The sequence below is a fragment of the Oncorhynchus mykiss genome, chromosome 13, assembly GCF_057628025.1.
Source record: "Oncorhynchus mykiss isolate SJ-2025 chromosome 13, ASM5762802v1, whole genome shotgun sequence".
Classification (NCBI taxonomy): Eukaryota; Metazoa; Chordata; class Actinopteri; order Salmoniformes; family Salmonidae; genus Oncorhynchus; species Oncorhynchus mykiss.
Genome location: NC_143034.1, coordinates 36,710,517 through 36,782,605, shown reverse-complemented (window position 1 = coordinate 36,782,605; position 72,089 = coordinate 36,710,517). Strand labels below are relative to the sequence as shown.

At 42.7% G+C, this 72,089-nt stretch overlaps 2 protein-coding genes and 1 long non-coding RNA gene across 3 annotated transcripts; 2 read left to right on the top strand and 1 right to left on the bottom strand.

The window, feature by feature from the left end:
* Positions 1-12,101: 12,101 nt before the first annotated feature.
* On the bottom strand, positions 12,102-20,404 carry LOC110516915 (uncharacterized). Its single transcript, XM_021595212.3, has 2 exons — positions 19,739-20,404; positions 12,102-13,555 (listed from the first exon to the last, which is right to left on the bottom strand). The coding sequence occupies exons 1-2, from the start codon at positions 20,292-20,294 to the stop codon at positions 12,501-12,503; spliced, it is 1,611 nt and encodes a 536-aa protein (XP_021450887.3). The 5' UTR covers positions 20,295-20,404; the 3' UTR covers positions 12,102-12,500.
* Positions 20,405-23,156: 2,752 nt separating this feature from the next.
* LOC110516919 (uncharacterized) lies at positions 23,157-28,016 on the top strand. The gene is made up of 2 exons (XR_016485861.1): positions 23,157-23,674; positions 25,973-28,016. It is a non-coding gene; the product is annotated as an uncharacterized LOC110516919 (long non-coding RNA).
* Positions 28,017-34,692: 6,676 nt separating this feature from the next.
* Positions 34,693-51,183, top strand: LOC110516920 (uncharacterized). The gene is made up of 2 exons (XM_036942386.2): positions 34,693-35,267; positions 48,615-51,183. Exons 1-2 carry the CDS (start codon positions 34,946-34,948, stop codon positions 49,823-49,825), a joined length of 1,533 nt encoding a protein of 510 aa, XP_036798281.2. The 5' UTR covers positions 34,693-34,945; the 3' UTR covers positions 49,826-51,183.
* Positions 51,184-72,089: the final 20,906 nt, after the last annotated feature.

Genomic DNA, 72,089 nt, shown 5'->3' with positions numbered 1-72,089 from the left:
GTGATATGGTCCTTGACTAGTCTCTCAAAGCACTTCATGATGATGGAAGTGAGTGCTACGGGGCGGTAGTCGTTTAGCTCAGTTACCTTAGCTTTCTTGGGAACAGGAACAATGGTGGCCCTCTTGAAGCATGTGGGAACAGCAGACTGGGATAAGGATTGATTGAATATGTCCGTAAACACACCAGCCAGCTGGTCTGTGCATGCTCTGAGGGCGCGGCTGTGGATGCCGTCTGGGCCTGAAGCCTTGCGAGGGTTAACACGTTTAAATGTTTTACTCACCTCGGCTGCAGTGAAGGAGAGTCCGCATGTTTTGGTAGCGGGCCGTGTCAGTGGCACTGTATTGTCCTCAAAGCGGGCAAAAAAGTTATTTATTCTGCCTGGGAGCAAGACATCCTGGTCAGTGACGGGGCTGGATTTCTTTTTGTAATCCATGATTGACTGTAGACCCTGCCACATACCTCTTGTGTCTGAGCCGTTGAATTGCGATTCTACTTTGTCTCTATACTGACGCTTAGCTTGTTTGATTGCCTTGCGGAGGGAATAGCTACACTGTTTGTATTCGGTCATGTTTCCGGTCACCTTGCCCTGGTTAAAAGCAGTGGTTCGCGCTTTCAGTTTCACGCGAATGCTGCCATTAATCCACCGTTTCTGGTTTGGGAATGTTTTAATCGTTGCTATGGGAACGACATCTTCAACGCACGTTCTAATGAACTCGCTCACCGAATCAGCGTATTCGTCAATGTTGTTGTTTGATGCAATACGAAACATATCCCAGTCCACGTGATGGAAGCAGTCTTGGAGCGTGGAATCAGATTGGTCGGACCAGCGTTGAACAGACCTCAGCGCGGGAGCTTCTTGTTTTAGCTTCTGTAGGAAGGGAGCAACAAAATGGAGTCTTGGTCAGCTTTTCCGAAAGGAGGGCGGGGGAGGGCCTTATATGCCTCGCGGAAGTTAGAATAGCAATGATCCAAGGTTTTACCAGCCCTGGTTGCGCAATCGATATGCTGATACAATTTAGGGAGTCTTGTTTTCAGATTAGCCTTGTTAAAATCCCCAGCTACAACGAATGCAGCCTCAGGATATGTGGATTCCAGTTTGCAAAGAGTCAAATAAAGTTTGTTCAGAGCCATCGATGTGTCTGCTTGGGGGGGAATATATACGGCTGTGATTATAATCGAAGAGAATTCCCTTGGTAGATAATGCGGTCGACATTTGATTGTGAGGAATTCTAACTCAGGTGAACAGAAGGACTTGAGTTCCTGTATGTTGTTGTGACCACACCACGTCTCGTTAACCATAAAGCATACGCACCCGCCCCTCTTCTTACCAGAAAGATGTTTGTTTCCGTCGGCGCGATGCGTGGAGAAACCAGTTGGCTGCACCGACTCCGATAGCGTCTCTCGAGTGAGCCATGTTTCCGTGAAGCAAAGAACGTTACAGTCTCTGATGTCCCTCTGGAATGCTACCCTTGCTCGGACTTCATCAACCTTGTTGTCAAGAGACTGGACATTGGCGAGAAGTATGCTAGGGAAGTGGTGCGCGATGTGCCCGTCTCCGGAATCTGACCAGAAGACCACTTCGTTTCCCTCTTTTACGAAGTTGTTGTTTTGGGTCGCCGGCTGGGATCCATTCCGTTGTCCTGGGTGAAAGGCAGAACACACTTTCCGCTTCACGAAAGTCATATTCCTGGTTGTACTGATGGTGAGTTGACGCTGCTCTTATATTCAGTAGTTCTTCTCGACTGTATGTAATGAAACCTAAGATGACCTGGGGTACCAATGTAAGAAATAACACGTAAAAAAACTAAAAACTGCATAGTTTCCTAGGAACTCTTAAGACAAAAAATATATTGTATATTTTTGTTGGACAAGTTTGCTCACCACCAACAAAAAACAATTTCCATTTCACCAATATAAACACGGTGTCTACAATTTTAAAAACTCTTATTTAGCTTCTAGAACTCTCATCTTCCTAAAACTCACTAGATTCTAGAACTCTCTCCCTTTGGAACGAGCCAAAACAAAACTAATCTCAATACAAAATACAATTGTGATCCATGGCAACACACTGGCTAAACGCAAAACACAAAACTTTTTGACTGCCCACCCTTGAGAAAATCAGCAAGCTCCTTACCACAGACATGTCTGATTTCAACAGGACTCCTGCAATATCTGTAACTTTCAGTTTTAATGTGTCCAAATCAATAACCAATATGCAGAAACAGTTTGGGATAAATTGAAAACCTAAACATAAAATGTGCTATAGACACTAACATCGGCAACAATAATCATATTACTTGTATTTTTTTAAACGAGCACCTTTTAAAATGCACAAGCACCGAAAATGCTGTTGTTTTGAAAAGCAGCAATAAATCACTGATATCGATTAGGGGGAAATCAGGCTGTACGTGCTGTTGAAACTAACAACAAAAAAAACACATGGAAATGTCATTTCAAAATAATTTGTGCGAGAGAAGGGAGATGAGGTTGCACGTCCTGTTAAAACTAACAACTCAAAAACCACACAGAATATGGGAATAATGTGTACATCCCTGGTTAGAGGACAACTTGGAGAAAACAGCTAGCTACATTTTGAAGTGTTGCATTTTGATTCACGTGGGTCAACAACGTGGTAAGTGTAACAACTCTTTTTTTGTTAGTCACTTTTAGTTATATCTCATAAATAGTACTCTTTCAATTCAGAGCTTGGATTTCCCCCCTGAGGCTAATATCCATATCATGCTGAAATCAATAGATCAGGGGACAAACGTTTAGGGTCCTACATTGTGACATCATGAAAATACTCCTACTACAATGTTAAAACATTCTACATTGTAACATTAATTCATTGATATTATGAAACAACTCCATGTATTTTCTAATATTTGATATGAGATCTTTTATCAGATTATCTCTGGTTACAGCTATAACATTTATCTCCTGTGTGTTCTCTGGGGTACTCTCAGACTGCTAGATTGAACAAAACTCTTCCCAAATTGATTACAGCCATAAGGTTTCTCTCCGGTGTGTGTTCTCTGGTGTGATATCAGGTTGGTTGAATGAGTGAAACGCTTCCCACATTGATCACAGCTATAAGATGTATTTCCTGTGTGTGTTCTCTGGTGTACTGTCAGAAGGCTAGATGAAACAAAACTCTTCCCACATTGATTACAGCTATAAGGATGCTCTCCTGTGTGTGTTCTTTGGTGAACAATCAGATTGCCAGATGTAGTAAAACTTTTCTCACATTGATCAGAGCTATAAGGTTTCTCTCCTGTGTGTGTTCTCTGGTGTGATATCAGGTTGCTTAGCTGAGTAAAACTTTTATCACATTGAGTACAGCTAAAATATTTCTCTCCTGTGTGTGTTATTTGGTGTATTTTAAGTGCTGATGAAGATTTGCAACATTTCCCACAATCAGAGCAGCAGTGAGATTTATGACCTGTGTGAATTCTCTGGTGTGGTTTTAGTGAATCTGATCTGGAGTAACTCTTCCCACAGTCAGAGCAGCAGTGAATTCTCTTCCCTGTGGGTCTCTGCGGGTGTTTCTTGAGGTGTTCTGATCTGGAGAGACTCTTCTCTGCCTCTTCAACATCATGAGGTTGTTGAGGCTCCCCAGAGAACACAAGATAGTCCCGTCTCTCTCCTGTGTGAACAACAAAGTCACACAGATGGTTAAAGGCCCACAACAGCAAAAAAAAAACACTGTAAAAGGTGATGCCAACAACGTAGCCATGATGTTGTACAACAATCGACGTCTGTAATGAATGTAAAAATTATTTGACAATTGACCTAAAATGAGCAAGAATAGTCATATTTTATCTTGTTTTCACATTAGTAGTAACATCGATGATTGTAGGCTAGAAATAAGTTATTTGTGTTGTTGAAACTCTACGCAGTGTGCCAGATGACTTTGGTCTCCAATATAGGTCCCTTTCTGTGGTTAATAAAATTGCGGCACGAGGGTGATGCCCACACAATTTGATTGCAGAAACTCCTCCCTGCTAATGAGGAAACCGATAGTTATGGATGTACTATATCTGCCTGGAGCAAAAATGGTGAGCAAAGATTTTAGTTTTTTAAAATATATTTTGAATGTGAATGGGGGAAAACTCAGGAGAGTAACCTCAATTTACAGGTTGCTTATGAGTGCATTTCACACTACTTTGGATTATAATTGTAAGGCTCGTTTGAATGTCCTGCTTAATATAATGTTTGTGTCATCATCGCAAATCAACCGCTTTGTATTAAAAAAAAACTTCAACCAGTAAAATGCTTTTTTGGCTAGTTTTTCCATCAGCCTGACAATGTGGGGTTGTACACTGTTTGCCAAATTGCCCATAACTTCACCTAACAACAAATATACCTATGTTGTGATGTTTGTCATTTGATTGGCATTCAGAAAATTATTTCCTGGATCAGCTGATAGTTGAACATGTGACTGTAACTAAACAGCTACAGTATTAAGTGTCTATTATGATGTCATAATGACATAACCCTAAATCTATCTATGATGTCATAATTACATAACCCTAAATCTATCTTCAGAGTTTGTTCTGTTGCTTTATGCCACGCTTTGTCTCTCTAATGTCAATATGCCTTGTATACTGTTGTTTAGGGTAGTTATCATTGTTTTATTTTACTGCGGAGACCCTAGTCCCACTCAACATGCCTCAGAAAACTATTTTGTCCCAACTCCCACACATGCGTTGACCTCACCTAGCATAACTAATGCCTCCAGAGATGCAACCTCTCTTATCTTCACGCAATGCTTAGGTTTACGTCCACTGTACCCGCACTCTACCATACCCGTCTGTACATTATGCATTGAATCTATCCTACCACGCCCAGAAATCTGCTCCTTTTATTCTCTGTTCCCAACGCACTAGACGACAAGTTCTGATAGCCTTTAGCCATACCCTCATCCTACTCCTCTGTTCCTCATGTGATGTAGAGGTTAACCCAGGCCCCGTGTGTCCCCAGGCTCTCTCATTTGTTGACTTCTGTAACCATAAAAGCCTTGGTTTCTTGCATGTTAACATCAGAAGCGTGCTCCCTAAATTTGTTTTTTACTCGCTGCTTTAGCACACTCCGCCAACCCATTTCCATCCCCAACTACAACATTATCCGTCAAGATAGAACTGCCAAAGGGGGAGGAGTTGCAATCTACTGCAGAGATGGCCTGCAAAGTTCTATCATACTTTCCAGGTCCATGCCCAAACAATTCGAGCTTCTAATTTTAAAAATGAATCTCTCCAGAAAAAAGTCCTTCACTGTTGCCGCTTGTTATAGACCCCCCTCAGCTCCCAGCTGTGCCCTGGACACCATATGTGGATTGATTGCCCCCCCATCTATCTTCAAAGTTTGTTCTGTTAGGTTACCAAACTGGGATATGCTTAACACCCCTGCTGTCCTGCAATCCAAGCTGAATGCCCTCAATCTCACACAAATTATCAAGGAACCCACCAGGTACAACACTAGATCCGTAAACATAGGCACCAAGCTCATAGATATTATCCTGACCAACTGGCCCTCCAAATACACCTCCGCTGTCTTCAATCAGGATCTCAGCAATCACTGCCTCATTGCCTGTATCCGTTATGGGTCCTCGGTCAAACAACCACCCCTCATCACTGTCAAACGCTCCCTAAAACACTTCTGCGAGCAGGCCTTTCTAATCGACCTGACCCGGGTATCCTGGAAGGATATTGACCTCATCCCATCAGTAGAGGATGCCTGGTTGTTCTTTAAAAGTAATTTTAATCAGCTAAGACGACAACAACAGGTAAAATGGCGATGAATGGCAGAGAGGGGCAGTTAACTACACACAGGGCCGACAGATAAACAAAATAGAGTATCGAGTTTCATGAACAGTCAACAGGCATCAGCTATGTAGCCAAGTGATCCGGTGCTTGGCCACAGTGATGTACTGGGCCATTCGCACTACCCTCTGTAGCGCCTTCACTGTCAGATCCCGAGCAGATGCCATACCAGGCGGTGATGCAACTGCCCAAGAAGAGGCAAACAAAAAAAAAACCACACCAAATTTACAAACCAAAAAGGTGGTTAAAATAATTTATTACAATCAATACCATTCATACTATTACAAAATCATAATTCTCATTCATTCTTAATTAATTGTATTTACAAAAACATCAAACAAAACCAAACCTCAGGGGAGCATCGTCCCTCCCCGTCATACCTAACCAATACCTAACCCTTTCCCTATCTCCCCTTCCCTAATCTATCCCCTTACCAAACTCACTCTAACACTCCCAGCCCTAAACCCCCTTTCCACCTCTCCCGTGCCGCATGCTTCCCCCACTTCCTCTCCTCCCTCTTCATCTTCCCCCTCAAATCACCTTCCACCCTTCTCACTATCCCTTCCACCCCCCAATCTCTCCCTGTCTTGACTAAATTCTGCCTGGCTTCCCACAGTCCCTTTTTAAAGAGACTCATGAGAAGCCAGAGCAGAAACCTGTCCCTATCCGTTCCCTTTGCTCTCCCTACGCCTCTCTCTAGCCTAGCCCATGTCAAAACAAAATCACTCCTAACCACACCTAGCATTACCCGTGCCCTAGCCCAGACTAGTCCGGCAAAGGCACAGTCCCAAAAGGCATGGCGCACAGTCTCCTCCCTGCCACAAGAGGATCTTGGACAGGTGGGGGATTGCACCAAACTATACCGGTACAAGATGGCACGTACCGGCAAGCACTTATGGAGGCCCAACCAATTCAGGTCCTTGAGCCTATTGTCCAGGCCCCGCGCCTGCACTCCCTCCCAGACCACTGACGAGATGCCCGCTACAGGCGCAGGACTCCCTGCCTGCCTGACCTCCTCGTACAGGTGCCTGTGGTCTAAACCTACTCGGGCAACTTCAACCTCGGGGTGCGCACGCAGCCACTTGGCCGCATGGCCAAAATGCCACGGCAGCTGTTCCGCCCGAGGACCCGCATTAGACCACACCATTACGCTTCTCGCCTTATACGAGAAGAACACCCGCAGGAGGTAACCGGACGGGTGTATAACCGGACGAGCAAGCTCCGTCAACAAGAAAGAAACAAAAATGGCGTCCAGCTTGAGGGGGAAATATGGTACCCCCCTACCTCCCTCCCCGATGGGACAGATCATGCGTGCCCTGGCGACCCACTCGCACCTGCCACTCCACATAAACTGAAACACAAGCCTCACTAGAGGCCTCCTCAGACAAGCCGGCAATGGATAGATGTATGCCACATACAAAAGAGACGGCAACACATCCACCTTTAGGACCAGGACTTTGCCCATAAAAGACAAATACCTAGCCTTCCACATTGCTAGCTTCCTCTGTACCACTGCGATACGCATGTTCCAGTTTAGCGTCGCTGAGCCGGAGGTCTCAAAATGAACCCCGAGAATCCTCAGGGCCCCTTCACAGAGAGATAACCCCCCAGGCACATCCGTTCTACCGCGCCATCTTCCGAAAAACTTGACGGAAGACTTTGCATGGTTCAGAACTGCTCCCGACGCTCGGGTGAAATCCCCAAAGATGGCAAGGGACCTTGTCAGGCACGAGTCCTTGCACAACAGCAAGGAAGTGTCGTCGGCGTACTGCGTCATCTTAACACGCAGCCCACCGCTTCCAGGGATCAACAAGCCTTCCACCCCTGTGTCTGCCCTAATGGCAGCCCCCAGAGGCTCCATGTACAGAACGAAGAGGAGAGCCGAGAGTGGGCATCCCTGCCTGACCCCAGACGAGAGGTCAAAAACGTCACCTAAGTGACTATTTACACTAACTCGACACCCCGCTCCGACATATAAAGTACGGATCCATCCTATAAACTTCTCCCCAAATCCTAATCTACCTAACACCCTGAATAGAAAAGATCTATTCACGCGATCAAAAGCTTTCGCCTGATCTAGCGCTGCTACCATTAAAGGCAGCCCTCTATCTTCAACCCAAGCGATGGAATCCCTGATCAACTGTAGGTTCCATCTTATAGAGCGGCCCTCTACCCCGCACGTCTGATCCTCGTGGACGACGTAGGGAAGGGCTGTGCGCAACCGGTCTGCTAAAACCTTTGCAAGAATCTTGTAATCTACGCACAACATGGTCAATGGCCGCCAGTTGCCAAGGTCAGTTGCTTCCCCCTTCTTATAAAGAAGTGACAGCACACCAACAGCCATTGATCCCCCCGGGACCCCCGTCTCAAGGATGGCCTTCAAGACTTCGAGAACCACTGGTCCAAGTATACCCCAAAACTTGAGGTAAAACTCAGCCGGCAGCCCATCCATCCCAGGCACCTTCCCTTTTCCCATCCTCCTAAGAGCGCTCTCAACCTTTTCTAGTGAGATCTGGGCCTCCATCACGTCTCTAATGTCCTCTGGCAACCGCCGGGACAAGTGTTCTAAAAACACGTTTCCCTGCTCTACATCTATTTCCCTTTCCTTAAATAAACCTTGGAAATGATCAATTGTCACCCTGACCATTTCCTCTGGTTTACTTACTATACTACCATTTTCTTCCCTAACTCCCTGCATTACCTTCCTACTCTGTCTGGCCCTAATCGACTTAAAGAACATAGCGGAACAAGTCTCATTATGTTCTAGAAAGCCACTATGCGCACGCTCCAGGAAAGCTCGAGCCTTCTGCTCCTGCAGCTCCCTGAGCTGCGCCTTTAGGGCTGCGAATCTCTCCCAGTCAATCGACCCGCCGAGGTTGCCTGCCTCGTACTCGAGTTCAATTAACCTTTGGATACGATCCACCTCCCTCCTTTCCTCCCTTTTTTTCCTTCTACAATATCCTATTATAAAAGCCCTTATCCTCCCCTTGACTAAATCCCACCACTCTAACACCCCCTCGCACATGGACCGGAGGCCGTCAAGCCTCCGAAAGAAACAAAAAAATGCGTCAACGAAAGCCTGCTCCTCCAGTATATCCCGATCTAACTTCCAGTACCCCCTACCGAAGAGGCAGACTGGCGACCCCACCTGCAGGAACACCCCGTCGTGATCCGTGAAGAAAACAGGCAACAGCCACCCAGACAACTGACCCAAAGACCTGGATACAAAAATGTAGTCGAGCCGCCGCGCAACCCCCCTGGAGTTGCGCCATGTAGGACCGACCATTGCCGGAGTAGTGTGCAGGCCACCATCAACCAGACCATGGCAAGCCATTAGCCCAGAGATGGCACCTGCACTGCTATCACCGCCTAACCCTAAATCTATATTAAAGTCTCCTCCTATCACCAAGTGCCTGTTTGTAACACACAGGGGCGCCAGACAGTCCACCATCTCCCTCCTGTCTGCCGCCACCTGTGGCCCATACACCCCAATTAACCTATATCTAGCTTCTCTAAACTTAACATCTATCCCCAAAACTCTACCCTGCATTATTACAAAAGTGTTCTCTATTTTAACCTCTCTATGCCCACACAAAATCCCTACTCCTGTTGAGTGCACCCCTCCTATGCCCCAAAAAGATTCCCCCTTATCCCACTCCCTCTTAAATCTACACACATCCCCACCATCCCTCAGGTGAGCCTCCTGTAAAAAACAGAAATCAAACCCCACACCCTCTAAATAACAAAAAACCGCCCTCCTTTTAACATTATCCCTTAACCCCCTAACATTTAGACTAAAAAAATAAACATAACTATTCATTTAATTATTTACAACAAATAAAAACCCCAAAACCCAAAGAAAAACCAGGAGACTCACCCGATGCTCCCCTGGTCCATCTCCACCGGCGGGGACGTCCTCTCCTCTCCTGACGCCCCCCCGTCCTCCATCCCAACCCATGATCCAGGCAGTGTGTTGGGTCCTCCCTCCCCACCCACCATCCCCCCCTCCCTGTTTGCCTCGGGGCTGCATATAGGGGACCCCATCTCCCCAAACAGGAGTTGGGATCCCTCTAGCAAACAACCCACCGACCCCTCACTGGAGTCATCCACTAAAATGCAAGGGGCTGAGGCAAACCGGGAGGACAAATTACCCCCCCCTCCCCCTCCACACCCCCCTCCCTCTCACTTCCTGCCAAGCTCCCCCTCTTTATCCCTTTCTTCTTTGGTGAAGGAGGTAGCGGGGAGACACAACGTCCCATCCCCACTAACCCCTCCACCAAATCCCTCATTTCGACCTCGAGGAAGCCTGGCAGGCTGTCCCCCCCCTCCCCTCCCACATCCACTCCTCCCTCCTTCTCCGTCACTGTCCCCCTTCCCTCTTCCACTCCTTCCACTCCTTCTCGTCCCACTGTCCCCTTCTCCCTCTTCTCTGCTCCTCCACGTTCTTCCACCTTCTTTTTAATCTCTCCTTTTTCCTTCTTTCCATCTTCTCTCCTCTTTCTTTTCGCCTCTTCCTTCTTCCCTTCTTCGTCCTTCTCCGTCCTCTCCCCTGTGCCATCCGTACAATCCGCATGCGTCCTCTCCTCCCCCCATCCCCCGCTCCCCCCCCAGCTGCAGACGCGTATGACCTGTGACGAGCCGGGCAATCACGCCACAGGTGTGCTCTTGAGCCACACCCGTGGCAAGCCTTGGGCTCGTCACACTCCTTGGCCTTGTGCTCTTCCGACTCACAAAAACGACATTTCTTGGCGCTGCACGAGGCCAGGATATGGCCGTAGGCCATACAACGCCTGCAGAACGGGGGCTGACGTGCATAGTAGAGTGTTCCCCTGTCAGCCCCCAGGGAGAACATCGCCGGAGGATGGAGGTAGCCATCCACACTCTTCGGGGACTCCCTGAGTAACGCCTGGAAACCTCTCCTCCCGTTCCAGAAACCCAGGGAGTCCCTGAGGTACCTCGCTGAGGAGACATTGTCCATGTACCTCCCCAGAAAGGCCCTCACCTCTTCATCTTTCACATGCGGATTGTACATGGTTACGGTGACCACCCTGAAGTTGTTCTTCGCCAGGCTGGTCACCGCATAATGGCACAGGGGTCCCGTTTTCTCCACTTCCTTTGCCATCTTCATTACTTCGTCGTGTTTTTCTTCTTTGTGAAACGTCACATCGAAAGCCTTCTCATTCGGGTTCCCTTGAAGGCAGAGCACTTCCTTCACCTCTATCCTGAGGCATCCCATCAATATGGTCCTTCCAAAAGTTTCCCTGCCCCAAGGTTCCATCTCCTTTTCAGTCCATGAAAATCTTACGGTATTTGCTATACCAATCCCCGGAACCGACCAGGTTTGCTTGTTTGTATTCATTTTTATTTTTTTTTATTTTATTTTTTTTGAAGAAAAAAAAAGCTCTCTTCAGAAAGAAGCTTCAACCTGAAGTGAAAACATCTTTAAACCAAAAAGGTAGCGCATCTAAAGGTGTTGACTCTCCACATCTATCAAAATAACTGGAGCACTGGGCCAGACACTCTTAAATAGAACCTGGACCAGCTCAGGTGAAACACCTTCCCACTAACGAGATGGACAAGCCAGCACGTACTGACTAACGAGGTGATACCAATCGGTGCGCCATACGTGCCAATGAGCTATACTTGCTAACGAGCTATACCTGCTTACGAGCTAAACGTGCTAAACGAGCTAGACTTGCTAAACGAGCTAGACGTGTTAAAGTCCAACCTCAAAACATAAATGGGAAAACCAAAGCCTGTAACAAATACATCCTATATTTTTGTTGGACAAGTTTGCTCACCACCAACAGAAAACAACTTCCATTTCACATTATAATCAACTGCAATGCTTCTACAATATAAACATAGTGAAAAAACAAGTATTTCTAAATAATAATATACAAAAAAAACAGTCAAAATAAATTGTGATCCATGGCCAAGCACTGGCTAAACGCAAAACTTGTTGACTGCCCACCCTTGAGACAATCAGCAACCAACTCCTGCAATATCCGTAGTAACTTTCCACCTGACTTCTCGCTCTCTTTTCAGGGTTCACTCGATAGGCATGTTGTTGGATCGGGCCCAATCCCCAATGTCATGCATTTGGTTTGGCACATCTGAGAATGAATCCTGATATTCTAAAAGAAGGGTAACAACATCAATGTAATTATATCTAAAAGCAGGGCAACATTGAATAAAGACAATTAGCATTTGAATGTTGTCAAGAAATACAGGAGTGATGTCAGATTGTTAATAACATTGATTATAGACCAATTTATTGTACTGCTTTCATGTGTATATACACAAACATCTGCAAAAATGATCATATTACATGTATTTTTTAAACAAGCAGATTTTTCAACTTGTAGAAAACAGCTGGCTACAGTTTGAAGTCCAGCTCTATTTTTGTTATTCACTTTTTGTTAAATAATGCTCTTTCAATTCAGAGCCTGGATTTTCCCCGGAGGCTAATATCCATATCATGCTGCAATCAATTTAACAGGACAAACGATAATTTCATCATTGAAATACTCCTACTACAATGTTAAAATATTCTACATTGTGACATCATTAAAATATTCCTACTACAATGTTAAAATATTCTACATTGTGATATCATTAAAATACTCCTACTACAATGTTAAAACATTCTACATTGTGACATTAATTCATTGATATCATGAAATAATTCCATGTATTTTCTGATGTTTGATCAGATATCTTTTATCAGAGTATCTCTTGTCACATTGATCACAGCTATGAGGTTTCTCTCCTGTGTGTGTTCTCTGGTGTGAAGCCAGCTGGCTAGATGTGGTGAAACTCTTCCTACATTGATTACAACTATAAGGTTTCTCTCCTGTGTGTGTTCTGTGGTGTGAAGTCAGATAGCTAGATGTAGGAAAACTCTTCCCACATTGATCACAGCTATATAATTTCTCTCCTGTGTGTGATCTCTGGTGTACAATCAGATGGGTTGATGTAGTAAAATTCTTCCCACACTGATCACAGCTATAAGGTTTCTCCCCTGTATGTGTTCTCTGGTGTGTAGTCAGATAGCTAGATGTAGTACAACTCTTCCCACATTGATCACAGATATATGGTTTCTCTCCGGTGTGAATTCTCATGTGATTTTTTAGTGATTCTGATCTTAAGAAACTCTTCCCACAGTTAGAGCAGCTATAAGGTTTTTCTCCAGTGTGAATTCTCATGTGATTTTTTAGTGATTCTGATCTTAAGAAACTTTTCCCACAGTTAGAGCAGCTATAAGGTTTCTCTCCAGTGTGAATTCTCATGTGTATTTTTAGTATATCTGATCTTAAGAAACTCTTCCTGCAGTTAGAGCAACTATAAGGTTTCTCCCCTGTGTGATTTCTCATGTGTATTTTTAGTGCATCTGATCTTATGAAACTCTTCCTGCAGTTAGAGCAGCTATAAGGTTTCTCCCCGGTGTGAATTCTCATGTGTATTTTTAGTGCATCTGATCTTAAGAAACTCTTCCCGCAGTTAGAGCAGCAGTATGGTTTCTCTCCTGTGTGTGTTCTCTGGTGTTTTTTAAGTACTGATGAAGATTTGCAACCTTTCCCACAGTCAGAGCAGCAATGAGCTTTCTTCCCTGTGGGTCTCTGCTGGTGTTTCTTGAGGTGTTTTGATGTGGAGAGACTCTCCTCTGCCTCGTCAGCATCATGAGGTTGTTGAGGCTCCCCAGAGGATCCACGATAGTCATGTCTCTCTCCTGTGTGAACAAAAAGTCGGACAGGTGGTTTAAGGCCCACAACAGCGATAATACACTGTAAAAAGGTGATGCCAACAGCGTAGCCATTATGGTGTACAAACAACGATGTCTGTAATGAATGTTCATTACTTGTCATAAGACAGTCAAGTGAACAACAATAGTCATATTTTGTCTTGTTTTCCCATTAGTAGTAACATCGACGATTGTATGCTAGAAATACGTTGTTAGGTGAAGTTATGGGTCCTACAGTAGGTCTATGGTATTGGTATAGCTAGTGGTTTCCGCATTAGCATGGAGGAGTTTCTTACTATCAAGTTTCGAAACGACAGGTGGTAGAACTTGAAACAGTGTATCAACTATGTAGACAGGCCATGCGCAGCCAATGTGATTTATTTTTATCTGGATATTTTCTAGCCATTTTATTGGTTGGCTTTTTGTAGGCTATTTTTACATAGTTGGCAATGATAATACAAGTTATTTAGATTTGTATAATATGTATAATTTTGATTTATATAGAATATAGATTAATCACAGATAATGAATATGAGATACAAAGACTATTATAATTACTATTATGAATTAAATGAAACTGTTCCAGTAAAATGTGAATATGAAAATCGTAACTGGCACCAGATCAGTAGAAATGGTCAGATAAATTTGCACCACAAATGGAAAACTTTGCCGACTGCTGTTGTTGCATAACGCCAGAATTTACGAAGGCCAGCAGCAGCAGGAGGAGAATGCTTAGGAAGAGGTTTTTTTTCTTATGGTTAGGCTATCTTGATCTCTGATTCCCTCGAGTCATTTGTGCGTCTCAATTATTTAATAAAACGGGGGATTCCTATGTTGATGATGTAAAGAATATTTTCTGCTCTGTGGTGTGTAATGAGGAGCAACCAGACGCTGCACACATTTCTGAAATTGCTTATTCCAGTTACTAATAGCATGCACCCATTAAGAAAATGACTGTAAAAACTTAAATTCTAGTGGATAGATGAGGAATTGAAAAATGGTATGGTTGAGAAGGATGAGGGAAAAGGAATGGCAAATAAGTCTGGCTGAACAACTGATTGGCAAACATCCTGCAAATTGAGAAATCATGTGACTAAACTGAATAAAAAGAAGAAAAAAGACAATGAAACAAAGATAAATGACAATTTTGGGAAAAAAGACAAACTCTGCTTCATCATTAACTGAATCAGATGGCTATTTCATCAAAGCCCTCTACTTTTATGATTTTTTCATTGGCAAGATTAGCAAACTTAGGCATGACATACCAGCAACAAATGCTGACACTACACATCCAAGTATATCTGACCAAATGAAAGACAAGCATTGTAATTTAGAATTCCGTAAAGTCAGTGTGGAAGAGGTGAAAAAATTATTTTTGTCTATCAACAATGACAAGCCACCGGGGTCTGACAATCTAGATGGAAAATTACTGAGGATAATAGCGGACGATATTGCCACTCCTATTTTCCAGATCTTTAATTTAAGCCTACTAGAGAGCGTGTGCCCTCAGGCCTGGAGGGAAGCTAAAGTCATTCGACATGCGCTATGCTCTGCATAGTTAGCTCCAGGAAAAATGTTGCACTTATTTCAGCCATTCTGTGACCAAAAACAAGCTACATATGGACAGTACCAAAATAAACTGACTCTGGAAATGACAAAGCACCTCTTAACCTAGCTGGAAATGGGACAAATGGACCCCTTCTGTGGTAACAGACTGGGAAGATTTCAAATCAAATCTAATTCCCAGGAACGGGGTTCATACGAACCACAGAGACTGTGTGGGATAATAACATGGCCGTGTCCAACTCTGCTTGTTCCCTTGACTCCGCTACCAACCACCAATCTCCAACAGGGCCCTTAACCTGTATCACTAGACACTTCATAATGAGCTACAGGTAGGAATCAGCAATGCATCCCAATAATGAGCCACCTATAGGAGGGGTAACCCTTTGCAGACAAATCTCTCAATGTATTACTGTTACCCTGGGGAGATTGATATACCCCTTGAACACTGGCTCCGACCCTCGTCAGATGAGGCCTTGCAGACTATTACAGACAACAAAAGGGAAGCACAGCTGATAGATGCCCAGTGACACGAGCCTACAAGACAAGCTAAATTACTTCTATACTCGCTTCGAGGAAAGTAAGACTGAAACATGCATTACAGCATCAGCTGTTTCGGACGACTTTGTGATCACGCTCTCCACAGCCGATGTGAGGAAGACCTTTAAACAGGTTAACATTCACAAGGCCAGGGGCCAAACGGATTACCAGGACATGTACTCAAAGCATGCGCTCACCAACTGGCAAGGGTCTTCACTGACATTTTCATCCCCTGTCTGAGTCAGTAATACCAAGATGTTTCAAGCAGAACACCATAGTCCATGTGCCCAAGAACACTACGGTAATCTGCCTAAATGACTACTGACCCGTAGCACTCACGTCTGTAGCCATGAAGTGCTTTGAAAGGCTGGTCGTGGCTCACATCAACACCATTATACCAGAAACCATAGACCCACTCCAATTTGCATACCGCCCCAACAGATCCACTGATGCAATCTCTATTGCACTCCACACTGCCCTTTCCCACCTGGACAAAAGGAACACCCATGTGAGAATGCCATTCATCGACTACAGCTCGCGTTCAACACCAAAGTACCCTCAAAGCTCATCACTAAGCTAAGGACCCTGGGACTAAACACTGAGCACGCCCCCATTCTCATCGAAGGGGTTGTAGTGGAGCAGTTGAAAGCTTCAAGTTCCTTGTTATCCACATCCTTGGTGTCCACATTATAGGCTTAGTTAACTGGTGAACTGTTGAAAAAATGGAAACATAACGATGATTCTATTTCTAGATTTGGAATAGAATGTGCAGCACCTTGAATATATTGTTGTTTGACTACCAATTAATAAACCAGGGAGGAATTACTGACAGAGTAGGAGCATGGTGGAGACATCCAAGAGAGGGAAATCAGGAAGGGAAATGACAGCAAGTAGTGCAGACAAAAGGGTTAACAAGTTGATGAAGCAACAGATGTGCTGGAAGGAGAACAATATAGATGGAATGACAACAATATAGATGGAATGACAACAATATAGATGCTACTTTGAAAACACAAACTCTCACAGCAAAGAGCGAGGGAGTCCAGGGATGACTGGAGGAGCAATGGAGGAGCAATGGAGGAAGCATTGTGGAATTCTCTTGGTGTGAGTACAGTTGTTGAGACTGCGTGGAGGATGGTAAAGAACAGAACAGTCACTTTAACTCTACCTAAATGAACATATTACCTCAACTAACCGGTGACCCTGCACATTGACTCTGTACAGTTGGTTTGACTGGGTGGACGATGGTGAAGAACAGTGGAGTGAAAAAGGCTAAAGTTGGTAATGAACAGCAGTTTATGGTCAGAGTGGGAATTATCAGCAAGGATGTTTTTGTGGGTGACCTGTTAACGGTCTCAAAGATGGTGAAGGATGAATTGGGTAAAGTGGAATCGGTTCGAGTGACCAGGAGCGGTATGATACTGATGGTGTGTCAACAGCGCAAAAGGAGAAAGCTGTGTGTGGTTTAGGTTAAACATTTCAGGTAGACGCACGTTGATTATAATGAATGATAGACTGAAGGTTTTACTGTGGTTTGGTGAAGTGGTTCTCCCATCTTATGTAAAACCTAAGTAAGTGAGATATACAGAAGCAGCTGCAGTTTGGACATGTGGAAAGTGTTTGTCGAAGGAATAAATATGTCGTAGTCAGATGAAGCATGTTGTAATTGTGATGGGAATCACGTTCCCGAGTTCCCGGAGTGCCCTGTACAGATGAAGAATGTCACAGTAGCTAGGATGATCAGGCCCATCCAGCAGGTGTCCTATGTGGAGGCAGTGAAAATAGCCAAAGGAGTAGAGAGGAGAAGGCAGTTCATGTCCCACAGTCTGCAGTGAAGCCATGCAGGAGGAGGATCCTAACACACTAATAGTGAACAAGGCGGACTTTGTTGTGTTTATAGAGCAAGTGATAAATTGCATTAATACATTATTAGTAACCTTCGTCCAAACTAGCAGTTTCCGCATTATCTTGGAGTTTCTACAACAAAATTGTGTTTGCATTGCCCTCACTACCGCAGTGATAAATTTAATTAATAATAAACTAATCAAACATCTAAGAAGCTAGACATCATTGTGAAGGCGGCAAATAGATTTCTGGATCTCCAGGACTTCAGACAAAATGTTACAGGGTTACTGAATGAAGAAGTTCCCCCCTCCCAGGTTCCTGAACCTGTGTAGGGATCGGAATAGTACCCTTTATGTTTGAAATTCAGTGTAGTGGAGTGATTTTGGTTCGTGTTTATTTTACGTAATTAGTATGATTTGTTAATCCCATTTTTTTGCGTTTTGGTTATTTTTTACAACCCCGTACAGTAGGTGGCAGCAATACAACTTATGAGTGTAGTCTGACAAACCTCAGAGAAGAAGACATGGTAGGAACCAAATTGTTGGTCAGTTTCCAGTTGACCCTAATTAGATGTTACATTACATGTTGTTTTCTTACTCATGTAGCCGGCTAGTTAGCCAACATATTCATACTTTGCTTACTCCTCTCTGATAAGATACCGCTGCACAAACATGCTTATCTAGGCCTACACCGGCACTGGTACCAGGCAGTATTAGCTAGCTACGTTTGCTCTGACTCTTAATAATACATTTAGCAAGCTAGCTAACCCGCTAACTAGCGATTAGCATTAACAATAGCAGCTAACATTATTTGAGAAACACCTAAGAAAATACAATATTTCACCTTTAATGTAATGGCATGAAAATAATTGCCAGAATATTATACAATGACTTAACAGCTCTAACAATTTGACCCCAACAGGAAATCTATACTGGCAGGTATATAAATACCCATTTACTATATAACCATTGATTCTTGAAGAACTTATATGTGCCTCAAATGTTTCAACCGTATTACCCCACCAGAAACCAAAACATAAGCTTGTATAACGCCACCGTTTGTAAACTAATACTATATGGCTGAGGAGTAGGGTCGATCCAAGCGTTCTGACCTCAGAATGACAGTAAAGCACCCAAGCTAACTGGCTAACGTTGGATAGCTTGCTAGACACAGATCAGAGAAAACCCCACTCTTAACATTTTACTTTCCCTAGCAGAGCTGTTTAGGCTGTTTTCATGTTATCCAGAGCGTTGGTGACCAACTGTGCTGCTGGCAACCATGATCTTTTTTGCAGATGTTTACTGACACCGGCCATATTCAACGGGTGTTGAGCGTTATTAAATTCATCAGTTATTCTGCGCTCTGGTACTCAGATGAGGGTGCTCTGCAATCGGAGTAGAGAGCCAGCACCCGAAATAACAATGTCCATTGAGAACGCAAACGAGCCCTCGGCTAAGAATGACGTAAATAATCAAGTCAATAAACGTTGGGTAGTTAGTTCGAATATAGTTACTATACTGGCAAGTTTGATGTATAAGTAGCCAAATAACGTTAGGTAGCTAGCTCACATACGGGTACATACTGCTGTAAAGATATGTTATGCGTTTTGTAAGGATAGTGTGGCTAACATACCGTGTAACGTAACTTATTTGAAAAGTCATTACTTTATTACATTGCTCAACATTTGTCATAATTATTTAAAGCGGGTCATTTGTATCCGCTCTCGTTGGACTTCGGCTGCATATTTTCCCCCATTTCTTCTCCCGTTTAAAAAAGCCACACAACAATCAATCAACCAATCTGCAGTTCAATCAATAACAAAGCCGTAATTCCACCACTGTTTTGGTAATAAAATGATGGATGGGGCTGGAGAAATGTAACTACTCTCAAATTCATAGACAGACCTATGGACAACATTATAGTTGTAACCATGTTGAGGCTATACAGTGGTTTACATTGTTTCTAAACATTGACGTAAAAAAAAGCTTATTTGTGGTTCTGATGGGGTACAACAGTTGAACTAAGCTCATGGGGCATGTGTTATATTCTTCAAGAATCAATGCCAATAAATAAATAATTTAAAAGTCAAAATATGGATGTAGCAATTGCACATTTCCCCTTTACCACACACACACACACACACACACACACACACACACACACACACACACACCAGTTCAACAATCGCAGAGTTTGTGCTTCTGTTTTTAAGACAGTACTTACGAGTGTTAATCAGGGAACGGTTTCTCAAAACCATATTATTGCTAAGTTCACCGTTTGAGCCATCGGATGCCTTAAGATGCGTTTGGGAAACCGGGCCCAGATATCCAGTTTCATCCTCTTCTTCATTTTTCGATGTGACAGTCACCTCCCCCTCCTCTTCTTTCACTGAAACGTCGTCGTCCTCCTCTTTCACTGTAACAGGCTCGACCTCTACTTGTTTTTGTATTGTGACAAATTTCTCTTCCTCCTCCTCTTTCACTCTGAACGCGTCTTCCCCTTCTTTATCTGAAACATCTTCCTCTTCTTTAACTGAAACGTCTTTCTCTTCTTTAACTGAAACGTCTTTCTCTTCTTTAACTGAAACGTCTTTCTCTTCTTTAACTGAAACGTCTTTCTCTTCTTCTTTCACTGTAACAGCCTCAACCTCTACTTGATTTTGTATTGTAACAGCCTCCTCTTCCTCCTCCTCTTTCACGAGAGCGTCTTTCTCCATCCAGCAGACCTTATCTTCTTCAGCAGGAACGGGGTTTAGTTTGAGACTGGAGCTATGAGGCATGTACTGAAGACGCTAAGCGGTATAATTCAAAGCAGTGTCACTTTATCAGCAGCACGTGAACAATGACGACTGAAGAATAATTTCGTCGAACAACTGATTGGTTTGGTATTGGGCTCGTTCGACATGCAGCCGACAGTGCAGGTGGCTGCTGACTGCTGACTGACTAATTTACAAATCACCTTGCATCATAAATAACTACTCATTATTATTTATAAATCTATATATGACATATAGGCTTCACTGCTACGGTGTGGGACTTCATCTATAATAATGTGGCTGTTCTAAATGCTGTGTCGCTCAAAGCCTTGAGTCATGAACCTATTTTTGACACAATTGGCTGGAAAGAGTCAATGCTTCAGGAAGATTTGTTTCCCCATCACTACTTTTCAGCATGATTTCTGTGAATTAGACTACGGGAGTTTTGTAACATTTTCCACCTTGGCTTACTGTTAGTTGGGTTCTAAATGGTCTCCGGTAGTTGGTCTCGCTGACCATAACCGTGCTGGTTGGCGAAACTGGTTACGCTAATAGCTAGTTGGCTAAATAGCTAACGTTAGCTGGCTGGCTGGCTGGCTAAGATAACTGCATATAGCTAACATTCTTTGATATTTGGTTAGATGGCATTATGTATTTCCAAAACTGTGGTTTACTTTAATCACCCAAGTCATGAGCGCAAATAATTGGTTTAATTTAATGTTCTACATTTGAAGTTATTTATGTTGTAGTTGACATCATAGGGAATAGGCTGGTCCTGCATATTACTTCACACCTGACTTTGGCATTCTTCTGAATTCTGATTGGTTTAATGTAATAACTCCAAAAATAGAACTGTGAGGTGTTACTTTGCATTGGAAATGTTAAAATATCGTATTTTATATTTTATAAACAATACAAAACATACAAACAACATCATACAAACATTCACTGCCCAGACCCACTAGAACACACCTCCATCTCCATTAACTACATCACACCTGCCCAGACCCACTAGAACACACCTCCATCTCCATTAACTACATCACACCTGCCCAGACCCACTAGAACACACCTCCATCTCCATTAATGACATCACACCTGCCAAGACCCACTAGAACACACCTCCATCTCCATTACCTACATCACACCTGCCCAGACCCACTAGAACACACCCCCGTCTCCAGCGCCCGCATCAGCACCATTTTATTTCTCTTCGTCACTTTCAACTTTTAGATAATAAAGCATTTTACCTTTCATTTGAATTAACAACAGAGGATTGGTTGATTTCCAGGTTTTAAGTATAATATCTAAGATGACTGATTAGAAAAGTATCATCCAACCATCGGGTATCTCACTGCATCCTCATATGCCATGTCTTGAAATATGCAGACAGACCTATTTAAAGTAAATTTACATTATAACACTTCTGACAGCCAACTTTCTAACTCCTCCCATAACTTTATGACATCGTAACATTCCCAGAAGGATTATTGAGTCATTGTTAGTTTTACACTTAAGACATAACTGTCTATACTGTAGAATTTGTGAATTTGACATGTCAGTTGGAATAATGATCGATTTCTGGAGGGACCATTGTCACTACAACCAATCAGTGAGCAGCTTCCCTTCCCCCACATCTCAGGCATTTCTGTTACTCACAACACTTCCCCTGCTTTCCTCAACAATGGAGAAGCCCCCTGAGCTAAAGCCTTGCCATTTTTACAAATAGGAAATAATATTTCATGTTTTACTCGTACCTCAGCCAGCATTGTGAATGGTTAGGAAATTAATGTCATGTTTTACTCGTACCTCAGCCAGCATTGTGAATGGTGTCTGAGGCGGTGACATACTAGACCATGGCAGTAAATCTAATACTTAGGTGTTTTTAGTTACGCATGAAAGGTCTGTGGTGGTTCTGTGGTTATAAATTACTGACCTTGGAATACATTTCTGGCCATGCTGGCAGGGTCTGAATCAAACCCAATGTCCACCTGGCACACTGACAGGGTCTGAATCAAACCCAATGTCCACCTGGCACTCTGGCAGGGTCTGAATCAAACCCAATGTCCACCTGGCACACTGGCAGGGTCTGAATCAAACCCAATGTCCACCTGGCACACTGACAGGGTCTGAATCAAACCCAATGTCCACCTGGCACACTAACAGGGTCTGAATCAAACCCAATGTCCACCTGGCACACTAACAGGGTCTGAATCAAACCTAATGTCCACCTGTCACACTGATGTATTGTTACACCATGTAGGGGCAGTATAGACCTAGTCTGTTCATTATATACATCTACATGATGTATTGTTACACCATGTAGGAGCAGTATAGACCTAGTGTGTTCATTATATACATCTACATGATGTTTTGTTACACCATGTGTAAATGTTGATTTTGTGCCCAATTAACAATTTCTTCGTGGATGTTGATGAGTCTTGCTAGAAGATCCACTTATGGCCAAGTGTCAGCCTCCTAGCAGAGAGGTAACCAGATTTTGGGCTAAAATATCCTGGTAGTGTGTAAAGTTTATTTATTTATTTTATACATACACTTTTGCTAATCTTTATCAAGGGTATCAATAACTAGGTGCTTATTTCGATATCTAGTTATTTGACTGAATCAGAATGACAGATGTGGAGTAGATATAGAGTTTGTTTAAAATTCTCATAAAAAAATCTGAACTAATCAAACAACACTTGTTGCTCTTTGTACGTTTTGATATAATATTCATATTAAATGGAGAGGAAAAAAAACGTTTCCCTAAACTGCTTTATAATATTATAATTCAATGAAGAAGAAAAAAAGTTTTCCCTCCTCAACTCCGTTTCCTCCCTCCAGACAGCAGATGGCGATATGGTTCTTTCAGGCGATATTTCTACTGTGACGTATAATCTAGGGGACGGAACGCTTCTTCACCAACTGCAGCCACCTCGGTAGCTCGCCAGACAACAAAGTCGGAACATTCAAGTTCTTTAGACAATTTCGTGGTTTATTTGCCACTATGAGTTAAACATACGTATGTGGAAACAACTAGATACCCCATTTAATGTAATATTTACGTTGTAAGTCAACTTGCTGGCTGCTTAAATTAGCACTAGTCTAGTCGCTAATACTAACTAGCTATTATTCCCGACCATGAGTACAGTAAGCTACTCTCCTCCTGTTAAAGAAGAGGTCTGCTGGACGGAGAAAGAAGCTCTCGAGGAAGAGGAGGCTGTTCCAATACTTAAAACAAGTAGAGGGTGAGGCTGTTACCGTGAAAGAAGAAGAGAAAGACGCCTTCAGAGTGGAGGATGAAGACGTTTTTGGAATGAAGGATGAAGAGGGGTAGATTACTGTCACATTAGAGGAGGACGAAAAAGAGAAGACTGGAGATCTGATTAACACCAGACAATACAGTGAGTACTACCTTATAAAACAGGGACATTGATCTGATTAACACCAGTAAATACAGTGAGTACTATCTTATAAAACAGGGACACAAACTCTGCAGTTCTTGGAAGTAATGTGTGATTTTTAAAAGGGCATTCTACATTTTGATGACGTCCTCCAGTGATTAAAAAAAAACGTTCCTGTTGAAAGAGAGATATAAATACAGTAAGAAAAATAGTGTTTTTTTAGACGACTGCAAACTTGGAGTGAGTGATGTCATAGGAAGTCCTTCAAGGAGTTGGTTTGATGGGAAGTTGTGATGTCATCCAATAGGTGATGGAGCTTCATGTGAATATTCATTTTTCTTTTTAAAATCATTCCTGTTCTGTCAAGTTGGATGTTGATCATTGCTAGAAAGCCATTTTCAAGTTTTGCCATAGACTTTCAACACAATTTAAGTCCAAACTGTAACTAGGCCACTTGGGAACATTCAATGTCATCTTGGTAAGCTCCTCCAGTGTAGATTTGGCCTTGTGGTTTAGGTGATTGTCCTGTTAGGACATTTGTTTGTATTCAGATCTCTGAAATGCTCTCTACCTACGTAACATTTAGTGTCTCCTTATATTACGCTGGGAAAACAGTTTTCATGGCCACAGAAATCCTAAATCATTTCAGAGTTTGCAAAATCCAATGGTTCTAACCGAGAGTCACCTTAACTTTATTGATACCACCCAAATGGATACTGTCATTAACGCGGTTCTTCAATAATTACACACAATATTTAATTCTGTAGCTATTTAGTTACAGTCACATGTTCAACTATCATCAGCTGATCCAGGAAATCATTTTCTGAATGACAGTCACATGACAAACATCACGACATGCAACAACAACCAAAGTGCCTCTTTATTCATTACTCTGGTATAGACAGTTATGCCGTGCTCCGTGTTGGATCCAACGTCCCTAACAAATTGGTGTTTATAATGTGTTATTGTCTGCTTGATTTACAGTAGCGTCTCGTTAGTCTGTTTACGCACAGAGATACTTAGCTCATAATGTGTAGAGAACTGTTCCTTGATGGATAGGCTATTGAACAACACACACAGCTATTTTCCTTTATTCAGGACATTTAGAATGACAACACATTACAGAGTAGCCTAGTGGGATTATTCACAAAATTATCTGGTGATCAGGTTATGAAATGTCATGACAAAGACATTTTAGTTTCCATGTTTCACCTGAAATATTACATGATTTATAGTCCTCGGTCTATGTTATTGTTAAGTGAAGTTATGGGTTCTACAGTAGGTCTATGTTATTGTTAGGTGAAGTCATGGGTCCTACAGTAGGTCTACGTTGTTGTCTATGTTGTTGTTAGGTGAAGTTATGGGTCCTACAGTAGGTGTATGTTATTGTTAGGTGAAGTCATGGGTTCTACAGTAGGTCTATGTTGTTGTCTATGGTGTTGTTAGGTGAAGTTATGGGTCCTGCAGTAGGTCTATGCTGTTGTTAGGTGGAGTTATGGGTCCTACAGTAGGTGTATGTTATTGTTAGGTGAAGTTATGGGCCAATTTGGCAAACACTTAGTTTACAAACCCTCATTGTCAGGCTGATGGAAAAGCTAGCTAAAGAGCATTTTACTGGTTGAAGTGTTTTTTAAGTATGAAGCAGTTGATTTGAGACAATGAGATCTCCCCTGAGTTTTCCCCCACGGTGGTGAATTAGTGAATAGACACAGAGCTTAATGTGAGTTTCCTTGAGTAGCACTCCTGATCTTGCGCTGTAATATTCAGAATACATTTCCTCATTACCATATATACTACATCCATAACTAGTGGTTTCCTCATTACCAAATGTACTACATCCATAACTAGTGGTTTCCTCATTACCAGATATACTACACCCATAACTAGTGGTTTCCTCATTAGCAGATATACTACATCCATAACTATCGGTTTCCTCATTAGCAGGGAGGAGTTTCTGCAACAAAATTGTGTGTGCTCCGCCCTCGTGCTGCAGTTTTAGCAAACACAGAAAGGGGCCAAAATTGGAGACTAAAAGTCGTCTGGCACATTGCTTAGAGTTTCAGCAACTTTAATAACTTGTTTCTAGCCTCCAATCATCAATGTTACTACTAATGTGAAAACAATACAAAATTGTTGCTCACTTGACTGTTTTAAGACATTTGTCAAATAATTTAACAGACGTCAATTGTTGTACAACTTCATGGGTACGCTCTGGGCATCACCTTTTAACTCAAATAAACAGTGGATCTCTGCTGTTTTGAGCCTTTAACCATCTGTCCGACTTTATTGTTCACACAGGAGAGACGGGACTATCGTGGATCCGCTGGTGATCCTCAACAACATCATGATGCTGACGAGGCAGAGAAAAGTCTCTCCAGATCAGAACACCTCAAGAAACACCTACCGAGACCCACAGGGAAGAAATCTCACCACTGCTCTGACTGTGGGAAGAGTTACTCAACATCAGATTCACTTAAACTACATAAGAGAATACACCAGCGAGTACACACAGGAGAGAAACCTCACCATTGTTTTGACTGTGGGAAGAGTTACTTAAAATCAGATTCACTTAAACTACACCTGAGAATACACACTGGAGAGAATCTTCACTGCTGCTCTGACTGTGGGAAGAGATTCACCTCTTCAGTAGACCTTAAAATACATCAGAGAATTCACACTGGAGAGAAACCTTATGGCTGTAATCAATGTGGGAAGAGTTTTACTCAGTCAAGCGGCCTGATAGTACACCAGATAACACACACAGGAGAGAAATCATATAGCTGTACTCAATGTGGGAAGAGTTTTGCTACATCTGGCTATCTGAAGATACACCAGATAATACACACAGGAGTGAAACCCTTTAGATGTGATCAATGTGGGGAGAGTTTTGCTACATCTGGCTATCTGAAGATACACCAGCAGACACACACATGAGAGAAACCTTATGGCTATGATCAATGTGACAAGAGATACTCTGATAAAATATATCTAATCAAACATCAGAAAATACATACATGAAGGAGTTGTTACATGATATTAATTAAATAATGTCACATTGTAGAATGTTTTAACATTGTAGTAGGAGTATTTTAATGATGTCACAATGTAGCACCCTAAATGTTTGCCCCCTATTCAATTTGATAAATTGATTGCAGCATGATATGGATTTTAGCCTCAGTGATTTAACAAAAATGTACTAACAAAAAAAGAGCTGTGTTACACTTACCACGTTGGTGACCCACTGAATCAAAATGCAACACTTCAAAATGTAGACATCTGTTTACATCTATTACTATTTATGTAAATGAACAAAAAGTGACTAACTAAAAAAGAGCTGGTATGATGTTGTCATGTTTTGTTTATACAATTAAATGTTTTCAATGACTTGATAAATTAATTTCAACGTACTTGCAGCCCAAACACCTGGACGCAGTATAATGAATTGGTCTATAATCAATTTTATTAACAATCCTATATCACTCCAGTATTTATTGACAACATTCAAGTGCTAAATGTCTTTATACCACTACTGAAGAAGCATGACTCAAATCACCTCATATTTCAAACATTCACCCTGACAAAGATACGTTTTATTATTCCATGCCTCACCAATCACATTTGCTTTTGATAGTTGTACAATTCATGTAACATTTAGTAACATTTAGTTTGACTTTAGTTTTTTGCTTTTCTTGATGGAGAACGTAACAACAAACAATGGAGTAAAACAAGTTTATCATTTGTATTGGATCCAATTGTTCATATTTGAATCAATGACATTTCCTTAAAATGCTCAGTCTTTCAGTTAAGTTTCTGTTCGTTGTGTACTAAATATTTTAGTTTGTTTGATGTTCTGCCCCTGAACAGGCAGTTAACCCACTGTTCCTAGGCTGTCATTGAAAATAAGAATTTGTTCTTAACTGACTTGCCTAGTTAAATAAAGGTAAAATAAAAATAAATAAAAAATAATTAAAAAAATGTAAGAAGGGCTATATAAATACATTTTATTTGATTTGATTCCCATGTTTTTATTTACTTTTTTTGCTCTTTTGTACACCAGTATTTCTACTTATACATCATCTGCTCATCTATCACTCCAGTGTTAATTTGCTAAATTGTAATTGCATCGCTACTATAGCCTATTTATTGCCTTACCTCCGTACTCCATTTGCACACACTGTATGTAGATTTTTCTATTGTGTTATTGACTGTACGTTTGTTTATCCCACGTGTAACTCTGTTATTTTTTTCGCACTGCTTTGCTTTATCTTCGCCAGGTCACAGTTGTAAATGAGAACTTGTTCTCAACTGGCCTACCTGGTTAAATAAAGGTGAAATACAAAAAGTGTTAACTTTATTGACAACACCCAAATGGATACTGGTTCTTCAATAATTACACATAATTCTTAATACTGTAGCAAACATATTAAACAGGACATTCAAACGAGCCTTACAATTATAATCTATTATAATCCCATATTCACATTCAGAATACATTGTGAAAAACTAAAATCTTTGCTCACCATTTTTGCTCCAGGCAGATATAGTACATCCATAACTATGAGGGAAAAAAACATAACTATCTGTTTCCTCATTAGCAGGGAGGAGTTTCTTCAACCAGATATACAGTGCCTTGCGAAAGTATTCGGCCCCCTTGAACTTTGCGACCTTTTGCCACATTTCAGGCTTCAAACATAAAGATATAAAACTGTATTTTTTTGTGAAGAATCAACAACAAGTGGGACACAATCATGAAGTGGAACGACATTTATTGGATATTTCAAACTTTTTTAACAAATCAAAAACGGAAAAATTGGGCGTGCAAAATTATTCAGCCCCCTTAAGTTAATACTTTGTAGCGCCACCTTTTGCTGCAATTACAGCTGTAAGTCGCTTGGGGTATGCTTTTACGCCAAACATAACGTTTTGCATTGTTGCCAAAAAGTTCCATTTTGGTTTCATCTGACCAGAGCACCTTCTTCCACATGTTTGGTGTGTCTCCCAGGTGGCTTGTGGCAAACTTTAAACAATACTTTTTATGGATATCTTTAAGAAATGGCTTTCTTCTTGCCACTCTTCCATAAAGGCCAGATTTGTGCAATATACGACTGATTGTTGTCCTATGGACAGAGTCTTCCACCTCAGCTGTAGATCTCTGCAGTTCATCCAGAGTGATCATGGGCCTCTTGGCTGCATCTCTGATCAGTCTTCTCCTTGTATGAGCTGAAAGTTTAGAGGGACGGCCAGGTCTTGGTAGATTTGCAGTGGTCTGATACTCCTTCCATTTCAATATTATCGCTTGCACAGTGCTCCTTGGGATGTTTAAAGCTTGGGAAATCTTTTTGTATCCAAATCCGGCTTTAAACTTCTTCACAACAGTATCTCGGACCTGCCTGGTGTGTTCCTTGTTCTTCATGATGCTCTCTGCGCTTTTAACGGACCTCTGAGACTATCACAGTGCAGGTGCATTTATACGGAGACTTGATTACACACAAGTGGATTGTATTTATCATCATTAGTCATTTAGATCAACATTGGATCATTCAGAGATCCTCACTGAACTTCTGGAGAGAGTTTGCTGCACTGAAAGTAAAGGGGCTGAATAATTTTGCACGCCCAATTTTTCAGTTTTTGATTTGTAAAAAAAGTTTGAAATATCCAATAAATGTCGTTCCACTTCATGATTGTGTCCCACTTGTTGTTGATTCTTCACAAAAAAATACAGTTTTATATCTTTATGTTTGAAGCCTGAAATGTGGCAAAAGGTCGCAAAGTTCAAGGAGGCAGAATACTTTCGCAAGGCACTATACTACATCCATAACTAGCGGTTTCCTCATTAGCAGGGAGGAGTTTCTGCAATCAAATTGTACATTCTACACAAATTACCTTAATAGTAAAGAACAAATGTGTGCCTGAGGGGAATTAACTTTCATACAGCGAAAAGGGGTGAGAAATTACACCAATATCAGTGGACAATTTGCACTAATGTAAATAAACATAGATGATGAAACATACACCCTTTTGCTGACGTGATGAACCACTAAGGGGACATAAATATTTACCATCTAAACCACTTGTGACCTTTCTGGCTGTAGAAGTGTTCTTCCTAACCAGTCCCTCAACAGCTCTCTGACTGAGCTCCACCCTCACTGGGTCTTCAGAGGAGAGGAAGGCTGAGGAGGGATGGAAGGATGAATGGATCAGTCAGTCAATAAAGTGTAGAGCTGCTGTCTGACAAAATCACTATTTTAGTAGTTCATTAAAGTAAATAAGGCTTTATGACTGCTGAATACCAACGATCAAACACTTAGATTGTGTAATTTCAGGTAGCAATACATCCTTGGGACGTCCCTAGCCCATTGAAGTTTACATTTAAAATGGTTAAGTTAGGGGTTAAGGTTAGGGTTTTAGGGTAGGGATATCCCAAAAATCCCAGATAGCATTGACCATTGTGCATTTGTAACTGATGTGAAATGGCTAGCTAGTTAGCGGGGTGTGCGCTAATAACGATGGTTCGTAGGTGTCAGTTGTTGATGTGTGCAGAGGGTCCCTGGTTCGAGCCCAGGTAGGGTCGAGGAGAGGGCCGGAAACTATACTGTTACACATTCTTCAGTCTCTTTTACGTAGCAGGTGTAAAAGAAACACAGACATGACAAGTAGGCGCTCAGGTCATTATGGTCATTGTAGTTAACAGTTAACAAAAAAAATACCATCTAATTATGCGTAACTGTATGTGGGGTTGTTAGAGAAGAATGTGATTGTCAGCCCTAACAATCCATTCTAGCACCTCATCAGGTTCTGAAAAAGTATTAATTGATGACGTGTTCCTTCTATTCCAGGGGACAGCAGAGGAACTTCATCGATTCCACTCCATCATCAATACAAGCAGTGAACATCTGAAATTCACCCTCACCTTTGATGCGCATGAAACAAGTTATCTGGACATTTCGATTAAGAGGAATGGGGGTGGCTTTAGCACAGACCTATACAGGAAGCCGACTGACAGGAATTCCCTGTTATGTGGAGACAGCTTCCACCCTACACCCCTAAAAAAACAATTGTAATACTTGAGTAAAGAAAACATTTCAAATGTAAATTTGTCATTTTAATTTTGGAAATTTCAAACAAAAACATAGCTGTTTGAACATATAGGTAACCAGATCATGGCTACAACTAGCTTACTAAGTCTTTAACCACACTGTGTTGTTACACTGGTGAGTAAAAACTCGTGCTTCCTATCCTTTAACTTTTTGTCTGAAAATAAAATATACATTTTACTCAACTACGTCCAGTCAGCAGATGGACTAGATGCCGCTTAGGCCGCCCGTTGTGACTCCGTCAAGAAGTCAGCAGAGCAAGTTTGTATGAAGGTCTGGTAGTTAAATGGGTACATAGTTCAATAGTAATATCCTGTAACACCCTCTGGTGATGAACTTTGCTGCCCTGTTTCCAGTTGTCCACATGGCTGGGAGAACCTATTCAAGTAAGTAAGTAAATAGATTTTGGAAATGAAAAAAAAAAAAAAGTAGTATTATCTAACTAGCAACAGTCCCAACTCAAATGAGCTGCTAAATGAGCGAGCTAGGCAACTTCACATTCTGTATAGATAGATAGCTAAGTGAATTAAATATCACCAGCTACCTAACTTCATATTAGCTAGCTATCTATTTATCACTGTAAAAAACAAACTCCAAATGTATTTGTAGGTAGCTAGCTAACAGCCATGGAGGAGGGTGAAATGATAGCAGCCCCAACTGTCAGTGAGAGAGGAGGCTATTCTGGAAAGGGCAAGCACTTTTCTGTTGTTCCTGTCCCTAGAAGTGAGGATGGAGATAATAGTAAGATAATATTCAGTGTGAGTTAATTTGACTATAATGAAGTCTGTTTCTTGTGAGGTTTTCTGTCCTCAGATAAAGAGCACTATGAAAGCCAGTCTACATATGAAGAGGTCGCAATGCAGAGCAGTGGTTCTCAATCCTGGGGACTCAAAGAGACACATTGTTGTTTTTTCCTCAGCACTCTACAGCTGATTCAAATGATCAACTCATCATCAAGCTTCAAGTGGTATTTATGTATTAATTTGTGATGCCGTCCTTGATATGATCCTGTCATTGTCACATGCTACACATGCACATATGTGTGCCCATGCATCTATCAATCCAATGTTAGCATGATTTGTTATCAGGGATATTATACTTTAGTAATCCACAATGACCTGGTGATGTAACAGTCTAATAATTACATTGTCTTCCATATTCCTACAGATACCTTGAAACTGGAGATTCCTTCAAAACGATTGCCTAGGGTCATCCAGGGTCATCTGGGACTGCCTCCTGGAATAATTCAGGTGTGTGAAGGCTACCTGTGTCCTGCATAACTTCATGAGGATGAACATGAGGACCAGGAGGGGATCTGCAGCTCGCCGCCGTGTCCCAGAGGAGGAGTCTGCTGCTCTGCAGGATGTTTCAAGGATGGGGTCCAACAACGCAGCAAGAGAGGCAATCCGTGTGCAGGAGATCTTCACCTGCTACTTCTTCAAAGAGGGGACTGTTCCCTGGCAACACCATAGACTACAGTATGCACAACCAAAGGCTCTTTTAAGAGCCATTCACATTGCAATAAGAGTATTCTTCCATTTACTTAGCTATGTCAACTGCAGTTATTCCATTCCCAGTTTCTCTTCCTTTGATTTCTACTTCTCAGGTGAGGGTGCTGTTTAGGTAAGGGTGTGAAGTCTGTGCAAAAGACAAAACAGGCTATTTTAAATCACCCATATTGAATTTTTTAAAGAACAATTAGACACCCTATAACCCACAACTACACACTCATGTATCAATCTGATTGATGGATGGTGTTGTGCAGTAAGCAGGTTCAGGTGTATAACTGTGGCTCCTTCCACCTTCAAAGAATAGGCAAGAGGGCCAACCATGGAGAATAGTAAGACACTTCATTATTTCTATATTTACGCTATATTGTTTGTCCTTGTGGGTCCGTTCATGTTTTTCAGCATAAAGTACTCTGCAGCCACTTAGTGTGGTGTGGACACCAGGTGAGGCCACACACACAGATTCCTGTTGAACACAGGGTCCGTTTTAACTACCTTATTTTCTCAATAACAGTCTCTCTCCTTCACTTCATCCCTCTCTCCCCTTCTCCCTAAATCCTCTAGGTTATATCAGCTGTGTCGGTGAACCCCTCCTGCATCTGAACTAGCTACATAGAGGACACAGCATGATCAGAGGTGAGAGGTCACTTGGTCAGGTCAACAGTATTATTAAAGAGATGCTTTACATTGAAATACAGATAGATGCAGTAGTCCCAGAGTTAATGATCCAAGGTCAGTTTTACATTTCACCTCCTGATTGATGACTAACAATGTTAGAATAAAAAATAAAAACACAAGGCTTAAACATGCTCTCTCTAGCCTCCCGGGTGGCGCAGTGGTTAAGGGCGCTGTACTGCAGCGCCAGCTGTGCCACGACCGGGAGGTCCCTTTCTGTATTTTACACCTCCTCTTTCTTCCTCTGTTTTTATAATTCACAACAGATGTGCATTGAAGTACAGATTAAACTTGTGTTTATAACACTTGGATAATGAGCTTTTCAATAAAGCGTTTCACATTCTCTACTGGTTGAAATGAAGTGTAATGTGATGAAATACTCCACCTGTCCCGTGTTTATCAGATCAATGCAGATGAAGGAAATTAGATATTGAGATGAACCGGTGTTAAGAGTATTTACATGATGCATAGGAAGTGTAGTGTAGTGTTTTTTAACATTATATTTCTGTATGTATGAAGTAACTAGTTGAATCCTGTTTCTAGTCTATTAGTTACAATGTGTAACCATTGATGTCCCTGGACCAAGATTGGTAAACACTGTTGAAGTGTATAATTGTAATACATACATGCAGACACAGCGTCATTCAAAGACTGGAATTTGACACTCCTGGTATTGGATATGACTGAAAATAATCTCAAAGACATTCATACCTAAACTGCACCTTTATTTGCCAAGGTAGAGTACATGATCAGTGAATATATTAAATGTACAGGCTACAATGTGGGGATCTCATGCATGGTAATAACTACATGTATATTCAAATTTCATCATTGGCACAACATGATATTATATTCTACTCAATCCATAGGCTTCATTAATGTCATTCGGGCTGTTTTGAAGTTGATACAACTGGCTATGATAGCTAGGTTCTGAACTAATATGTATACCAAACGTTTGGGTCCATACACAGATCGGCTAGATAGCTAGCTACACATCCATGGGCATACAGGGATTTTAATCATCCACTGCACAATAAGCAAGAACATAGCTACGTTATTTCATCTATCTGCATGGCAAATATCCGCAAGGCAAGCTTACACAGTTGTACATTCAATTTGCAGTAAATTATTCAGCTAGATTCTATACATCCACTGTTTCACAAAACGACAGCCTGGTTTGCTGGTTGTTTCATGAGTCCCTAAAACAACCAGAATTACAATTTCATACTCATGTCACAACACACATAAAGGTAACCCAGCTAGCTGGCTAATGTTAGCTAGTCAGCTAGCTGGCTAAATCACGATTTTCGTAAATGAACATTATGATTAAAAAAATGCAAAATCGTTTGTCTCTACATTAACTAACATTGCTGTCAACTGTACATGATTTTTGCATGATTCGTTATGAAGTTATAAACCCTCACATTTGCTTCCATCCTAGTATTTCTGTCCGCTATCTTTGATCCAGTTCAGTTCTATGTAGGGGTACCCCTCTCTCCTAGTATTTCTGTCCGCTATCTTTGCTGATGAAATTCTAGCAGCAGCAGCCTCTCCAAGTGCCGGACAGAAAAATATATTGACTGATATTGATTTATTTAGGGGGGGGTAATGAATATTTTAGTTCTAGCGGCGTTTGAAAATAAAAAAAAACATTTTACTCATTTTACTTTTACTTTACTGCGTTACCCACTCCAGTCAGCAGATGGCGATCTGGGAATATAAGGTTATGCTGTTATTGTGACGTATAATCTAGTGGACGGAACGCTTCTTTCAACAGCACAACAGTTAGTCAGACACCACGGTTGCTTGCTAGACAAAATAGCCGAACCAATAAAGCTCGTTAGACGCTTTAGTGTATATTAGCCACTGTGTTTTAAACCCACTATTGTCGTATAGTTAGTTATCCGATTTATTTTCATATTTACGTTGTTGTTATTAGTCAGTTAGCCGACTGGTTTAGTTAGCATTAGCCTAGCTAGCTAATATCTCCGACCATGAGTTCACTAAGCTACTCTTTTCCTGCTAAAGAAGGGGAGGTCTGCTGGACAGAGAAAGAAGCTCCCGTGAAAGAGGAGGACGAAGAGGTGGATATCTCAGTAAAACAAGAAGTAGAGGATGAGGCCGTTACTGTGAAAGAAGAGGAAGACGCGTTCAGAGTGAAAGAGGAGGAGGATGCAGTTTATGGAGTGAAAGAGGAGGAGGAAACTGGATATCTGGGCCCGGTTTCTCAAACGCATCTCAATAAGGCATCCAATGGTTCTAACGATGAATTTAGCCATAAGATGGTTTTGAGAAACCGTTCCCTGATTAACACTAGTAAGTACAGTCTTAAATACAGAGGCACAAACTCTGCAGTTGTTGATATGATGTTTGGTGTTAAAGCGGAAATCTGCAATTGCTACATGCATATTGTGACTTTTAAAATTATTTATAGCCATTGATTATTGAAGAATATAACACATAAGCTTAGTTCAACTGTTGTAAACAATGTAAATAAACACTGTATAGCCTCAACATGGTTAAAACTATAATGTTGATGGATGGTCAGTCCTTGCATCCATAGGTCTGTCTATGAATTTGAGAATAGTTTCATTTCTCCATCCCCATTCATCATCTTATTACCAAAACAGTGGTGTAATTACAGATTTGTTATTGTTTGAACTGCAGATTGCTGGGCTGTGTGTTTTTTTTAGACAGCAACAAAATGGCTGCCAAGAGACTTGGTTTGGTAAACAGCTGAGGGATGGGGGCTGGAGAAATGTAACCACTCTCAAATTCATAGAGAAAGCTATTGTAGCAACCGTAACCCAACACCTAGCGACCTCGTCAAGAAGTTCAGACATCTTGGCCTAACAGTTATAAGTGTTGGCTTGAAAGTCACTGGACCCAGGTTTGAGTTCAGCTCAAGGCTACCCCCTGAATTCACTACACTATGAATACAAAGACCGGCCATCCATGAGGTCGAAATTATAATTTTAAACAGATTGAGGCTATATAGTATTTTCTATAATTCATCCATGATGTCATAATGATAGTTTAACTAGGTTTCTAGGATATATAGTATATTCTAGAATTCATCCATGAGGTCATAATGATAGTTTAACCAGGATTCTAGGATATATATATAGTATATTCTAGAATTCATTCAGGATGTTTTGAGGATTCAGGATGTTTTTCAGGATGTTTTGTATATTCTAGCATTCATCCATGATGTCATAATGATAGTTTAACCAGGTTTTTAGGCTATATAGTATATACAGTGAGGGAAAAAAGTATTTGATCCGCTGCTGATTTTGTACGTTTGCCCACTGACAAAGAAATGATCAGTCTATAATTTTAATGGTAGGTTTGTTTCAACAGTGAGAGACAGAATAACAACAAAAAAATCCAGAAAACCGCATGTCAAAAATTAAAAAATGTATTTGCATTTTAATGAGGGAAATAAGTATTTGACCCCCTCTTAATCAGGAAGATTTCTGGCTCCCAGGTGTCTTTTATACAGGTAACAAACTGAGCTTAGGAGCACACTCTAATCTGAGTTTGTTACCTGTATAGAAGACACCTGTCCACAGAAGCAATCAATCAATCAGATTCCAAACTCTCCACTATGGCCAAGACCAAAGAGCTCTCCAAGGATGTCAGGGACAAGATTGTAGACCTACACAAGTTGGTACGATTATTCGCAAATGGAAGAAACAAAAGAACTGTCAATCTCCCTCGGCCTGGGGCTCCATGCAAGATCTCACCTCGTGGAGTTGTAACCACTGTCATGAGAACGGTGAAGAATCAGCCCAGAACTAGCCCATAGGATCTTGTCAATGATCGCAAGGCAGCTGGGACCATAGTCACCAAGAAAACAATTGGTAACACACTACGCCGTGAAGGACTGAAATCCTGCAGCGTCCGCAAGGTCCCACTGCTCAAGAAAGCACATATACATGCCTGTCTGAAGTTTTCCAATGAACATCTGAATGATTCAGGGGACAACTGGGTGAAAGTATTGTGGTCAGATGAGACCAAAATGGAGCTTTTGGCATCAACTCAACTCGCTGTGTTTGGAGGAGGAGGAATGCTGCCTATATACCCCAATAACGCCATCAAACATGGAGGTGGAAACATTATGCTTTGGGGGTGTATTTCTGCTAAGGGGACAGGGCAACTTCACCGCGTCAAAGGGACGATGGACGGGGCAATGTACCGTCAAATCTTGGGAGAGAACCTGAAAATGGGTCGTGGATGGGTATTCCAGCATGACAAGGACCCAAAACTCACGGCCAAGGCAACAAAGGAGTGGCTGAAGAAGAAGCGCATTAAGGTCCTGGAGTGGCCTCCAGTCTCCAGACCTTAATCCCATAGAAAATCTGTGGAGGGAGCTGAAGGTTCGAGTTGCCAAACATCAGTCTCGAAACCTTCATGACTTGGAGAAGATCTGCAAAGAGGAATGGGACAAAATCCCTCCTGAGATGTGTGTAAACCTGGTGGCCAACTACAAGAAACGTCTGACCTCTGTGATGGCCAACAAGGGTTTTGCCACCGAGTACAAAGTAATGTTTTGCAGATGGGTCAAATACTTATTTCCCTCATTAAAATGCAAATCAAATTGTTACAGCTGTTGATAAGTCATTGTATAATATTCAGCCAATTTATTTTTATGCCATTACGTTAAAGGCGAAACATCCAGATTCATTACGTTAAAGGCGAAACACCTAGATTCAATTACATTCATGAATTGGTTTGAAACCTTTGTTTTAAAACCTTCTCAAAGTTTGACGGATTTGACGGATTTGTAGAAAATGGTTTGTCATAAAACAATATTTTTTTATTTATTTAAATGTCACCTTTATTTAACTAGGCTAGTCATTTTAGAACAAATTCTTATTTTCAATGACTGCCTACCCCGGACGACGCTGGGCCAATTGTGCGCTGCCCTATGGGACTCCCAATCACGGCCGGTTGTGATCCAGCCTGGATTTGATCCAGGGTGTCTGTAGTGACGCCTCAAGCACTGAGATGCAGTGTCCTCTGCACCACTCGGAAGCCCCAAAATCATGTTCTAGTGCTGTCCCCAACTAAAATACATCTTGGTCAACCAAGAGTCATCTGTTCTTTCTACCAATCACCCCATGTGTTTTTATAAAATCAAATATACGTACTGAACTTGTCTGATGATTTAAGCATTCTGTTTGATCAAATAATTAAGACACACAAATGACTAAGTCATAACTAGAGAGAGCCGCTCGTCAACATAACCTGGCCAGAGGGAGCCGCTCGTCAACACAACCTGGCCAGAGGGAGCCGCTCGTCAACACAACCTGGCCAGAGGGAGCCGCTCGTCAACACAACCTGGCCAGAGGGAGCCGCTCGTCAACACAACCTGGCCAGAGGGAGCCGCTCGTCAACACAACCTGGCCAGAGGGAGCCGCTCGTCAACACAACCTGGCCAGAGGGAGCCGCTCGTCAACACAACCTGGCCAGAGGGAGCCGCTCGTCAACACAACCTGGCCAGAGGGAGCCGCTCGTCAACACAACCTGGCCAGAGGGAGCCCCCCCTCCGCTGCTGGACTTCGTAAATTCTGCCGTTCTGATCTTGAAGTTTGCAGTAATAGACTAATGGACTACAGATAGATAGACTAATAGACTAGTAATATACTACACCAGCAGTCTGCAACCTTTTCCAGTTGGAGTGCCAATTTATCTGACCATTTCTGCCAATCTGTGTTCCAGTTATGATTTTCATATGCACATTTTTGTGGAACAGTTTCATTTAATTTAGTATCTCAAAATTATTGTCTGTGATTAATGTACATTCTATCTAAATCTAAATGAAAATTATAGAAATCTAAAAGTAACTTTTATTGCCATTGCCAACTTTGTAAAAAAAATAAAATAGCCTACATAAAGCCAACAAATAAAAACATTGCACTCTGCAGGTAGAAAATATCCTGATAGAAATAAATATCCAAGAAATCACATTGGCTGCAAATGGCCTGTCTACAACAAACTTGAAACATTGTATCAACTATCAACTGGGTCAGGAAACTCAGATAGCAAGCTTTCAACATTGTATAAAATGTTATAGGCCCTCAGTTTCCTGCTCCAATGAGTTCTGGACACAGCTGTAGGTTACTTGTGCAAATTATAAGAAGTAATCAGGTATTTTATGACATTTCCACTGGATCAGAGCATTACATTTTCCCTTTTATGCCAAGTGGTTATCGAAAGGGCGAGAGCTGGAAATATTTAACAAAAATACTTTGAGGAACTATTGTCATTTGCAATTGATTTTGATTAGACTTTGTTTACTTGCTGTTTGGAGGTGAAGGAAAAATTACTTTGAGAAGCGCCACAACTCATTAGTGGTTCAGCGTTAAGACAATGAGAAATACTATCAGACATCCTCAAATGGACACATTTATAGGCCTACATTTGTGTGCAGGCCAGATATATTAATCCTACTTCTATATGGGTAATCAGGTGTGCGTCCTTACTCAACATTGATAGGAGTGTTACAAACAAAAGACAATGAATAAATTGACAAAACTGACGCATCTTGTAGGGTCAGGTCTGGGTGGTCTGCAGGGGGCAGTTTAATTTAGTATCCGTTTGGGTCGGCTGGGGAATGATTTTATTTCCCCATAGTATGTTGTTCCGAAGTTGACTGACTGAAAGGGAGTGTAACTTTGATTACAATTACACTTCCCTGAAGGAGGGAAACGATGAACAACACCTGTTTGTTCACAGCCTTTCCTGGGTCGGTGAAGAGCGGTATTAAATTTAAGGAATAAATCCAAGCCTCACGCTCATCACCTGTGGAAGGCGGGGCTTCCAGCAAGGCGTGGATTTGATACTATGTTGTACCTTGTTTCCCTCCTTCAGGGAACAGTAGTTATAGTCATAATGTTACGCTTGTCATATGATGACCTTCAACTAAAATATTGATCTTGCTGTCACAGTTTTTTTGTATTCTGAAATGCACTCGAACTATGTATCATTTAGTGGCTCCTTATGTTACGCTGGGAAAACAGTTTTCATGGGCACAGAAATACTAAATAATTTCAGAGTTTGCTAAATCCAATGGTTTTTAACAGAGTCATCTTGTAATCCACGATGGCATAGCATTAAGACCTGTTTGTTTTAAATGTTATGTTTTTTTGTATATATTGCAATATACAGTGCCTTGCGAAAGTATTCGGCCCCCTTGAACTTTGCGACCTTTTGCCACATTTCAGGCTTCAAACATAAAGATATAAAACTGTATTTTTTTGTGAAGAATCAACAAGTGGGACACAATCATGAAGTGGAACGACATTTATTGGATATTTCAAACTTTTTGAACAAATCAAAAACTGAAAAATTGGGCGTGCAAAATTATTCAGCCCCTTTACTTTCAGTGCAGCAAACTCTCTCCAGAAGTTCAGTGAGGAATTCTGAATGATCCAATGTTGACCTAAATGACTAATGATGATAAATACAATCCACCTGTGTGTAATCAAGTCTCCGTATAAATGCACCTGCACTGTGATAGTCTCAGAGGTCCGTTAAAAGCGCAGAGAGCATCATGAAGAACAAGGAACACACCAGGCAGGTCCGAGATACTGTTGTGAAGAAGTTTAAAGCCGGATTTTGATACAAAACGATTTCCCAAGCTTTAAACATCCCAAGGAGCACTGTGCAAGCGATAATATTGAAATGGAAGGAGTATCAGACCACTGCAAATCTACCAAGACCTGGCCGTCCCTCTAAACTTTCAGCTCATACAAGGAGAAGACTGATCAGAGATGCAGCCAAGAGGCCCATGATCACTCTGGATTAACTGCAGAGATCTACAGCTGAGGTGGGAGACTCTGTCCATAGGACAACAATCAGTCGTATATTGCACAAATCTGGCCTTTATGGAAGAGTGGCAAGAAGAAAGCCATTTCTTAAAGATATCCATAAAAAGTGTCGTTTAAAGTTTGCCACAAGCCACCTGGGAGACACACCAAACATGTGGAAGAAGGTGCTCTGGTCAGATGAAACCAAAATTGAACTTTTTGGCAACAATGCAAAACGTTATGTTTGGCGTAAAAGCAACACAGCTCATCACACTGAACACACCATCCCCACTGTCAAACATGGTGGTGGCAGCATCATGGTTTGGGCCTGCTTTTCTTCAGCAGGGACAGGGAAGATGGTTAAAATTGATGGGAAGATGGATGGAGCCAAATACAGGACCATTCTGGAAGAAAACCTGATGGAGTCTGCAAAAGACCTGAGACTGGGATGGAGATTTGTCTTCCAACAAGACAATGATCCAAAACATAAAGCAAAATCTACAATGGAATGGTTCAAAAATAAACATATCCAGGTGTTAGAATGGCCAAGTCAAAGTCCAGACCTGAATCCAATCGAGAATCTGTGGAAAGAACTGAAAACTGCTGTTCACAAATGCTCTCCATCCAACCTCACTGAGCTCGAGCTGTTTTGCAAGGAGGAATGGGAAAAAATGTCAGTCTCTCGATGTGCAAAACTGATAGAGACATACCGCAAGCGACTTACAGCTGTAATCGCAGCAAAAGGTGGCGCTACAAAGTATTAACTTAAGGGGGCTGAATAAATTTGCACGCCCAATTTTTCAGTTTTTGATTTGTTAAAAAAGTTTGAAATATCCAATAAATGTCGTTCCACTTCATGATTGTGTCCCACTTGTTGTTGATTCTTCACAAAAAAATACAGTTTTATATCTTTATGTTTGAAGCCTGAAATGTGGCAAAAGGTCGCAAAGTTCAAGGGGGCCGAATACTTTCTCAGGGCACTGTATTTCAATCTTTTTCCGTGTTTAAATTAAATATACCTTCCGGCAACCCGCCTCACCCAATGTGATCTGCTATTTTTTTTTAGACCTTATAGCTAGAACCTCCATCAGAAGCTAGCCATCAGAAGCTAACCAGCTAATTAGCTACTAATTTTATAGTCATTGTTAGCCACTGCTAGCAGCCTTTACCTTTTTAGCTCAGACACCAGACGCTTTTAGCCTGGATAATACCTGCCAGTCTGCACAGCACGATATCAACCGTGAGCATATCGGACTGTTTTTCTCCACCACATCACCGTATTCCTGACGTAAGCTCTGGACCATTACACCGGATAATCACAGCTAGCTAGCTGCTACCGAGTGGCCCAGACCCAAAGCTAGCCTTGAGCCAGGCCCATCTCCCGGCCTGCTCAGTGGACCCTATGAACACTCGGCTACACAGCTGATGCCTCCCAGACTCTTCACTAAGATGACTAGAAGCCACTCCATTACCGGATTCCTGCCGTAAACTCTGGACCTTTTCACCGGATTGGCTATAGTGGCTAACACCCTTGTCCCGACGCTATCACCAGTTAGCTTTGAGACAGGCGCATCTCCTGGCTAGTGTAGTAATGACTACCTAACGGCTTCCCTGGTTCACATATTGCTGTTCACTGGACCCTATGATCACTTGGCTACATAGCTGATACCTGCTGGACTGTTCATTAATCACGGTACTCCAGTGTTTATTTGGTTTATCCGTCGGCCCCGGCCTCGAACTCAGGCCCTGTGTTAACTGACCCTCTCTACCCATTTATTGCCATTGTACCTGTTGTTGTTGTCTTAGCTGATTAACTGTTGTCTTACCCGTTGTTTTCTTAGCTAGCTCTCCCAATCAACACCTGTGATTGCTTTATGCCTTGCTTTGTCTCTAATGTCAATATGCCTTGTATACTGTTGTTTAGTGTAGTTATCATTGTTTTATTTTACTGCGGAGCCCCTAGTCCCACTCAACATGCCTCAGAGAACTCTTTTGTCCCACCTCCCACACATGCGGTGACCTCACCAAGCATAGCTGGTTTCCTCCAGAGATGCAACCTCTTATCGTCACTCAATGCCTAGGTTTACCTCCACTGTACTCGCACCCTACCATACCCCTGTCTGTACATCATGCCTTGAATCTATCCTACCACGCCCAGAAATCTGCTCCTTTTATTCTCTGTTCCCAACGCACTAGACAACCAGTTTTGATAGCCTTTAGGTTCTTTAACCTCTCTTGGGTACGTGAGATGTTAGCGTCCCACCTCTTCAACAGCCAGTGAAACTGCTGGGCGCCAAATTCAAAACAAAACATATTTTAAATAGGTTTCAATATTAACATCTTGTGAATCCAACCACTGTGTCATATTTTAAAAATGCTTTACGGAGAAAGCATACCTTACGATTATTTGAGAACATAGCCCACTAGACAAATCATTACAAACAGTAACCAGCCAAGTAGAACAGTTACACAAGTCAGAAATTGAGAGAAAGTTAATCCCTTTCCCTTTGCCTAGTGGTTAGAGCCTAGTGGTTAGAGCGGTGGACTTGTAACCGGAAGGTTGCAAGTTCAAACCCCCGAGCTGACAAGGTACAAATCTGTCGTTCTGCCCCTGAACAGGCAGTTAACCGACTGTTCCTAGGCCGTCATTGAAAATAAGAATTTGTTCTTTACTGACTTGCCTAGTTAAATAAAGGTTAAATAAAATAAAAGATCTTCATATGGTTGCACTCAGCAGATATTAATTTACTCAATAAATGTTATTTTTGTTCGATAGTCTCTTTATATCCAAAAACCTCAATTTTGTTTGCGCGTTTTCTTCAGTAATCCACAGGCTCAAACGCAGTCAAAACAGGAAGACAAAAAAAATAATCTAAATTGTATCTGTAAAGTTGATAAAAACATGTCAAATGTTGTTTATATTCAATCCTCAGGTTGTTTTTAGCCTAAATAATCGATAATATTTCAACCGGACAATAACGTCGTCAATTTAAAAGGTAAACAAGAAAGGCACTCTCTCGATCTCGCGCATGAAAAAGCTCTGTGACACTTCAGGGTCCACTCATTCAGACTGCTCTTACTTCCTCATTTTTCACAATACAAGCCTGAAACAAATTCTAAAGACTGTTGACATCTAGTGGAAGGCATATTATCTTCAATTTGAGTCCTTAGTCAATGGATACGGTCATGGCATTGAATAGAAAACTACAAAACCCCCCAAAAAACTACTTCCTGAATGGATTTTTCTCAGGTTTTCGCCTGCCAAATCAGTTCTGTTATACTCACAGACACTATTTTAACAGTTTTGGAAACTTTACAGTGTTTTCTATCCACATCTACCAGTTATATGCATATTATCTCTTCTGGGCCCGAGAAGCAGGCAGTTTAATTTGGGCATGCATTCATCCAAAATTCAAAGTGCTGCCCTCTACCCTAGAGAAGTTAACCATAAAAGCCTTGGTTTCTTGCATGTTAACATCAGAAGCCTCCTCCCTAAGTTTGTTTTTCTCACTGTTTTAGCACACTCCGCCAACCTTGATGTCCTTGCCGTGTCTGAATCCTGGCTTTGGAAGGCCACCAAAAATTCAGACATTTCCATCCCCATCTATTACATTTTCCGTCAAGATATAACTGCCAAAGGGGGAGGAGATGCAATCTACTGCAGAGATGGCCTGCAAAGTTCTGTCATACTTTCCAGGTCTAAGCCCAAACAGTTCGAGCTTCTAATTTTAAAAATTAATCTCTCCAGAAATAAGTCTCTCACTGTTGCCGCCTGTTACAGACCCCCCTCAGCTCCCAGCTGTGCCCTGGACACCATATGTGAATTGATTTCACCCCATCTATCTTCAGAGATCGTTCTGTTAGGTGACCTAAACTGGGATATGCTGAACACCCCGGCCGTCCTACAATCCAAGCTAGATGCCCTCAATCTCACACACATTATCAAGGAACCCACCAAGGACAACCCTAAATCCGTAAACATGGGCACCCTCATAGATATTATCCTGCCCAACTTGCCCTCCCTAAAACACTTCTGCAAGAAGGCCTTTCTAATCGATCTGGCCCGGGTATCCTGGAAGGATTTTGACCTCATCCCGTCAGTAGGGGATGCCTGGTTGTTCTTTAAAAGTAATTTCCTCACCACCTTAAATAAGCATGCCCCTTTCAAAAAATGTAGAACTAAGAACAGATATAGCCCTTGTTTCACTCTAGACCTGACTGCTCTCGACCAGCACAAACACATCCTGTGGCGTACTGCACTAGCATCAAATAGTCTCTGCGATATGCAACTTTTCAGAGAAGTCAGGAACCAATACACACAGTCAGTTAGGAAAGCAAATGCAAGCTTTTTCAAACAGAAATTTGCATCCTGTAGCTCTAACTCCAAAAAGTTTTGGGACACTGTAAAGTCCATGGAGAATAAGAGCACCTCATCCCAGCTGCCCATTGCACTGAGGCTAGGAAACACTGTCACCACCGATAACTCCACGATAATCGAGAATTTCAATAAGCATTTCTCTACGGCTGGCCAGACACTCTTAAATAGAACCTGGACCAGCTGGCTACCCCAACCCCTGGCTACCCCCAACAGCTCCGCACCCCCCGCAGCTACTTCCTCAAGCTTCCCCAGCTTCTCCTTCACCCAAATCCAGATAGCTGATGTTCTAAAAGAGTTACAAAACCTGGACCTGTGCAAATCAGCTGGGCTAGACAATCTGGACCCTCTCTTTCTAAAATTATCTGCCACCATTGTGGCAACCCCTATTACTTGTCTGTTCAACCTCTCTTTAGTATTGTCCGAGATTTATAAAGATTGGAACGCTTCCGCGGTCATCCCCCTCTTCAAAGGGGGTGACACTCTAGACCTGTTACAGACCTATATCCATCCTGCCCTGCCGTTCTAAAGTCTTCGAAAGTCAAGTTAACAAAACAGATCACTGACCATTTTGAATCCCATCGTACCTTCTCCGCTGTGAAATCCAGTTTCCGTGCTGGTCACGGGTGCACCTCAGCCACACTCAAGGTACTAAACGATATCATAACAGCCATCGATAAAAGACAGTACTGTGCAACCGTCTTCATCAACCTTCGCCAAGGCTTTCGACTTTGTCAATCACCGTATTCTTTTCGGCAGACTCAACAGCCTTCTTTTCTTGAATGACTGACTCGCCTGGTTAACCAACTACTTCTCAGACAGAGTTCAGTGTGTCAAATCGGAGGGCCTGTTGTCCGGACCTCTGGCAGTCTCTATGGAGGTACCACAGGGTTCATTTCTCAGACTGACTCTTTTCTCTGTATATACCAACGATGTTGCTCTTGCTACGGGTGATTCCTTGATCCACATCTATGCAGACGACACCATTCTGTATACATCTGGCCCTTCTTTGGACACTGTGTTAACAAACTTCCAAACGAGCTTCAATGCCATACAACACTCCATCCGTGGCATCCAACTGCTCTTAACTTCTTATGGCTGCAGGGGCAGTATTGAGTAGCTTGGATGATAGGTGTACGGAGGTGGCCATAGCAACTGGGCCTGAGGAGCAGGCAGTTTACTAATATATGTATATTATTATTAGTATTGGATAGAAACACTCTGAAGTTTCTAAAACTGTTTGAATTATGTCTGTGAGTATAACAGAACTCATATGACAAAAACCTGAAGTTCCACTTCCTGTTTGAATTTTTTCTGAGGTGGCAGATTTTCAACCAAGCTCTCATTGAAATTACAGTGAGATATTGATGAGTTTTCACTTCCTACGGCTTCCACTAGATGTCAACAGTCAATAGAACTTTGTCTGATGACTCTAATGTGAAGGGGGGCCGAAGGAGACAGGAATTAGTCAGGTCTGCCACGAGCTGACCATGCTTTCACATGCGCGTTCACATGAGGAGGACCTCCCTTCCACTGCTCTTCTGAAGTCAATCTAATTCTCCGGTTGGAGCGTTATTCAAGATGTATGTTAACAACATACTAAAGATTGATTCAGTACATCATTTGACATGTTTCTACTGACTGTTACGGAACATTTGGACATTTTGTGACGTTATAGTGGACGCGCTTTGTGACTTTGGAATTGTTTACCAAACGCGCTAACCAAAGTAGCTAATTGGACATATAACGGACATTATCGAACAAATCAAGCATTTATTGTGGACCTGGGATTCCTAGGACTGCATTCTGATGAACATTTATCATGTATTTTCTGGTTTCTGTTGACACCAACATGGCGGCTAATTTGGCTATTGTTCTGAGCTCCGTCTCAGATTATTGCATGATTTTTTTTTTCCGTAAAGTTTTTTTAATCTGACACAGCGGTTGCATTAAGGAGAGGTATATCTATAATTCCATGCTACCTTCACTCACGCTGCCTAACATACCCTCGTAAAACTGACTATCCTACCGATCCTTGACTTTGGCGATGTAATTTTCAAAATAGCCTCCAACACTCTACTCACCAAACTGGATGCAGTCTATCACAGTGCAATCCGTTTTGTCACCAAGGCCCCATATACCACCCACCACTGTGACCAATATGCTCTCGTTGGCTGGCCCTCGCTACATATTCGCAATATTCGCCAAACCAACTGGCTCCAGGTCATCTATAAGTCTTTGCTAGGCTGCTTTCACTCAGCTAACTGGTCACCATAGCAACACCCACCCATAGCACGCGCTCCAGGAGGTATATCTCACTGGTCATCCCCAAAGCCAACACCTACTTTGGCCGCATTTCCTTCCAGTTCTCTGCTGCCAGTGACTGGAACGAATTGCAAAAATCACTGAAGTTGGAGACTTAAATCTCCCTCACTAACTTTACGCATCAGCTGTCAGAGCATTTTACAGATTGCTGCAGCTGTCCACAGCCCATCTGTAAATAGCCCATCCAACTAGCTACCTCATCCCCATTTTTTTATTGACTTTTTGCTCTTTTTCACACCAGTATTTCTACTTGCACATCATCATCTGCACATCTATTACTCCAGTGTTCATTTGCTAAATTGTAATTATTCGCTACTATGGCCTTTATTGCCTTACCTCCGACACTCCTTTTGCACACACTGCATATAGATTTTATAGATTGTGTTATTGATTGTACGTTGTTGTTAGGTGAAGTTATGGGTCCTACAGTAGGTCTATGTTATTGTTATGGGTCCTAGAGTACACTATGTATGTCATGCAACAACAACCAAAGTGCTTCTTCATTCATTACAGATATATTTGTTGTAAGGTGGTGTTATGGACCAATTTGGCAAACAGTGTACAAACTGTCATTGTCAGGCTGATGAAAAAGCCAAAGAGCATTTTACTGGTTGAAGTGTTTTTTTAAGTACAAAGCGGTTGATTTGCGATGATGACACAAACATATTAAGCAGGACATTCAAACGAGCCTTACAATTATAATCCAAAGTAGTGTGAAATACACTCATTAGCAACCTAGAAATGGAGTTTGAAATGGAGTTTTCCCATATTCACATTCAGAATACATTGTGAAAAACTAAAATCTTTGTTCACCATTTTTGCTCCAGGCAGATATACTAGTTACAATTTTAGCAAACACAGAAAGGGGCTATATTGGAGACCAAAAATCGTCAGGCAAACTGCTTAAAGTTTCAACAACGTGAATAACTTATTTCTATTCTACAATCTTAGATGTTACTACTAATGTGAAAACAAGACAACATATGACTATTGTTACTCATTTTAAGACAAATGTCAAATAATTATTACATTCATTACAGACGTCAATTGTTGTACAACATCATGGCTACGCTGTTGGCATCACCTTTTAGAGTGGATTTCTGCTATTGCGGGCCTTTAATCATCTGTCTGACTTTGTTGTTCACACAGGAGTGATACGGGACTATCATGGATCCTCTGGGGAGCCTCAACAACCTCATGATAATGACGAGGCAGAGAAGAGTCTCTCCAGATCAGAACTCCTCAAGAAACACCTGCAGAGACCCACAGGGAAGATAATTCACCGCTCTGACTGTGGGAAGAGATTCACCTCATCAGCAGGCATTAGAATTCAGCAGAGAATCCACACAGTAGTGAAATCTTATTGCTGTACTCAATGTGGGAAGAGTTTTAAAACATCTAGCCATCTTATTGTACACCAGAGAATACACACAGGAGAGAAATCTTATAGCTGTGATCAATGTGGGAAGAGTTTTATTCAGCTAAGCAACCTGATACCACACCAGAGAATACACACAGGAGAGAAACGTTATAGCTGTGATCAATGTGGGAAGACTTTTACTCACGTTAGCACCCTGATATCACACCGGAGAATACACACAGGAGCAAAACCGTATAGCTGTGATGAATGTGGGAAGAGTTTTGCTAGGTCGAGCCATCTGACTCTTCACCAGCGAACACACACAGGAGAGAAACCTTATAGCTGTACTCAATGTGGGAAGAGTTTTACTCATTCAACCAGCCTGATATTACACCAGAGAACACACACAGGAGAGAAACCTTATATCTGTGATCAATGTGGGAAGTGTTTTACTCAGCTAAGCAGCCTGATATCACACCAGAGAACACACACAGGAGAGAAACCATACAGCTGTGATGAATGTGGGAAGAGTTTTACTGAGTTGAGCAGTCTGACTGTACACCAGAGAATACACACAGGAGAGAAACCCTTTAGCTGTACTCAATGTGGGAAGTTTTTTTATACATCTAGCCATCTGAAGATACACCATCGAAGACACACAGGAGATAAATCTTATAGCTGTACTGTATGTGGGAAGAGTTTTGTTCAATCTGGGGGACTGAAGGTACACCAGCGAACACACACAGGAGAGAAACCTTATAGCTGTAATCAATGTGAGAAGAGTTTTGTTCGATCTGGGGAACTGAAGATACATCGGAGAACACACACAGGAGAGAAACCCTATAGCTGTACTCAATGTGGGAAGAGTTTTGTTCAATCTAACCAACTGAAGATACACCATAGAACACACACAGGAGAGAAACCTTATAGCTGTGATCAATGTGACCAGAGATACTCTGATAAAAGATATCTGATTAAACATCAGAAAATACATGCATGAAGGAGTTTTTTTCATGATATCAAACATTGTAGAAGGAGTATTTTAATGTCACAATGTAGAATGTTTTAACATTGTAGGAGTATTTGGTTGCTGATTGTCTCAAGGGTGGGCAAAAAGTTTTGTGTTTAGCCAGTGCATCACTATTTATTTTGACTGCAAGTTTTTCCGTATTGGAGATGAGTTTTGTTTGGGCTCCTTCCAAGGGGACGAGAGTTCTAGAAGCTAGTGAGTTTTAGGAGGACGAGAGTTCTAGAAGCTAGTGAGTTTTAGGAAGACGAGAGTTCTAGAAGCTAGTGAGTTTTAGGAAGACGAGAGTTCTAGAAGCTAGTGAGTTTTAGGAAGACGAGAGTTCTAGAAGCTAGTGAGTTTTAGGAAGACGAGAGTTCTAGAAGCTAATGATTTTTAGGATTCTATAGAAAGAAAAAGAAAAGATACGATTGTATATTATTATTTAGAAATACATGTTTTTTCTTGTTTTTAATTGTTGACAGCCAGTAGAAACCATATTTATATTCTAGGAGGTGAAGCATTGTAGTTGGATATAATGTGAAATGGAAGTTCTGTTGGTGGTGCAAACTTTTCCAACAACTGTTATAGGATATATTTGTTGTCTTAAGGGGGAAAGTGTTACTGGCTTTGGTTTTTCCATTTATGTTTTGAGGTTGGATTTCAGCACGTCTAGCTCGTTAGTACGTATAGCTTGTTAGCACGTAGGGCGCACTGATTTGTGTCACCTCGTTTATCAGTTATTTTGTTTGCCTCCTCTTGGGCCGATTTAGTGGGTCTCATGGTGGGTGACTTTTATGTCCCAGTTGTTGTTACTAGTAAGTGGACAGTGACAAAATTGCAAGATTATGTTATAATCCTTTTATTGCATCAAATGGTTGTTTTATGCAACAGAATAGAGGGTTCTTAGAACTATAGTGTCTGTGTTCTACCGAGGATGGGCATCTGGGAGAAAACAATGACAGGAGATTTACAATGTATTTTGGGTGATATAACCTAAAGTGACCGCATTCCAGAGTATGAGTTAATGTTTCTGTTGTCTATGGTACCAGGGAGAGATGACCCCAGGGCCAGATCCTGGTCTCAACACAGAGTTTTTACTGTTTTTACAGTAGATACTGTCTGCTGAGAATTATAACTATATTTGATAGAAATCATGTAGGTTGAAAGGGGTGTATCTTGGCTGTAAAAGACCTTTGTACTTTTGTATCGTGGCTCTCAATTAATCATCTGGGGGTGATTTGTCCACCAGCCATCATTATCATAGAGCACTTAATTGATTCACTTTATGTGTGCGTTGTATTGACCTGCTCCCTTATTATTAAGTGAATAAAGATTTAGATTAAGAATAACTCATGTGAGAAGTTTGTTAATTTCTTTGATATCAATTGAGGAGACAAACACATTTGGCGATGGGGATGTGAATCCTGATTTGGTGACTGCTCCTGACGACCTGGGTAAATGGTGCACGAGGGATCCCTTTAACATGGGATCTCAGGGAGACCACACTTGGGGAACGGATTAGATGAACCCACCTTTGATCTGAGAGAGAGCGAGCTGAGTGGGTACCACATCTCCAACCTAGTTTTTTTTAAAGAAAGTTGAGCGAAACACTTAGTGGAGTTTTTATAAAAGCCTCGTAGACTCTTGTGTGTATTCCTGTGTGAGGGGGGCACCTTGGAGGTGTGATCAGGGCTGAGGCAGTAGGCTCTTGAGTGTGTATTGTTGTGTGAGGGGTACCTTGGAGGCGTAAACAGGGCCGAGTCAGGAGGCTCTGAGTGAACTAGATGAAAACTAATCTGTGTATACTAGTTAAGACAATTTATGATATAGATAGTAAGGTACACCTGTAATTGTTTTAAACCTGTAATTGTTTTAAACCTGGACCCCATTTTAGAAGTATTGAAAGATGTAATTGTATGTACAAATGTGAAAATATTCCTAGCATTGTGTGACTGTGGAATGAGAGTTGCGTGACTGATATGAGAGATGTGTGACTGTGAGTTGTGTGACTGAGTCTTAATCAGAAGTTTGGATAGTAACATAGAGATCTATAGTTCCTCACAGAGATTTATAGTTCCTCACAGAGATCTATAGTTCCTCCTATAGATCTGTAGGTCCTCACAGAGATCTATAGTTCCTCACAGAGATCTATAGGTCCTCACAGAAATCTATAGTTCCTCCTAGAGATCTGTAGGTCCTCACAGAGATCTATAGGTCCTCCTAGAGATCTGTAGTTCCTCACAGAGATCTGTAGTTCCTCACAGATAGATCTATAGGTCCTCACAGATAGATCTATAGGTCCTCACAGATAGATCTATTGTTCCTCACAGAGATCTATAGTTACTCGTATAGAAATATGCCTAATCAGATGATTGACATGTGGATAATAAGCTTTAATATAACGTTATCTTGGGGTTCCGTTACTTCACTGCCCATCAGAGTATCATGGAGTGGTATTGAGAGCGGAATAATATTTTAGAAAGCAGCGGAAGGTCTATAGTTCCTGGGAGGCTTGATTTTGCCGTGGTTTCTGGGATGTTAGAGAACCGTTGAATTCCGGTCATTGTCCGGGAAACAAACATTTTTTTTTTTGGTTCCGCTGGGAGTATGTTTGGAGAGCTGCTTCGTAGCTGCGGATAGTCCTTGAAAAAGCAAATGGAATGGTTGTCGTGAGTACCTGAGAATTCCTTACGTTTTATATGGATTCTGTGAAAATATGATGAATTGTATGTGTGTATAATGATTACTAGAGATTTGATAAAGTAATACTGGGAATATAATTAGATACAATTTAAACAACCCATATGTAGACGAACGTAGGTTTTGAGTTGGTATCTTTAATGGATAATTTGATAAAGATGAGGTTTAAGCATTATTAAACAGTCTACAAAGTCTGGGCAGTTGTCTCGGAAACTGATGGGAGTGGGTCCACTTTAGGGTAAGTTACCCTAAGGATGAAACTATAAAACGCGTATTGGATTTTCTCTGACCGCGTGCTACATTTGAAATAAAACTCCACTGAAGGCCTGAGGGGGGGGCTCTTCCCAATATGAGAGGAGTTGCTATATTTTTTGAATAAAGCTTTTTCCATAAAGTTAGAGTGAACCCCACCTAAGAAGTTATTTGAAGAACCTTCTGGGGCTGTTTTTCATTGTCAAGAACACTACGGTTCTTAGGGGATCTGAGAACAACTCCAGTTGAACCCTTCATTTTTAGAGTGTAGTCGGCTCTATTTACTCTCAGATTCAAACATGATGATTAGCATCAACGATCGTGTCAGCTGCTGCTGCTCCAATACAGTATGAGGTGAGATGGTGAACTGATGTTGAACTGGGCAGTCATTCATTCTGTACTATGAGAAATCTGTACTATCAATTCATCATTTCATTTCATTCATCAATCATTTCACTGTACTATCAAATCAAATTGTATTAGTCACATGCGCCGAATACAACAGGTATAGTGAAATGCTTACAGTGAATCCTTACAGTGAAATGCTGACTTACAAGCCCCTAACCAACAATGCAGTTTTAAAAAGTACAAATAAGAATAAGAAATAAAAGGAACAAGTAATTAAAGAGCAGAAGTTAAATATCAATAGCTAGACTATATACAGGGGGTAACGGTACCGAGTCAATGTCAAAGGGCACCAGTTAGTCGAGGCAATTGAGGTAATATATACATGTAGGTAGAGTTGTTAAAGTGACAATGCGTAGATGATAACAGAGTGTGGGGGGGGGGGGCCTTCCTCTGACACCGCCTGGTATAGAGGTCCTGGATGGCAGGAAGCTTGGCCCCAGTGATGTACTGGGCTGTACGCACTACTCTCTGTAGTGCCTTGTGGTTGGAGGCCAAGCTGTTGCTATACCAGAAAGTGATGCAACCAGTCAGGATGCTCTCGATGGTGCAGCTGTAGAACCTTTTGAGGATCTGAGGTCCCATGCTAAATCTTTTCAGTCTCCTGAGGGGGAATAGGTTTTGTCGTGCCGTCTTCACGATTGTCTTGGTGTGCTTGGACCATGATAGTTTGTTAGTGATGTGGACACCAGGGAACTTGAAGCTCTCAACCTGCTCCACTACAGCCCCGTCGATGAGAATGGGGGTGTGCTCTGTCTTCCTTCCCCTGTAGTCCACAATCGTCTTCTTTGTCTTGGTCACGTTGAGGGAGAGGTTGTTGTCCTGGCACCACACAGCCAGGTCTCTGACCTCCTCCATATAGGCTGTCTCCTTGTGGTTGGTGATCAGGCCTACCACTGTTGTGGCATCGGAAAACTTAATGATGGTGTTGGAGTCATGCCTCGCCGTGCAGTCATGAGTGAACAGGAAGTACAGGAGGGGGCTGAGCATGCACTCCTGAGGGGCCACTGTGTTGAGGATCAGCGTGGTGGATGTGTTGTTACCTTCCCTTAAAAAACATGAGCTGGCGCACACCCAGAAAAATACTTTGTGTGGAGGTGCTGACTAACGGCGAATAAACTATAAACTATCAAAATAAAGTCGCACACTCCATGTATGATCTCCCAGCAATTTAATGGGTATTTACCAACGCAACCCTAACCTTAACTCCTACCGTAACCATTTTAAATGTCAAAAGCCCATCCTGTTAGATCTGAACCAAATGGAGCGATCGGATGTCAGAAATCACATTTATGTGCCAGGTGTAACTGAGCCCGTAGATGCTCCATATCCATTCATTTGAGTGTTTTATGTATGACTAAATATATTATATATTTATTACTGTGTTGCAGGGGCAGTCAATAAATGGAACGGCAAGGGTGCAGAGCTGTGGGAGACCACCTCAAGTCACTGGTAGAGCCTTCAGCAGGCCGGAAAAGTGGGATTGATCCATTTGTTCATTTGTTTTCAGTAGTTGAATCCTTTAACATATGGTTGATTTCAACATTTTTCATCTTCAACAAATGAACTGGTTGAAAAGTGATACTAAACATACATACCATAGTGGAAGATTTTCTGAATTTACACTTAAGATGGACCAAGATATATCTTGCTTTTTCACATATTTGTTCATTGGTTTTGCAAGAGTCTTGATTGGTCAGTCATTGGGTTAATCTGTTTTGATATATGTTCAAATCAAGCTTTATTTATACAGCACATTTCAGACATGGATTCAACACAATGAAAATAAGCAAATATTTAAAACACAATAACTGAAAACTAAACTGGAGACTAATGAGCATTCATCAATTCACTGCAATATGCAACCAAAAATATCCTATCTTTCTCCATTGTTTGATGTTACGTTCTCCAGCAAGAAAACCAAAAATGTCCCTCAAACAGAAGAGGGAACTAACCACAACTAAACATGTTTTAGGAGGGGCTCTGAAAGACACTATGGGGGTGTCCGCTGGAAGTTGACTAGTAACAACAACTGGGACATAAAAGACACCCACCATGAGACCCACTAAATCTGCCCAAGAAGAGGCAAACAAAAGAAAAACCCACAACAAACTTAAAAACAGGAAGCAAACCAAAAAGGTGGTTCAAATAATTTATTACAATCAATACCATTCATACTATTACAAAATCATAATTCTCATTCATTCTTAATTAATTCTATTTACAAAAACATCAAACAAAACAAACCTCAGGGGAGCATCGTCCCTCCCCGTCATACCTAACCAATACCTAACCCTTTCCCTATCTCCCCTTCCCTAACTCACTCTAACACTCCCAGCCCTAAACCCCCTTTCCACCTCTCCCGTGCTGCATGCTTCCCCCACTTCCTCTCCTCCCTCTTCATCTTCCCCCTCAAATCACCTTCCACCCTTCTCACTATCCCTTCCACCCCCCAATCTCTCCCTGTCTTGACTAAATTCTGCCTGGCTTCCCACAGTCCCTTTTTAAAGAGACTCATGAGAAGCCACAGCAGAAACCTGTCCCTGTCTGTTCCCTTTGCTCTCCCTACGCCTCTCTCTAGCCTAGCCCATGTCAAAACAAAATCACTCCTAACCACACCTAGCATTACCCGTGCCCTAGCCCAGACTAGTCCGGCAAAGGCACAGTCCCAGAAGGCATGGCGCACAGTCTCCTCCCTGCCACAAGAGGATCTTGGACAGGTGGAGGATTGCACCAAACTATACCGGTACAAGATGGCACGTACCGGCAAGCACTTATGGAGGCCCAACCAATTCAGGTCCTTGAGCCTATTGTCCAGGCCCCGCGCCTGCACTCCCTCCCAGACCACTGACGAGATGCCCGCTACAGGCGCAGGACTCCCTGCCTGCCTGACCTCCTCGTAGTCTAAACCTACTCGGGCAACTTCAACCTCGGGGTGCGCACGCAGCCACTTGGCCGCATGGCCAAAATGCCACGGCAGCTGTTCCGCCCGAGGACCCGCGTTAGACCACACCATTACGCTTCTCGCCTTATACGAGAAGAACACCCGCAGGAGGTAACCGGAGGGATGTATAACCGGACGAGCAAGCTCCGTCAACAAGAAAGAAACAAAAATGGCGTCCAGCTTGAGGGGGAAATGTGGTACCTCCCTACCTCCCTCCCCGATGGGACAGATCATGCGTGCCCTGGCGACCCACTCGCACCTGCCACTCCACATAAACTGAAACACAAGCCTCACTAGAGGCCTCCTCAGACAAGCCGGCAATGGGTAGATGTATGCCACATACAAAAGAGACGGCAACACATCCACCTTTAGGACCAGGACTTTGCCCATAAAAGACAAATACCTAGCCTTCCACATTGCTAGCTTCCTCTGTACCACTGCGATACGCATGTTCCAGTTTAGCGTCGCTGAGCCGGAGGTCTCAAAATGAACCCCGAGAATCCTCAGGGCCCCTTCACAGAGAGATATCCCCCCAGGCACATCCGTTCTACCGCGCCATCTTCCGAAAAACTTGACGGAAGACTTTGCATGGTTCAGAACCGCTCCCGACGCTCGGGTGAAATCCCCAAAGATGGCAAGGGACCTTGTCAGGCACGAGTCCTTGCACAACAGCAAGGAAGTGTCGTCGGCGTACTGCGTCATCTTAACACGCAGCCCACCGCTTCCAGGGATCAACAAGCCTTCCACCCCTGTGTCTGCCCTAATGGCAGCCCCCAGAGGCTCCATGTACAGAACGAAGAGGAGAGCCGAGAGTGGGCATCCCTGCCTGACCCCAGACGAGAGGTCAAAAACGTCACCTAAGTGACTATTTACACTAACTCGACACCCCGCTCCGACATATAAAGTACGGATCCATCCTATAAACTTCTCCCCAAATCCTAATCTACCTAACACCCTGAATAGAAAATATCTATTCACGCGATCAAAAGCTTTCGCCTGATCTAGCGCTGCTACCATTAAAGGCAGCCCTCTATCTTCAACCCAAGCGATGGAATCCCTGATCAACTGTAGGTTCCATCTTATAGAGCGGCCCTCTACCCCGCACGTCTGATCCTCGTGGACGACGTAGGGAAGGGCTGTGCGCAACCGGTCTGCTAAAACCTTTGCAAGAATCTTGTAATCTACGCACAGCATGGTCAATGGCCGCCAGTTGCCAAGGTCAGTTGCTTCCCCCTTCTTATAAAGAAGTGACAGCACACCAACAGCCATTGATCCCCCCGGGACCCCCGTCTCAAGGATGGCCTTCAAGACTTCGAGAACCACTGGTCCAAGTATACCCCAAAACTTGAGGTAAAACTCAGCCGGCAGCCCATCCATCCCAGGCACCTTCCCTTTTCCCATCCTCCTAAGAGCGCTCTCAACCTCTTCTAGTGAGATCTGGGCCTCCATCACGTCTCTAATGTCCTCTGGCAACCGCCGGGACAAGTGTTCTAAAAACACGTTTCCCTGCTCTACATCTATTTCCCTTTCCTTAAATAAACCTTGGAAATGATCAGTTGTCACCCTGACCATTTCCTCTGGTTTACTTACTATACTACCATTTTCTTCCCTAACTCCCTGCATTACCTTCCTACTCTGTCTGGCCCTAACCGACTTAAAGAACATAGCGGAACAAGTCTCATTATGTTCTAGAAAGCCACTATGCGCACGCTCCAGGAAAGCTCGAGCCTTCTGCTCCTGCAGCTCCCTGAGCTGCGCATTTAGGGCTGCGAATCTCTCCCAGTCAATCGACCCGCCGAGGTTGCCTGCCTCGTACTCGAGTTCAATTAACCTTTGGATACGATCCACCTCCCTCCTTTCCTCCCTTTTTTTCCTTCTACAATATCCTATTATAAAAGCCCTTATCCTCCCCTTGACTAAATCCCACCACTCTAACACCCCCTCGCATATGGACCGGAGGCCGTCAAGCCTCCGAAAGAAACAAAAAAATGCATAAACGAAAGCCTGCTCCTCCAGTATATCCCGATCTAACTTCCAGTACCCCCTACCGAAGAGGCAGACTGGCGACCCCACCTGCAGGAACACCCCGTCGTGATCCGTGAAGAAAACAGGCAACAGCCGCCCAGACAACTGACCCAAAGACCTGGATACAAAAATGTAGTCGAGCCTCCGCGCAACCCCCCTGGAGTTGCGCCATGTAGGACCGACCATTGCCGGAGTAGTGTGCAGGCCACCATCAACCAGACCATGGCAAGCCATTAGCCCAGAGATGGCACCTGCACTGCTATCACCGCCTACCCCTAAATCTATATTAAAGTCTCCTCCTATCACCAAGTGCCTGTTTGTAACACACAGGGGCGCCAGACAGTCCACCATCTCCCTCCTGTCTGCCGCCACCTGTGGCCCATACACCCCAATTAACCTATATCTAGCTTCTCTAAACTTAACATCTATCCCCAAAACTCTACCCTGCATTATTACAAAAGTGTTCTCTATTTTAACCTCTCTATGCCCACACAAAATCCCTACTCCTGTTGAGTGCACCCCTCCTATGCCCCAAAAAGATTCCCCCTTATCCCACTCCCTCTTAAATCTACACACATCCCCACCCTCCCTCAGGTGAACCTCCTGTAAAAAACAGAAATCAAACCCCACACCCTCTAAATAACAAAAAACCGCCCTCCTTTTAACATTATCCCTTAACCCCCTAACATTTAGACTAAAAAAAGAAACAGAACTATTCATTTAATTATTTACAACAAATAAAAACCCCAAAACCCAAAGAAAAACCAGGAGACTCACCCGATGCTCCCCTGGTCCATCTCCACCGGCGGGGACGTCCTCTCCTCTCCTGACGCCCCCCCGTCCTCCATCCCAACCCATGATCCAGGCAGTGTGTTGGGTCCTCCCTTCCCACCCACCATCCCCCCCTCCCTGTTTGCCTCGGGCTGCATGTAGGGGACCCCATCTCCCCAAACAGGAGCTGGGATCCCTCTAGCGAACAACCCACCGACCCCTCACTGGAGTCATCCACTAAAATGCAAGGGGCTGAGGCAAACCGGGAGGACAAATTACCCCCCCCCCCCCCCCCCCCCCCCCGCCACTCTCTTAACCCCCCCCCCCTCCCCCTCCACACCCCCCTCCCTCTCACTTCCTGCCAAGCTCCCCCTCTTTATCCCTTTCTTCTTTGGTGAAGGAGGTAGCGGGGAGACACAACGTCCCATCCCCGCTAACTCCTCCACCAAATCCCTAATTTCGACCTCGAGGAAGCCTGGCAGGCTGTCCCCCCACTCCTTCCCTCCATCTCCCCCCCCCTCCCACCTCCACTCCTCCCTCCTTCTCCGTCACTGTCCCCGTTCCCTCTTCCACTCCTTCTCGTACCACTGTCGCCTTCTCCCTCTTCTCAGCTCCTCCACCTTCTTCCGTCCCCTTTTTCTTCTCTCCTTCTGTTCCATTATTTTCTTCTCCTCGCCTCTTTCTTCCCACCTCATCCTTCTTCCCATCTTCTTCCTGCGCCGTCTTTTCCCCTGTGCCATCCATGCAATCCGCACGCGTTCTTTCTTTCCTCCCCCCATCCCCCGCTCCCCCCCCCAGCTGCAGCCGCGTATGACCTGTGACGAGCCGGGCAATCACGCCACAGGTGTGCTCTTGAGCCACACCCGTGGCAAGCCTTGGGCTCGTCACACTCCTTGGCCTCGTGCTCTTCCGACCCACAAAAACAACATTTCTTGGCGCTGCACGAGGCCAGGATATGGCCGTAGGCCATACAACGCCTGCAGAACGGGGGCTGACGGGCATAGTAGAGTGTTCCACTGTCAGCCCCCAGGGAGAACATCGCCGGAGGATCGAGGTAGCCATCCACACTCTTCGGGGACTCCCTGAGTAACGCCTGGAACCCTCTCCTCCCGTTCCAGAAACCCAGGGAGTCCCTGAGGTACCTCGCTGAGGAGACATTGTCCATGTATCTCCCCAGAAAGGCCCTCACTTCTTCATCCTTCACGTGCGGATTGTACATGTTTACGGTGACCACCCTGAAGTTGTTCTTTGCCAGGCTGGTCACCGCATAATGGCACAGGGGTCCTTTTCTTTCCGCTTCCTTTGCCATCTTCAATACATCATCATGTTTCTCTTGCTTGTGAAACGTCACATCAAAACCCTTTTCATTTGGGTTGCCTTGAAGGCAGAGTACTTCCTTCACCTCTATCCTGAGGCATCCCATCAATATGGTCCTTCCAAAAGTTTCCCTGCCCCAAGGTTCCATCTCCTTTTCAGTCCATGAAAATCTTACGGTATTTGCTATACCAATCCCCGGAACCGACCAGGTTTGCTTGTTTGTATTCATTTTTCTTCTTAAAAAAAAAGCTCTCTTCAGAAAGAAGCTTCAACCTGAAATGAAAACATCTTAAACCAGAATGGTGGAACAACTAAAGGTGTTGACTCTCCACATCTAACAAGACAACTGGAGCACTGGGCCAGACACTCTTAAATAGAACCTGGACCAGCTCAAGTGAAACACTTTACCACTAATGAGATGGACAGGTGTAACACATACTGACTATATATATATCTCCCTATATGCTAACAAGCTACACGGGCAAAAGTCCAACCTCAAAACATAAATGGAAAAACAAAAGCCTGTAACACCTTCCCCCTTAAGACAACAAATATATCCTATATTTTTGTTGGATAAGTTTGCTCACCACCAACAGAAAACAATTTCCATTTCACATTATAATCAACTACAATGATTCACTTTTACCAATATAAACATGGTGTCTACTGTCAACAATTAAAAATAGGAAAAAAAAAATATTGTCTTCCGAAAACTCACTAGCTTCTAGAACGCTCATCCCCTTGGAACGAGCCAAAACAAAACTCATCCCCAATACAAAAAACCGTGCAGTCAATTGCACGTCCTGTTAAAACTAACAGCTCAAAAAACACACGGAATCTGGGAGTAATGTGTACATCCCTGGTTAGAGGACAATTTGGAGAAAACAGCTAGATACATTTTGAACTGTTGCATTTTGATTCAAGTGGGTCACCAACATGGTAAGTGTAACACAACTCTTTTTGTGTTAGTCACTTTTTGTTAAATCACATAAATAGAACTCTTTCAACTCAGAGCCTGGATATTTCCCGAGGCTAATATCCATATCACGCTGAAATCAATTGAATGGGGCAAACGTTTAGGGTTCTACATTGTGAAATTCCTTAAAATACTCCTACTACAATGTTAAAACATTCTACATAGTGACATTAATTCATTGATATCATGAAATAACTCCTTCATGTATGTATTTTCTGATGTTTGATCAGATGTCTTTTACCAGAGTATCTCTTGTCACACTGAACACAGCTATAAGATTTCTCTCCTGTGTGTGTTCTCTGGTGTGATATCAGCTTATCAGATCTACCAAAACTCTTCCCACATTGATCACAGCTATAAGATTTCTCTCCTGTGTGTATTCTCTGGTGTTGAGTCAGATGGCCAGATGTAGTAAAACTCTTCCCACATTGACCACAGCTATAAGGTTTCTCTCCTGTGTGTATTCTCTGGTGCATTGACAGGTGGCCAGAAAAACCAAAACTCTTCCCACGCTACCACAGACATAAATTCTCGCTCCTGTGTGTATTCTCTGGTGCATTGTCAGCTTGTCAGATCTACCAAACTCTTATCACATTGATCACAGCTATAAGATTTCTCTCCTGTGTGTATTCTCTGTTGTGAAGTCAGATGTAGTAAAACTCTTCCCACATTGACCACAGCTATAAGATTTCTCTCCTGTGTGTGTTCTCTGGTGCAATGTCAGATGGCCAGATCTAGTAAAACTCTTCCCACATTGACCACAGCTATAAGGTTTCTCTCCAGTGTGTATTCTCTGGTGCAATGTCAGAGAGCCAGATGTAGTAAAACTCTTCCCACATTGAATACAGGTAAAAGGTTTCTCTCCTGTGTGGATTCTCTGATGAATTTTAATGCCTGCTGAGGAGGTGAAACTCTTCCCACAGTCAGAGCAGTGGTAAGATTTATTCCCTGTGGGTCTCTGCAGGTGTTTGAGGTGTTCTGATCTGGAGAGACTATTCTCTGTCTCTTCAGCAATCATGAGGTTGTTTAGGCTCCCCAGAGGATCCACTATAGTCCCGTCTCTCTTCTGTGTGAACAACAAAGTCAGACAGATGATTAAAGGCCACAACAGCGGTAATCCAGTGTAAAAGGTGATGCCAACAGCATAGCCATGATGTTGTACAACTATTTTTGTTCTTAATGTATGTTAAAAGTATTTGACAATTGTCTTAAAATGAGCAAAAAGTCATATGTCTTTTTTCACATTAGTAGTAACATCTAAGTTGTAGACTAGAAATAGATCTGGAGAATAGATTCATGTTGTTGAAACTCTAAGCAGTGTGCCAGAAGACTTTTGGTCTCCAATACAGGCCCCCTTCTGTTTTCTAAAATTGCGGCACAAGGGCAATTTGACTGCAGATACTCCTCCATGCTAATGAGGAAACCACTAGTTATGGATGTAGTGTATCTGGTAATGAGGAAACCACTAGTTATTTATGTGGTATATCTGGTAATGAGGAAACCACTAGTTATGGATGTAGTATATCTGCCAGGAGCAAAAATGGTGAGCAAAGATTTTAGTTTTTCACAATGTATTCTGAATGTGAATGGGGGAAAACTCAGGGGAGTAACATCCATTTCCAGGTTGCTTATGAGTACATTTCACACTACTTTGGATTAAAATTGTAAGGATCGTTTGAATGTCCTGCTTAATATAATGTTGGTGTCATCATCGCAAATCAACAGCTTTGTACTTAAAAAACACTTTAACCAGTAAAATGCTCTTTGTCTAGCTTTTCCATCAGCCTGGCAATGAGGATTTGCCAAATTGGCCCATAACTTCACCTTACAATAAATATACCTGTAATGAACGAAGAAGCACTTTGGTTGTTGTTGCATGACACACATAGTGTATACTCTAGGACCCATAACAACATAGACCTACAATAGGACCCATAACTTCACCTAACATAGACCTAATGTAGGACCCATAACTTCACCTAAGAACAAATATAGGAAAATAGCTGCGTGTGTTGTACAAAATTCCATCAAGGAACAGTTATCTACACATTAAGAATGAAGAAGCACTTTGGTTGTTGTTGCATGTTGTGATGTTTGTCATTTCACTGGCATTCAGAAAATGATTTCCTGGATCTTCTGATGATAGTTGAACATGTGACTGTAACTAAACAGCTACAGTATTAATAATTATGTGTAATTATTGAATAACCACGTTAATGGCAGTATCCATTTGGGTGTTGTCAATAAAGTTACGATTATTATATATATATTTTTTCACCTTTATTTAACCTGTTGCGACTCTAGGGGCAGTATTTTCATTTTTGGGAAAAAAACGTTCTCGTTTTAAACGGGATATTTTGTCAGGACAAGATGCTAGAATATGCATATAATTGACAGCTTAGGATAGAAAACACTCTAACGTTTCCAAAACTGTAAAGATATTGTCTGTGAGTACAACAGAACTGATATTGCAGGCGAAAGCCTGAGAAAAATCCAACCCGGAAGTGCCCCATATTTTGAAAGCGCTGCGTTCCAATGAGTCCCTATTGAGCTGTGAATGTCGTATCAACCAGCTTACACTTTCTACGTTTTCCCAAGGTGTCTACAGCATTGTGACGTAATTTTACGCATTTATGTTGAAGAATAGCCGTAGGCGGCCACATTGCGTAAGTGGTCACCTGATGGCTCCCAGGGTGACTGTCGCGTAAAATACAGAGGTAGCCATTTTTCCAATCGCTTCTACTGAGAAACAAATTGTCCCGACGGATATATTATCGAATAGATATTAGGAGAAAACCTTGAGGATTGATTATAAACAACGTTTGCCATGTTTCTGTCGATATTATGGAGCTAATTTGGAATATTTTTCGGTGTTGTCGTGACCGCAATGTCCGGGCGATTTCTCAGCCAAACGTGAATAACAAACGGAGCTATTTCGTCTACAAAAATAATATTTTGGGAAAAAATGAACTTTGGCTATCTACCTGGGTGTCTCGTGAGTGAAAACATCCGAAGTTCATCAAAGGTAAACGATTTAATTTGATTGCTTTTCTGATTTTTGTGACCAGGTTGCCTGCTGCTAGCTAGACATAATGCTATGCTAGGCTATCGATAAACTTACACAAATGCTTGTCTAGCTTTGGCTGTAAAGCATAATTTCAAAATCTGAGATGACAGGGCGATTAATAAAATACTAAGCTGTGTTTGAATATACACTGCTCAAAAAAATAAAGGGAACACTTAAACAACACAATGTAACTCCAAGTCAATCACACTTCTGTGAAATCAAACTGTCCACTTAGGAAGCAACAGTGATTGACAAGAAATGTCACATGCTGTTGTGCAAATGGAATAGACAACAGGTGGAAAGTATAGGCAATTAGCAAGACACCCCCAATAAAGGAGTGGTTCTGCAGGGGGTGACCACAGACCACTTCTCAGTTCCTATGCTCCCTGGCTGATGTTTTGGTCACTTTTGAATGCTGGCGGTGCTTTCACTCTAGTGGTAGCATGAGACGGAGTCTACAACCCACACAAGTGGCTCGGGTAGTGCAGCTCATCCAGGATGGCACATCAATGCGAGCATCTGTCAGCGTAGTGCGTCTGTCAGCGTAGTGTCCAGAGCATGGAGGCGCTACCAAGAGACAGGCCAGTACATCAGGAGACGTGGAGGAGGCCGTAGGAGGGCAACAACCCAGCAGCAGGACCGCTACCTCCGCCTTTGTGCAAGGAGGAGCACTGCCAGAGCTCTGCAAAAAGACCTCCAGCAGGCCACAAATGTGCATGTGTCTGCTCAAACGGTCAGAAACAGACTCCATGAGGGTGGTATGAGGGCCCAACGTCCACAGGTGGGGGTTGTGCTTGCAGCCCAACACCGTGCAGGACGTTTGGCATTTGCCAGAGAACACCAAGATTGGCAAATTCGCCACTGGTACCCTGTGCTCTTCACAGATAAAAGCAGGTTCACACTGAGAACGTGACAGACGTGGGTGGGTCAGTCATGGTGTAGGGTGGCATTTCTTTGTGGGGCCGCACAGCCCTCCATGTGCTCACCAGAGGTAGCCTGACTGCCATTAGGTACCGAGATGAGATCCTCAGACCCCTTGTGAGACCATATGCTGGTGCGGTTGGACCTGGGTTCCTCCTAATGCAAGACAATGCTAGACCTCATGTGGCTGGAGTGTGTCAGCAGTTCCTGCAAGAGGAAGGTATTGATGTTATGGACTGGCCCGCCCATTCCCCAGACCTGAATCCAATTGAGCACATCTGGGACATCATGTCTCGCTCCATCCACCAACGCCACGTTGCACCACAGACATTCCAGGAGTTGGCGGATGCTTTGGTCCAGGTCTGGGAGGAGATCCCTCAGGAGACCATCCGCCACCTCATCAGGAGCATGCCCAGGCGTTGTAGGGAGGTCATACAGGCATGTGGAGGCCACACACACTACTGAGCCTAATTTTGACTTGTTTTAAGGACATTACTTGTTGGATCAATTGGATCTGTAGTGTGGTTTTCCACTTTCATTTTGAGTGTGACTCCAAATCCAGACCTCCATGGGTTGATCAATTTGATTTCCATTGATAATTTTTGTGTAATTTTGTTGTCAGCACATTCAACTATGTAAAGAAAAAAGTATTTCATAAAAATATTTAATTCATTCAGATCTAGGATGTGTTATTTTAGTGTTCCCTTTATTTTTTTGAGCAGTGTATTTCATTTGTTATTTCACTTGTGATTTCATTCACTTGTATTTTCTTTGATTTTTTGTCCGTTGCGTTATGCTAATTAGTGTCAGTTGATGACAATTCTCCCGGATCAGGGATGGGTAGTTCCAAGAGGTTTTGTCTTTTGTTTGAAACACTCCTGTCAATGTTGAGTAAGGACACACACCCAATTACGCATATAGAAGTAGTACTAGTCTACCTGGCCTGCACACAAATGTAGGCCTAGAAATGTGCCCATTTGGGGATGTCTGATAGTATTTCTGATTGTCTTAACGCACCACCACTAATGGGTTCTGGAGCTTCTCAAAGCTTCTCTAATGCTTTATTCACCTCAAACAGCAAGTAAACAAAGTCTAATCAAAATCAATTGCAAATGAGAATAGTTCCTCAAAGTATTTTCGTAAAACATTTCCAGCTCTCACCCTTTCGATAACCACTCAGCATGAAAGGGAAAAAAGTCATGCTCTGATCCAGTGAAAATGTAATAAAATACCCGATTACTTCTTATCCTTTTCACAAATAGCCTACAGCTGTGTCTGTCCAGAACTCACTGGAGCAGGAAACTGAGGGACGAGAATATTTGATACAATGTCGCAAGCTTGCTATCTGAGTTTCCTGACCTAGTTGATAGTTGATACAATGTTTCAAGTTTGTTGTAGACAGGCCATGTGAAGCCAATGTGATTTCTAGGATATTTATTTTTATCAAAATATTTTCTACCTGAAGAATGCAATATTTTTATTTGTTGGCTTTATGTAGGCTATTTTTTTAAATAGTTGGCAATGGCAATAAAAGTTACTCTTAGATATGTATAATTTTCATTAAGATTTAGATAGAATGCAGATTAATCACAGACAATAATTTTGAGATACTATTATAAATTAAATGAAACTGTTCCACAAAAATGTGCATATGAAAATCATAATTGGCACACAGATTAGTAGAAATGGTCAGATAAATTGGCACTCCAACTGGAAAAGGTTGCCGACTGCTGGTGTAGTCTATTACTGAACATTTCAGGAGCAGAACGGCAGAATTTACGAAGTCCAGCAGCAGAGTGGGGAGGGGGGCTCCCTCTGGTCGGGTTACGTTGACGAGCGGCTCCCTCTGGTCGGGTTAGGTTGACGAGCGGCTCCCTCTGGTCGGGTTACGTAGACGAGCGGCTCCCTCTGGTCGGGTTACGTAGACGAGCGGCTCCCTCTGGTCGGGTTACGTAGACGAGCGGCTCCCTCTGGTCGGGTTACGTAGACGAGCGGCTCCCTCTGGTCGGGTTACGTAGACGAGCGGCTCCCTCTGGTCGGGTTACGTAGACGAGCGGCTCCCTCTGGTCGGGTTACGTAGACGAGCGGCTCCCTCTGGTCGGGTTACGTAGACGAGCGGCTCCCTCTGTTCGAGTTACGTAGACGAGCGGCTCCCTCTGGTCGGGTTACGTAGACGAGCGGCTCCCTCTGGTCGGGTTACGTAGACGAGCTGCTTTCTCTATGAATTGAGAGTGGTTACATTTCTCCAGCCCCCATCCCTCAGCTGTTAACCAAACCAAGTCGCTGGGCAGCCATTTTGTTGCTGTCTAAAAAACCCTCACAGCCCAGCAATCTGCAGTTCAAACAATAACAAATCTGTCATTCCACCACTGTTTTGCTAATAAAATGATGGATGGGGATGGAGAAATAAAACTATTCTCAAATTCATAGACAGAACTATGGATGCAAGGACTGACCATCCATCAACATTATAGTTTTAACAATGTTGAGGATATATACAGTGTTTATTTACATTGTTTACAGCAGTTGAACTAAGCTTATGTGTTATATTCTTCAAGAATCAATGGCTGTAAATAAATAATTTAAAAGTCACAATATGGATGTAGCAATTGCAGATTTCCGCCTTAACACCAAACATCAGTTCAACTGCAGAGTTTGTGCCTCTGTTGTTAAGAGTACTTACTAATGTTAATCAGGGAACGGTTTCTCAAAACCATCTTATGGCTAAATTCGTTAGAACCATTGGATGCCTTAAGATGCGTTTGGGAAACCGGGCCCAGATATCCAGGTTCCTCCTCCTCCTTCGATGTAACAGTCATCTCCTCCCCCTCCTCTTTCACGCCATAAACTGCATCTTCCTCTCCTTTTACTGTAACATCATCCTCCTCTTTCACTCTGAACGCGTCCTCCTCTTCTTTCACAGTAACGGCCCCACTCTCTACTTCTTGTTTTACTGTGATATCCTTCTCTTCATTAGAAGGAGAGTAGCTTGGTGACCACATGGTCGGGGATGTTAGCTATGCTAATGCTAACTTAACCAGCCCGCTAGCTGACTAATAACAACACCGTAAATATTCAATTAAATCGGATAACTAACAAGACGACAGAAGTGGGTTTAAAACCGTGGAATAGCTTAGTGACCGCATGGTCGGGGATGTTAGCTAGGCTAATGCTAACTTAACCAGACCGCTAGCTGACTAATAACAACACCGTAAATATGAAATTAAATCGGATAACTAACTAGACGATAGAAGTGGGTGTAAAACACAGTGGCTAATATACACTAAAGCGTCTAAAGTAATGTATTGTTTTGGCTATTTTGTCTAGCAAGCTACCGAGGTGTCTAACTGTTGCTGCTGACGAAAGAAGCGTTCCGTCCACTAGATTATACGTCACACCAACAGCATAACCTTAAATTCCCAGACCGCCATCTGCTGACTGGAGTGGGTAACCCAGTTGAGTAAAATGTATAATTTATCTTCAGATAACAAGTTAAAGTGTAGGAAGCAGGAGTTTTTACTCACCAGTGTAACAATACAGTGTGGTTAAAGACTTAGTAAGCTAGTTGTCGTCACGATATGGTTACCTATAAGGACAAACAGTTATGTTTTTGCGTTACTACATATTTATGAACTTATTTTGTGAACTCTTCCAATCTACCCACAATGCAGTATTTCTTCACGTCATATGGATGATTTTCTCTGTGCTACTGAGTTTGTATGCCGGTGTAGTGAAGTTACATTTTTTAAATATATTTAACGAGGCAAGTTGTTACGGAGTCTAGTTGATAGGTAATCGACTAGCCGGACTGTTCCCCGGGACTCCAGTTGTAGGGATTTGTACAATGCACAAACAAGGCTATTGAACCTGACATTGGTGTCTGTCTTTATTTCTTTATCCAACATATCATACTGAAACATGGTATCAGAAGTGGCTCGGAAAACACACGTTTGTTATTTTTGTAGCTAAGTACAGTATAGGCGCAGTTACGTTCCATATGCGAACACACGCCGTTTCCTACTCACAACACTGATCAACTCGTTGTTAGCTGGCTAGCTAGCATCACTACCTACGTCGATGACTGAAGGCAAATAAATCTCATATTCAATTGCTATGGCAGCGAACATTCCGCCACCAAATCCCATGGTTCTCACAGGGGACTGGAATACTAATTGGGACAACTTCAGGGATGAATTCGAGGACTATGCGCTGGCAACCGGTCTACATGAGAAAGCCAACGAGGTACAAGCTGCAACTCTGAGGAGTTTAATGGGCAGCGAATGCAGGCATATCTACTGGCACAATCTCACCCTCACAGCACGACAACAGTGTGATGCAAAGGCTATATTGGATGCATTGGAGAATTACTTCAAACCCGCCAGAAACCTAATTTATGAGCGTTTCGTTTTCGGAAGCTGTAAACAGGAAGTGGGTGAGTCAGTACACAACTTTGTAACCCATTTGAGAGAGAAATCCGCCACTTGTGAATACGGGGGATTGAAAGATTAATTGATTCGTGACAAAATAGTGCTGGGAATTGCAAATGAGGATACACGCCGGCGTCTACTGAGAGAGAGAGACTTAACATTAGTAACTGCCATCGAAATGTGCCGCACTGCTGAAGTCACTGACATGAGAGTGAGAGCAATGGAAATCGAAACCCCACGCTCCGACGTTGATACTGTTTACGCTGTTGCTAGGCAGACGTTCAGACTAAACCAATCGAGGCAGAGCAATTCACCACGAACGGTGAACACAGAGAGCCCCGACCTGGTCACTGTTGAAACTGACCACAAACCACTCATTGCCATATTCAGTAAACCTCTCCTCAACGCGCCCAAGAGGCTTCAAAGCATGCTCCTGACTCTGCAAAACTACAGCCTGAAGGTCATTTACAAGCCAGGACCAGAGATGTACATCAGCGACACACTGAGCAGGGAAACAACACAATGTACAGGCAGAGGCACTGTCTATCAGCGGCAGGCCATCTGTTCGCTACAGCAGGAACAACAAGATGTTCAACAGATCAATCAGGCAGACTACTTAAACGTCACAGATCACCGCCTAGCCCAGATAAGGCAACACACTGACAAGGACGAACACCTACAGTCACTGAAGTCCATGGCTCTCGCAGGTTGGCCATACCTGAAAGAGGAGACACCTTTCACAGTGAGAGAATACTGGACCTTTCGAGATGAGATCAGCGTGCAAAATGGCGTCTTGTTCAGAGGTCAGAAGGTCATTATTCCCAAATCACTACGTCCAGAGATGCTTACCCGCATACACTCCAGTCACGTTGGAGGTGATGCATGCTACCGCCAGGCTCGTGAAACATTATACTGGCCAAACATGCAAGCAGAAATTAAAGACTTTGTCAGCAACTGTACCACATGCAACGAGTACGCTCATGAACAGCAAAAGGAAACCATGATGTCACACGAACTGCCCACAAGGGCCTGGCAAATCGTCAGCATGGACTTATTCAGCTACAGACAAAAGGACTATCTTCTCATCGTTGATCACTACTCTGACTTTTGGGAAATTGAACTGCTCCCTGACTTGTCTGCAGAGACGGTCATAAAGCGCTGCAAGGCGCAGTTTGCAAGGCAAGGTCAGCCTGACAAGGTAATCACGGACAATGGCCCACAATTCACTGCACAGTTCAAGCGTTTTGCCTCAGAATGGGAGTTTGACCACGTGACCTCCTCTCCAAGACACCCAAAAGCAAATGGCAAGGCAGAATCAGCTGTCAAGATTGCAAAAAAACAGTTAAGCAGGGCCTTGCGCGACAGCAACGACCCATGGAAAGCGATCTTACAGTGGAGGAACACACCCACCAAAAACATGGACAGCAGCCCAGCACAACGCCTTCTGTCCAGACGTCTGAAGACTACCATCCCCGTAGCTAACAAGCTACTTGAGCCCTGCGTCATGGTTGGCGTCACGGACAAACTGCGTCACAGAAAGCAGCTTGCTAACTGCTTCTACGACCGGACTGCTCGGGACCTACCAGAGCTGGAGATGGGTGAAACGATAAGGATGAAACCGCTGCCGGGAGACCACACAGGACTTTGGAGGCTGGGCACATGCCTGCAGAGAGTTGCACCACGTTCTTACCTGGTGGATGTTGGTGGCTCCCTCTATCGTCGCAATCGGGTGGATCTGCGTGTAGCAGAGCAGACAAACCAGAACACGCCATACACTCACCTAGATGAGCTGGATCACAGTCCAGGCCTAAGGGTAAGGGGCACAGAATTGAGACATGGGCCAACTGAAGGTGAGGCTTCTACCTCACCAAGCTCTCCAGCTCGTGCCCCTAATCCTACCCCTGTCAGAGCTAATACCTACTCACGGGTGGGTCGGCTGTGCAAGCCACCGGACAGGCTTACTCTGTAAGCAAGGGACTGTTAACTTGCCCTCAATATTTTTTTTTTTATAATTAAATTACAATTAAAAAAGGAAGATGACAACTGGAGTAAAAAAGAATGTAATGCTTTTTCTATTGTTATGAACTGACTGTTAAGAACTTAATGTTGTGCCTTTATGTTTGGAGTCCTTTATGTTTGGAGTCTAGTTGATAGGTAATCGACTAGCCGGACTGTTCCCCGGGACTCCAGTTGTAGAGATTTGTACAATGCAAAAACAAGGCTATTGAACCTTTATTCCTTTATCTAACATATCATACTGAAACACAAGTCAGTTAAGAACAGTGCCTTAGACCGCTGCGCCGCTCGTGTGATAAAGGTATTGGATTCTGGGTAATCCACAGCAGATTTATGGAGAACTTGAAAATTTAGTGGTCCTGGGATAGAAATGTATAAAATTGACATTATATAATAAAATCCACGTTTTAAATCATACATTAGCAATTTATGTT

What these genes read in the sequence shown, in the direction of transcription:
- LOC110516915 (XM_021595212.3), bottom strand. Translation starts at nt 20,294, where the DNA reads ATGCCTCATAGCTCCAGTCTCAAACTAAACCCCGTTCCTGCTGAAGAA. An exon ending in CCGTTCCCTGATTAACACTC is followed by an intron (nt 13,556 to 19,738) that starts GTAAGTACTGTC and finishes TTGTTCACACAG; the next exon opens with GAGAGAGACATGACTATCGT.
- LOC110516920 (XM_036942386.2), top strand. Translation starts at nt 34,946, where the DNA reads ATGAGTTCACTAAGCTACTCTTTTCCTGCTAAAGAAGGGGAGGTCTGC. An exon ending in CCGTTCCCTGATTAACACTA is followed by an intron (nt 35,268 to 48,614) that starts GTAAGTACAGTC and finishes TTGTTCACACAG; the next exon opens with GAGTGATACGGGACTATCAT.